Genomic DNA, 60,948 nt, shown 5'->3' on the forward strand with positions numbered 1-60,948 from the left:
ATTGGCTGATGAATCACCTGTCTTCTTGAAACCCTGCCAGCCTTCTGACAGTCATTAAATATTAATACCATGCCACCAGAAAACAAGCATGTCAAACTTTTGCCTTAAATTACTTAAATTTTCCACCAATGTCTACGTGATCTTCAGGCACCCAACGTCATCTGATGACAATTTAGCTCTTAATTTGTTTAAAATTAGCTTGTAAACTGGTTACTTTTGAGACAATCAGGTTGTACAAGTCGTCTCTCAACTCCAACTCCAGTCTTCATTCTCAAGTTACTATTCGGACAGGAAAGGGAGTCTTGTTTTTGTCTACTAGGATAAGGTAGACAACACATATGATATTAAAGGCATAGATTGGGCAAGCACTCTACATTTGATCCACCCCCAGTAAAAAAACGAAAAAAGAAAAAAACTAAGCATAACTACAGTAAATGAAAGTCATTTGTCAGTTCTTTCTGAAACACAAAACACTGTTGTCTCAGAACACAAGTGACGAGCTTGAGGACAGACAATGGTGTCATTGAAACACGTACTTCACTGCAGAGGAGTACTGCTGGGGGAATGCTCTGAGTCGAGATGAAAGGATCGGCGGCGTGCCACCTTCACAGACAGTAAGCTGAAGGGATGAGAGCGGACCCCCTGTGATGCTGGATTGGAAACGGGGCCCCAGGAGACATACAGGGAGAGAGCGAGAGAACGATTGGGCTTGAAACAGCAGCCTAGGTATACGGCGAGCATGGGGGTGTGGGTTTAATTTCTATATGTACAATATGACTAACGGCATTCTGTAAGCAGACATAACTGTCAGGATTTTGGCAATTTAAGTCATGGCTCCAACGGCATGAACAGAAAGTAAAACTGCTCTTGTTGGAATTTTTTTATTTAGCATTTGTTCTATACAAAAATCCATAAAATTGACAAAACCTATCCTACATTTATATAATAATTTATTTATCTTAAAAATAAGATTGAAACTGCAAGCTATTTAACACTAGTGTCATCGACTGAGAAACGTGTCTAAACTTGCACGAAATTCTACCGATGTTAGTGTCTATTATATATTCGCATCTGAGCATTATACATGTGCATTTACTGTGTAGATTGGGGCACATTTTCTAAGATAGCCGGAAGAGCGGGAGAGACCATTGCTCAGCAAGGGACTTAAGCCAGAGTGCTGGGAGAGGAAACAGATGGCATTGGTGGAGGGAGTGGGAGGGGGGGTTGGGTTGCCTGGCCAGAGGATATAACAACAAGCCTGGACACACTCATCCTCTGTCTCCTGCCTCCCAGGGGATTAATAAGCCCATCGTGGCTGCTGCCCATATGGGGAGCCACAGAAGGGATGTGACACTGAAGGGGGTTGATACTGTTAGCCATTTTGTCTTCTTATGTCTCACCGTGACTCTGTAATGTTCAGGGATCATGTTATTGTTGCGGCTGTAACATACCCAGGCAAGCTCACTCTGTCTAGCAATGGATGTCAGAGGAAGAGAGTTCGACAAAGGTGGGGGCCCACTGAGAGCACTTAGAAGACTGCAGGTGTTCATCAATTAAGTCATGTCAACATCAGCAGAGCCAAGCTTCTGATTGGTGTAAAAACCAAGGAGGAGCACCCCCACTATCTTGTATGTTCCTCTAGTGAGGGCATTCTACCCACCACCTTGACCGAAATATCCCTCTAGCAAAGGCTGAAGTGTCCCGTGCAGCTGCTGCTGTGTCAGTATCGACTTTGTTCTGGAGCCACATTGGTGCTGGTGACATTTCGTATATTCTCACATCACCTCCGGTGCGGCCGAGGGCTCTGTCTAACCTTTGAGGCGCCAAGTGGTAGCCCACTGGAAGAGCAGCAGCCAGCTCACCTGACCTTTACGAGAGCTTTCAAAGAGTCCCCCCTCCTCCCCTCCCCACATCCCCTCCCAACCTAACTCTCCCATCCTGCCTGCTGGCTCTTCTAGACCCCGGTGTGTGGTGCTGACAGGCTGGATCCACCGGCGTCCCCCGTCCCCCAGAGAGCCAGCCGGCCGATTGCAGCCTGTCTCTAGGTATAGGCTTGCAGACAGTGAAGACAGATAGTATTACTGCAGTGAAGCCAGGGACTCCTCTCTGTTGGGCTTTGCTCCATATCCCTGATGGTCTGTGTGTGGGTGTACGTGTGAGCGAGTGACTAACAAAATCTTCCATGTCACCACCAGCTTTCACCAGACACACAATATAAAAAACAACACTGGAGATCACATTATTTGGTCATTATGACATGGATATGAATTGTCAGTATGAATCGCAAATGTTGCATCCCCACAGTGAAGGTTCGGGGTTTGTAAAGCAACCTCCACAATGCTGAGGAGGAATTATATTTCACTGTTCAGTCATATCTCGTATTCATGGACTACTTTGTCGCCTTTTCACAATCCCTGTTAAAAAAAGTAGTAACGTATTAAATGCTTTATAAAGAAGCAAAGGTTGAACACCGCTGAGATGTAAAAGTGATGAAATGAGCTTCATTTGTTAATCATTTAGCGACACAATGATTTTTTTTTATATTCCTGTAAGAGCCCACTTTTCTAACTTCACTCCACTTTACATCCCTAAAAACATGGTCTTAATGTTATTCAAATCACTTCCTAGGAGTTGAAGTTTCGAGCATAGATAGATAGATAGATAGATAGATAGATAGATAGATAGATAGATAGATAGATAGATAGATAGATAGATAGATAGATAGATAGATAGATAGATAGATAGATAGATAGATAGATAGATAGATAGATAGATAGCCCAACCCTCATGGGTTTACAAGACACCAACAATACAGCTGCAGTGGATCCACATCTCATCAGGTCACATTTGATTACAAAATGACATGTTGCTTCACCGCTCAATCTTAAACAAAACATTCTGCCTTCTCTCCCAGGCCTGGCAAATAAAATCTGCTACAAAGAAGGTTCCTTTCCTAGAACACAACTCGAGTTTTTCATAGTCATCCAGCCAAAAGAAATCAACATAAATGGAAGTCATTTTACTGAAGAGGACATCCCTTATGTCCTTGTAAACAGGACAGTAAAACAAAAAGTGCACCTCATTTTCAATTTCACGGAGCTCACACAACAAACAGATTCTGTCCTCCTCTGGAGTGGAATGAAACCTACCGGTCTCTAGGGCTAATGCTAATGTTCCTGAGCTAGCTGTGCACATAGGGATCTTTATCTTTTGTTTAAATTATACTTAACATAAAGTTCTGAATTATAGTTGTTTTTTATGAGACAATAAGTTTGTAACTTTGGTTTACACCATATGTGAACTGACCATTTTTCTTTATGCATAAGAAACAGTTTGGTCCTAATATCCTGAATATTACAAAGTAACCTGTTCTGAAAAATGAAAGACAGGTCAATCATATAAAACATAGATATGCACGTTCACTGGCTTTTCCCCACTGATCAGCTCAGGGCACGCACAGAAGGGATCCACAACTGCTTCGCTTCCCAATCTGTGTATGAATATACAAACTGCTGTTTGTGCCGAGGCTGGGGATTAGAGCGGCATGCCTCTTCTGAAAGGTGCCTTAATCCTGCCCCCAACCTGCAGATTAGAAGCCCTCGCTTTTTGAAGATTTTACTCAATATCAGCTCCTTCCTGCGGCGTGTAAACACATTTCGACAGTGATTAGCCCAGAAACATTGCTTTAGACCCCCCAACCCCCCAAAAAAGATACAGTCCTCATGAGATATCAAAGGCATTACTGCGTTCATAAAAGCACGTGCGTGTCGTTTCTCGGGGCAGTGCTGTGGAGTGTTAATGCTGGAATGTGTGCCGCTTCGTAGCCCACTAGCACGTAGTCCTTTCTGACAGATGGCCCTGAGGAAATGTGAAATCCGAGCAGGCCGGGAGTGGTGGGATGTCCGTCGTGGCATTGTGGTTTGTCTCTTGTTATCTCCCCTTTTTTTTTTTTTTTTTGCGTCACGCCTGGCCGCCGATACGGGAGCGCTGCAAATTGAGATTTCAAAGCCGGGAGAGGGGTAGGAGCAACAACACAGCGAGGGGGGAGGGGGGGAGGAGTGACCGACCTCACCTTGACAGTTTGAGGGAAGCTGCTAAAATTTGTTTTTGCTTTTTTTTCCCAACTGCTGCTGGCTGTGTTAGAACGTGTGCGGCCGCCTCCTCTCCTCAGGGCAGCGGGTGAGTGAGGGGCTGATGAAGGATGCTCATCACTGTCAGTGTGTCCTCCTCTCCACCTCCCTCGTCTTCTGACGGAGGCCTGTTTTTCTCCCTTTGATCTCGATCAGATCCTGTCTTTTCCTTACGATGTGGGGACGGACTCAAGGTCACGGAGGATCAGAGACATTAGGTGTGACCTGTTCTCTTTCAGTCAGTCAGCCAATTGGTCTCTCTTTCCCTGTTTGACAATCTCTCTCAGTCTTCCAGGCTCTGCCTTTCAGTCGGTCAATATCTGAGCCTTCAGTGGCTGTTTGGTCGGTGGTTTTTGTCTGCAGAAGCAGGTCCAATTTTCAATTTTAAGCTTTGCATTTTTCAGTGGAAGCCATTACTGTGAAATCCTGTCAAAACAGGGCTTTCTGCAGGTTGACCTTGATTCAGAGGAAGCAATATGTCCTCTGGCATTAGCGAATCACTGTGTGTCTCCTTGCAATGAAGGGAATGCTTCCTTATCGTGACAAGAAGGAAGTGGACCTGTCAGTGATAGTGAAGGCGTATGGGGGGGGGGTTGTGACTCCTCCAACTGAGGCCCCAAAAATATTGGAAAAAAATGACAAAACCTCCTCTAATCGCTCTTCTCTGGTGCAGCATCAGAGAGCGTTCCTGATCCGTCAGCATTCTCCGGTGTGGGCCCCCGGTGGACGCCCTCCTTCTCCCCCATTCCGACACACACGGAAAAGGAATATATGTACACACTATGAATGCTGAGAGGGAAGGAGGCGCAGTGCTCAATCCTGTGTCTCTGCTGTGAATGAACTGCACGTACGAGGGGATGAGAGAGCAGAAGGTAGGAGGAGGAGGGAGGTATATTTGTGTGTCTTATCTTAGTGATGAGCGCAGTGTATGACAGGCAACACAGGGAACTACCTCTGTAAAGCCTCCCCAGGGACACTTGTTTCCTCTCAAATCTGTGTCCGGTCCATTATTATCGTTGAACCGGGTCGGAATTTAGAGACATCTTTAATTGGAGCACGCATGCAAATGATACCCCTGTTTATTCTTATAGATGATAACATCCACATGCAGCCAGCCGTGAAATAGAAACCTCTACGCTTCAACGCCAAGACGGCCAGCTTATAAGAGTTTCAATGGACAGGTTACACCAATGTTTATTACAAATATTTGACCAATGTAGGGACCTATGCTTTGGAGAGGCACACTGTGCTCAACAGTCTCCAATGGACTGACATATTGCCCTGTTTTTTCTTTTTCTTTCTCCGTTTACGACTGAATGAAGCCTTCTCTCTGTGCTCGATTTTGTAAAAGCACTTCTATCCAAAATTAATTTGAAATGGAATGTTGGGGTTGCCTTGGAGACACACTGACATGGAAGCCACTCATTGTAACTCACCTGAGCTGGCAAAGGAAAGGCCGCCTCTGCATTTTAAGAAATGAAACAGTCATTTCATCGTGGGCTGCGATAAAACGGGTGAATAATACAGGGAAATAGTTAGGATTTGTCATTGCCATTGATTTGTCAAGGCCTATGCTTTTACAGCCGCTGCAGTATTTCACAGCAGAACACAGAGGGTTCCACGCATAACAGCTCATCACTGAGAATTATTCAAAGACCCTTAAAACACATGTTCTCAATACAACTGTATGAAGAATCCTATGTCAACACAAAACAATTGGCCAAAGTTCAATGTCTCCTACCTATTTCCCATAACATCCAGTTCTTTGTTCTTCTTCCTTGTTTAAAGTGGGCTCCTTTAGAGAAGGGTGATGCTTCGCAATTTAGCAACATTTAAATAAAAAATATCATGACAGTTGTTGTGTTTTGGTTTGGTCATTGTCAGTCAGGGCCCGACCCAACCGTTATATATGAGCATTGATTAAGTTGATTTGTTATTAATCCTTTGAAAAATATCCCAGACTCTAAGGTGATGTCATCAAATATCTCGTTTTGTCCTACCAAATGTCCAAAACTGTAAGAGAATACATTTACTCAAATGTAAGACGAGGAAAATAAGCAAATCTTAACATTTCATCAATCATCAAAATACTTTCTGTCGATCAACTAATGTATTTATAGACTAATTGTTGCCGCTCTACTGTAGTCAAATCTGATCAAATCACCCATACGGTCCTTTTACTCTTAATGAATATCTCCTTCAGGATGGTTTTTGACTGTTGCTTATTTATCATAATGACTGAAAGGGGACATATTATGAAAAACTCACTCTTTCCGTGCTTGTGCACATACATTTGGTTATCTGGAGTGTCTACCAACCCATAAACTGAAATAAGTCAACCCAGTCAGTTTTTGGTGGGCTGTCTGGAACATGAAAACATGTGATTCAACAAGCCAATCAGATTTGTCTCCTCTTCCTATGTCCCATGCTCATTAGAATATATCAGGATCATATTTTAGCCCCAATTTTTTTCCTACCTTTCCAGTATGAAAATTGAATAGCAGTATCTTGAAACTTGAAGAGTAGTGTAATCATTTCTGTGAACATCAAGTCTGCATTTGAATTTGTCAAAGTGGCTTTATGTCATGAGTGTTTTCAAATTTATACCTTTCGTACCAATGGCCACATGCAACGGTAGGAAAAAATGCACTTAGAATCTTAAACTGTAAAGAATGCTTTTGAAAATGGTCAGCAGAAATGTTAAGTATACATAATTTGTAGCTAAAGAGCTAAAAGTTGCAAACACATATGGTTCTTTAGGGAGGTAAACGCATTAATTTCGGCTACACTTCAGCCAATGTGCTGATCAAGGAGCTCTGCCTAATGAATCATCGCTCCCATTCTAATTAGCTTATTGTTGCCGTGTTCTTTCTCATCGCTGCACTTTAGCTCGCCGCTCTCTCAGGCTTTTCCGCTAAAAACACTAATTAAGAGGAAATGCAAGTTCAGCTGGTTAGATACGAGCATCAGTCTCCTGCTTCTACAGGAGCGTATTGATGCTTCAGATGTCGGTTTGTTGTTGCAGCCTAAACTTGGCTTGCTGAGGATCTTCCTGTGAGTGGCTGCTCCCATCACCTCACTGTCTCACTCTTCTCCAATTAAATAGCTATTGAGGCAGCACCACTAGCGCTCCACATGTTGGCTTATAGCGCTAACATTCATTGGTTAATCTTAAAAGGCATTGTGTGGACCGCTCCTGCCGATACAAGTCCAACAATGCAGCAATAAATCTTCTCTGAGGGTGTTTCATGGAAAATAATCTTCTCACTCTCCCTTGGATTCACTTTTTTCTCTGGCAATTTCTTTTTCCTCCTTCTATTTAATTGTTCCATCTTCTGAAGCCTCCAAACCCCATTTTTTTCTCTTTTCATTCTTCTCTCTCATGTGTGGCCTTTGTCTTGTTTAACACACTGTATTCTTCTCCGTTATTTTCTCTTTTCTTTATCCGGAGAAGCCTGGTGGGCCGTCGTAATGCAGTGTGTCGTGCTTCTTCAACTCTGTATCCATAGCCAGTAGGCGTACTGATACCCAGCCAGCGAGGCCCTAACCTTCTTCATACCCACTTTATCTCCCTCTTTCTCCCTTTTATTTTGTGTTCATCTGTCCTGACATGAAAAGTTTGGGGAAAAGAAAAGTGCATCTGATTTGTGTGCAGGCTCGTGGCTGGAGACCTCTTGGCTGACAGCTGTGAATGCCATGACTCAGAGGACGAGCAAGCAGCTCAGGCCTCTTGTGAAGTCTGATTCACCCATTGAGCCGGCAGGGCGGCCGTGGCCATTGGGGGATCTGTGTGTGTGTGTGTGTGTGTGTGTGTGTGTGTGTGTGTGTGTGTGTGTGTGTGTGTGTGTGTGTGTGTGTGTGTGTGTGTGTGTGTGTGTGTGTGTGTGTGTGTGTGTGTGTGTGTGTGTGTGTGTGCCTGTAACAAAATGAATACCATTTCAGTAATTACTGGATTGTAGGATTAAATCCATCTTCATATAAACTGATGTTATTGATTTAAGATGGAGAGATCCATTGTTGTGATTAGTAAAAATAGTTACTTTAATGTAGCTTGAAACTGAAAAAATGATATATATATATATATATATATATTCTGCCCCCCGACTACAATGGATGCTAGATTTTTTGGAGAGTTACTCTGATGTGTTTATTCCACTAACTATATCTTGTTGTCTTTGAGGGAAGATTTTTTTAAAGCTTCTTCTATAAAGCCAACTTCAGTCCCAGAAAATGAACAGAAAAACTGCATTTGTACCACTCTGCAGACGCTAGATCTACATCTTCACATTCATTATTTTATTACCATAGCAACCAGTGCAAAGAATGTCATTTCCAAGCACTTGAAAGACGAAACAGTGGAAATAAATAGCAAAAAATAGCTAGCAGGATACAAAAAGCGTAATTATGGCTATTACTGTAACTTTTAATACGAGTACATTCATATTATATTGTCTACACCTTTAATCACTCTAATGTTAAATCAAGCTTTTATGACAGGAATGGAGATATTTTTTCTTTTCTTTCCTCTTCTCTATCCTCTGTGGGTGGTGATGGTGGTGGTAGCCAGTGAAGCACTTCCTCAACACTTTTCAGAGACTGTCTGTTGATAAATGGTGCATAGTTGCCCTTGTCTAACCTAAAATCCACCATCGATTTGTCTTTCTTCTGCCTCCATTATTTTAAGCCCTGTCTGTGAGGCACTGTTCTTATTGGTGGGCTCAATGTTGTCCTTAATAAGCCCTACTATCACTATGAGGACAGTACCATCTGTATAATTAGTTTATATAGAGGGTGTATATAAGGGGTGATCTGATTGTTTTGAAGGAGGACCTTATAGATGACATAAACTATAATAATATAATAATCTAACAACACAACAGCAGGATGATATATACCACTGTCATGATTCTTGGTTTAGTTTTGGTCAATGACAAACAGACATTGTGCATTGAGGTTATTCCAGATGTTGCAGTTGGGGCTAAAACATGCATATAATGAAGTTTTTCAATATTTACAATTTATTATTTAGATTTAATTTACTTTGGCAAGACTGGTTTTGATCAGGCTTAATACATCAGCCTGGAAATGTCAACAGAATTTCTGACTAATTTTAGTTCTATTTTAAACCTCAATTCACAGTGGCACGCTTTATGTTGACTGTTGAACGATTCCTTTGAACAGCAACTGACACTCCTACCGTGTGTTTAGTTCTGTTAGCTGTTAGCTATGTTAGCTGTATTAGCCCCGTTAGCTGTAAGCTCTGTTAGCCAAACCCATCGCAGGACTCTGCTGCCCAATTACTGCTAACAGCTAACTAGCTCTCCTCCCACAGACATAAGAAGACACCCTTGCTTCGTTTTAGTCAGCGTTCCGTTCAGTTTGCCATTTACTTAACAATATACATACATATATATATATACACACACATACATTTTCTAAACTCTATGGGAAACAAGATACAACCACAAGAGATCCTTGAGCATACAGTCATAAATGAGGGCAAAAAATATCAATGGGTCCAATAAAATGCAAGATAAGCCGTGGACAGACAGATGCACACACATGACCGAACACTTAACAATACACTAGAAACCACAGAACTGTATGCTTGATATTAATGAAGCTTGTTAAACATGTAAAGGGGCCAACAAACCGTCTAATTAGTCGGTGCAGGATGGACATGGCGCACAAGGCTGTAGCTATAAATAAGTATATGGCGTCTCCGTCAACATGTTCAATTTAATAGGCTGAGATGTATTGTTGGCTATGTTCCATTTGGAGTCATATGTTAACTCGAGCAGCAGATGCAAGTATTACAGTCCTACTACGCTGCAGGGAAATGAAGCTGTGGATTTGTCTCCTTTTTAACTGGAAGAGGCCTGGAGTTAACCTTCAGCTTTTATCTGTGCCTCAGACTTGAAATGGCTTAACCACTATCAAACATCCAACAGGCATGTTTCTGTGGTTCAATGGATGTCAGTCAGCTAGTTGGTCTCTTGGTTCACCTCTGCAGTCAAATTCTCCCGAAGTCAAGGAACAGTCGTTTGGAACAAGACATAGACATTCTTGATCGCAGCCCTGCAGTTCTTTTGACTTCCCTGCCTGCATCCAGTTCCCTCATCAGCCACTCTTTCTATAAGCCAGCCACTTTGTTCCTGTCAGTTTGTCCCGGTTGCTTTGTTGGTTTCTTGCTTTGTGCTTGTGTGTTCGACCGTCGGCCTGCCTGTAAGCTATTTCATCAATAAATCAGTGAAGACATGCTGCTGCCTCCTCCGTCTGCGTTTGGGTCCTACTCCCGTTGCCCTGCATAACCAGTCGTGACAGTTGGATAGATTGCCATGGCCTTTGCTGCAGACATTTTTAAGTTCCCCACAGGATTTTAAAAACTTTGTCATTAACCAAATACTTTTAAAAAATAACCACATTCACTGGCCTCAGATGTGATTTGTGTTAAGTGCTAATTAACAAGTATTAGCCTGTTAACAAGCTAAACTAGGATTATTTACATTAAAACTGCTTAACATCAGCCTGTTAGCATTGTTATGTTAGCATGCTGATGCTAGCACTTAGCTCTAAAGTACAGCCATACAGAGCAGCTGGGTTTAGACTCTTATCTTGTCGACTGATAATACATTTTAAAGGCAGCAATTCTGATTCACAGGTGAGAAGATAACAGGTTAGGGTGAATATCATATTCTACTCGTGTTTATCTTATGAATCACAACACAAATTGTTTCAGTAATGAAAATGTTAGGACACCGACAGCAAATGATGGCTTTACGTTTGTATTTGACAGGCCACTTTAATCTAAATGATAGTTTGGTAGCATTTTAAATGCAGGAAATAAAAAACCTCATATATAACAGGAAGTTAAAATGGTTTGGCTGCTGCTTTAACATTTTACACTGTCAATTAATTAGCAATAATTGCAGCTCATATTCACCTTTGTTCATAAAGGCTCTGTTTACATAGTCTGCTACTTTCTCTGTGATCCACTTTTTCGACTGTGTAAGAAACAGCCGTAATTTTGGTGCAAAGTAGTTAATCTAGATATACACGATACAACATAAAATTGCTTTGAGAGTCAATAAACCAGCTTGCAGTGTGCTTTTACATCCCATCTGTAATTTTTTAGATACAGAAGAGCTCTTTGAAGCAAACCAATAAACACGGCTCGCTCTCTTTTGGCCTCGTGCCTTCTCATCTGTCCTTACCTCTCTTCTGTCTGATGTTTCAATGTGTGGGAGGCGTTATAAAGCTTATCATTGTTCATTTAATTAGCTACACGGTGCTGCGGTATCTCCAACCATTCATGCCATGTGGTCCATTATATTTAAGATTGTTGAAACTGTGAGCGGAGAATGAAATTCATCATCATCAAAACTATGTAATTCTATTAATTAACACAAAAAACAGCCTGATGGTGATCAGTTCATCATGCTGATCTCGACAGCTCCAAACTGTAATTTTGCGCCAATAAAATAAGATATTTCATGAATCGTTTTCTTTACATTTCCATTTATCAGTTAGAAACATTTGGGACGGGACATTTGAACTAAAACCAAACGAACTGGGTGTTAGCCGGTAGGGAACTAATAGCAAAATAATTTGGTGCAATCGCCTGGAGCTAAGTGACAGAGAGCCTGAGTCCCCTGTGTAATTAACCAGAGGTTTGAGCTCATGACTCATCAGCCTACATGATTTTTGTTATGCATAAAGCTGTGTGACAATAGTGGAGGGCCGCTGGCTGCCGGTGATTACGATCCTGGACTGGTGTAGGCAGCAAACCTGTATTTAGAATCAACCCTTTGGCTGCACGGAGTGAAACAATACCTCTGCAGACCCCTGACAAGTTTATTCCTGTGAGAAATGAAAAGTTTGTGAGATTTTATTTATGTTGTAGTTGTTTTGCTCTGATTGATAGAAAGTGGTTGTTCTTTTTTGTAAGGGGGTCTCAGAGGAATGCCCAAGCAGTCCAGGGGTGTTTGCAGTCAGGGAGTGAATGTCCGCCGCTAACTGACAGGCATCGCTTTGTATCAGGGAGCTGATCGCTCTGCGCTCCAGAGTGCTAAGGCGTAAGGCGAGTGGAAAAGAGGACGGCCTCATTCCTGTTCTGCAGAAGTCTGGAGATTGGCTTCAGATTGCTGCAGGCACCGACTCCGTTCAGCCAGCTCTCTCTTTGACTGGCTCCATCACCCGTACGCAGCAGGCAGGTGGATATGAGAGAGGATTCATCCACATCAATGCCGCGCCTCCAAAGCGTACAGTGTGGAAACATGATTAAACAGGCGGAGTCCCGGGGAACATTGGGAGAATTCTTCACTGCAGTTTTAAATTACCGACTGGAATTGGACTCACAAACGCTGATGGAAATGCATTTGTGTTTGTGTTTCCTGGACTCTAAGTGAACATTCCTCTGTGCGGTTAACTTCATTGCTCACGCTGCAACCCCGATCAATCCTCAGTGACCTTTTGAGGAGAAACCTCTGCCACTTTTAAGCCGCCCTAAACCCAAAGCACTCTGGTCCCACCGACTTTTAAAAGGAGGTTTCTCTTTGAAGCTGCAGTAGATGTTGTAAGTTACAGGAGCTCCAGCATCCTCGCCCCTTACAGAAAACTCTTAGAGAGATGTTCTGTGAGTTAACGGTCAGTTTAGATCATTATCATACAAGTAAGTGATAAATTCATGGAATATTTATGAATGAATAATTTAGAAAAGGTTAACCAATCGAGAATAATATTCCAGTGAGGGGAAAATATGTGCAATTAAGATAATGATGCTGGGAGATGAGTTGAATTGGTGAGAACACATCAGCCACAGACTGCGTGCACAGAAGTGCATGCTGGTATGGTGATGAGCTCTAATGTGCTGGACGTTTGATAAATTCTATAATGGAGGGACAGTTTGGATGGAGAGTGCACGGGGGCAGTCTAATCTCCAGATGGCTCTTTGGCATTCCCAGCTCGATACACAGACTGGGAGGGAAAGAGGGCACAGTTGAGGAAATTGCACTTATCGCTCTCCTTGAATGGAAGAAGTACAAAAATTTTCTTCTTTTTTTGCTTAAATTACACTTTTCAGTTTCTGCTGCCCTCTACGTACCACGAGTCACTGCAGAAGTTTGACGGAAGTTTTGGGAACATAATTTCTGTTATTAACTTGCACTTTAGAAAGAAGGAAGGCAATTTATTGCTCATTCTCAAAAAGCAATAAGACGCCAAACTGAGTTTGAACAGAGGTTTTCTGACACCATACAGTATTTTGCTGCAGCTAGATTTTCAGCTCACTTTCGGAAGCACACTGTGGCGGTATCAGAAATTCTGCTTTGTTGGCGAAAAGAACATTGAAGCTTATAGTGGTGGAACAAAGGGCCAAAGCAGTTGATGAAACCTGAAATGCAACTTAAGATGGATCCGCTGAGTAAGCGCAGGCTCGTTATAGAGTCTGAATGCATTAATACAACCAATGTGGACTACTGAAATTAAATCTCAGAGAAAAGCATGACCTTTTTCTTTTGTAACCTATTTAAGTTGAATTTCATGAGATCTTCTCACTTTGAGGGACATTGTACTTCTGGGACAGAAGGGTTGTTATTCTGTAATCAATGTGACTGTGTGGCAGATTTAAAGAACGCTAAACTGTTACAGAGAAATCATGTAGCGCTTTGATCAAACGCATTCATGATTTATAAGTATACAGTATATGAGAATACATCACGTCAATATATCATCATGGTAAGTGCAGCGACTGTTCATGAAGGTATTGAAAAACCTTTCCGCCGTATTTCTAAATACCCTGGTTTACTGTAATACCTTAATTCAGCCTGAGCTTTTAAGAGATTACAGTTTGAAATAATTACATAGCAGTTACGAATCCCAGTAACACTCTGTTATTACAACAGTTTGGGGTTTTGGCAAATTAACTGTCTTTGTAGGAATTTAATTATTGAGGACTGATATCAGTTTGCTAACCTCTACCAAAAGAGACAAACTCCAGTAACTCACCAGTCCTTAATGGTATAATTATGTTATAATTATTGAATTATGTGTGTTTGTAGCCAGCTCACACGGCGATGGCATGGCCTTCGGGAGCATACTGGGGTTCATTATCTTGCCGATAAGTTGACAATCAGCTCCTGAGCCAATGCAACAAATTAGTAAAGTAATGGAATCAATTTTTGCGATAGCAGTTGCTAATGAAGGAACTTGGTTTATACAGAGCAAAACATTTCCACTTTCAGTCTTCCTGTTGTACTGCTGTGTGAGGATCAGGTTGTTGAGAAATGCTTTTTTTCTTATTTACGCAGTTAGTTCTATAGGCTAAGCATCTCTATTTATTATTGTTTTTTAACACCTTCTGCACAAAATTTACATTAAAAAAATATTCTGAATTAGATCTGGCACTCTCTTTGTGTGGTGATCAAAGTCTGCAAAAAGCCGTTCTAAAATGTCAACTCATTTCTAAGATCATGTTTCCAACATGCAGACGAGCTAATAAAATAACATTTGGAATCGATTATCCTACATGATTCTCTAAAGTCCCACTCAGTGTTTGTTCAGAGGAAGATGTGTTGTGCTGTGTGGTGTTCTGACAGACAGGGACTGACTCAGACACACAGACCTGAGCCCAGCTCTCCCCTTCCAGTGACCCCACTAATCGCATCAGAAGCAGTCCTATGCTATTCATTCCTCCCCCTGAGACGCTGCACATGGCAACACGGGTGGAGTTTTATTAGACTGAGCAGCGTGAATGCAGTTGTTCCACGAGCCGGCTGGAGAAAATGCAAACCTGCTGAGATTTTAAAAAAAAGCTGCAGTTTGATCGAGGAGGAGCAAAGCGGGGCAAACTATTCACAGCCCTGCTCCGAGGTCGATTGTGTCTACCTCCGGATTGTCAACCCACTGCTGAACTGTTTGCCAGGATGAGCCCAGCTGTCACCTTATAGACAGCATCTCTGCCTTCCTCTGAGGTGACTCGCAGTATTCTGACTGCGAGGAAAATGGAACAGGGGCGGGTTATTTATGTCACACTCCGTCTCTGAGGTTGCCAGCGATGTTTTCTCCACCAAAGGCCACAATTTTCTCCTCACTCTGAATCTCTCTCACACCACTCATTAGTATGTTGATCTATACTTGTTCTCATCCTGTTTGCGTTATCTGCTCAGCTCCCAATGATGCATAAAGTGGCTCTTACTATTACACATGAAAGTGGATTTTTTTTTTTTGCAGAGCTCTGCATTTGAGAGAAGAGGTGTTTGCTTTAGCTGGGATTCTTTAGCGCAGCAGCATCAACCAGTCTCCCTCTGCTTTAGACCTGTCTTTACCCCTGATAGAGTAGAGATCTGCTGCAGTAGCTCCCAATGCACCAACTGAAAAGTAAAGTGAAGCACTTTACAGAAACTCCCTGCACTCATTCTAACCCCTTGACTATTAAAGATGAAATATGAAGTGGGCCTACATAATCTAGTGCCAACTTAACTTGCACAGCAGTTGGATTCCCGCAATGTCACAAGATCACGTGAGAATGTCATGATCACAAATCACCCCAAAATTCAATCTTGTCAGGTTTCAAGTAATGCGTTTGTGTCCGGTAAGCCAATTCACCGACCAAACAGTGTCCGGTGAGGAGCTACTGGCATCTACGGCCGTTGCTTAGGTGTGTGCGAGACAACACTGAGAGGCGAATGTTCGTTTAGAAGAGAAAAAAAAGGTTAGTGTAGATGCTGCAATAGGATTTATTATTTGAAATTAAGCAAAGAAAGACACTGAAGGCCTTTCTAAATGGAATAGATGTTTTCGCTCTTCTCCAGGCTGGCTTTGGTAACAGTTTGATTGACAGATGGTTCATCCAATTACCTGCCAAGTAATTTTTGGAAAGTGCCTGCCCTAACAAACAGTTACCGTCTGGTGGTTCAAGTTGAATACCAACCAATTCCAAACAATGATATCATGGCATCCATCCATCAAATAATCTGCAACTTTGTGTGGAACCACAGTCCTCTGCAGCTCCGTATCACGCTACATTTCTAATCCCCCCCATTGTTTAACGGCCCAATCAAATTAGAAGGATTTGATTTGAGTCCCTCTCGTAACTGTACACTGCTCAAATATTCTGTTTTACTGGGGAATCAGTCACAGTACAGAAGCTAAAGACGGTCTAACTTCTGTTCCACTGGGACTTTAATAAAGTCAACTTTGCCAGGGCATGAATTTACCAAATCTAAGCAGCTGTTGTGTGAAAATATGAGGCAATATCTCAACTGAAGTCTACCTCTCTTGTAGTATTTAGCTTGGTCTCGTAACAATGCTACATGCACGAGTGGCAGAGCTTTGGTAAACAGCAGCGAAATAAGAAATGACATGCGTCCAAACTTTTGATCCCCGTTTAAACATGTAAACACGGCCACTGTGCACGACTGCTTCTTCCTCCTGCTCTATTAACATTCTTCACACCTCCTCGGATCAGTTTTGTATGCACCCTCCATCCAACTACGATTAGAAAAAGATAAATAAATAAAAAGAGAAAAAAAAAAGTTGCTTGTTTCCCAACAGCAATCCCAACGTGCCTTGAATGAAGACAGTTGACCTTGGGAGAGCTAAACACATCCTCCGGGTGCCAAAGTGCTGAAAACAAAACACAAGCTTCCAGCTGAGGGGCAGATTATTTTGGAGGAAAGGTGTTATGGAAAGAGAGAGATAGGAGACAGAGAGAGACGGGGGGAATTTAGTGAACGCTGTATGTGAGAAAGTCTTCCTACGACATGTGCACACAAATATATTCAGATCACCTACATTTGACTCTGATTTTGTTTTGCTGTTATTGGTTTTTTTTTAGAGATAGCCACCCAGGATGTTTTCCAGCTTCCTTCTGCCAGTCTAGGTCAAGCCCCCTGTTACTGCTACCCTGCAATCATGGATGAGGTGCAGCCACAGCTGAGTGAGATCCAATCATCTGAGCCTTTGTGCACAACACAGAGTGACCTAGCTCGCTATGAGAGAGGGGAGAAGAGGGAGTGGGCTTTTAGCGAGGAGAGTGGCTACAAGCGGACCAGTCCTCTGCTTGTTCCTCTCCAGTGTAGCAGGTGAATGGAATCCACTTAAACAAGCACAAGATTTTTCTAAGGCTCAAACAAAATCGCAGCATACTGTTGTCTGCGTATTATTCCACTCTAATTGCAAAGGCAGCTCCATTAACCTATCCATAGATTTTAATTTGTCTTGAACGTAAGAGGTGAAAGATATGATAAGATGGAACAACAATTGTTCCTGTGATGAAACTGGATTGTTGCGAAGGACAGCAGTAGTGCAGCAGTACCTGAGAGACAGTTCTAACTTCAGTATTGATGTTGTGTCAGTGTTGGAGGATGCACAGATCAATATGGGCTCAAAATAGTGATGGACCGATATGGCTTTTTCAGTGGCAGATTCTGATTTTTTAGAGAGTGGGGCGGCCCATGGTCAACATGAAATGCCAACATCATGTTGTTTCTTATTTTTCTAATCTAATAAATGAAAACAATTTATAAAATGTTTGTGCACTCTTGTATGCAAAGCACTAATTTAAATTAAAAAAATATATCCACTAAATAAATGTCTACAGGTAATCCAAAAACAAAACTTTTTAAAGAAAAAACATATATAAAATAGAGTTTTAGTACAAGTAACAACCACATTTGTCAACAGACAGCAGCATCTCCTTTTTCCTGGGAGAGAACAAAAATATGTAAACCTACATGGATAAAAACTGAATTAACGATGGTTAGTTGAGCCACACTGAGAAGGCTGCCTGGCATCAATCTGTCACTAGCTGAACATACTCTAACCCCCCTGCTTACAGTCAAGTGCATACTGCAGTCATCCACAAACTACAATAATAACTGCAGAGATTTACTGCAGAATGAAAACTTAATGTACACAATCTGTTGACATTCGTCTAGTATCCGCAGTATTTACATTAACAGGCCTATCAAGACTAAATGTACAGATGGCCGCACATATGTCAACAGTCCTGCTGTGTAGATTTGCCATGTAAAAAAACTGCACTATGTTCATATATTCAGATACAGAAAACCCGCTGTATAAAGAACGAGATGCACACTTTCTACCAGCTCAGATGGAGCTAATGAAGAACTTATATTACTTTTCCCACTGTGATGCAATTGGCCCTTTGCTAAGTCCCGCCCATCGAACTCAGACTAGTCGATCATAGCGTAGCATTGCAGTTCTGACCAGTTTCAGACTGGCTCTAATCCATAAAACATCAATATAACAATATCGATACTAGTTAGGAAGAATATATACGTTTCTAAAATGTTATGTTTCGATGTAAAACCTGTGGAGCTAACATTAGCAGAGCGCTAACATTAGCAGAGCACTTCCATGCTACGCTAGCTACTGAAGACAACCTAATGTACACAAACTGCCTTTGCTTTTTAGTATTCGTAACAGAGAATAAAGACTTAACCAGCTTCACAGGAGCAGTGGTGTTCCTTGATTTCATTGTCTTCTGTCTCGATCTCCAGGTGATGTGGTGGTTCACTTTAACGCTCTGGAGGCTTTGGCCTCTATCTTAATCTTTTGTACCGTTTTCGCTGCTGAATCAGTTTGACATCCTGGACACATATTCTTCAAAGACATTTTGTAGAAGAGTCTGCTTCTTTCTGAAATAGCTTTTCCAGAAATTTGATCATATTTCTTCAAGGAGTGCAGTTAGTGACAGTGTGGGCTCTATCGTAGCCCTGAAAGCTTACTGGAGTAGCAGCGGGGGGTGGGGCTTAGCAATGGATCAACTGACAATGATTGTAATGACGTTTATAGGTTCTGTTGTGTCGATGCTAATGTTATAATTAGTAATTTGTTTATAGACAGAAATGCTACATTTCATATCTGATCATCATGTTTATATTTTTACTGCAATCAAATGAAAAAAGGATAAACCAGATTTTGCAATCTGAAAAATAACATCCGTCCCCTACTGTTATATAATTATTAGAATATACTCTGAATATTAGAAGATTAGCTCATCTAGATTGGTGGCACTAATTCCCCATTCAGGTATTGCACTTTGTCATAAATAAAGACACAATAAAAGTTGTGTTTTTTTAACAGTAAAATGTATTGCAGGGATAGATTGTAATGCTAAAATCATTGATCTTCTTTCTGCTTTTGGAGATCCTGAGGTCAATTCCTTGTGTGAATTAGCTTCTAATGATGCAAGCAGTTAACTGGTAATCTATCCATCAAATATCCCAATAGATTGCAGCTCACAGTAGCTGCATAGTATAGCACAAACAATGCCATTTACACCTTATAAATGATGTATTCAGATACAATCCTCCATGGAAAAATAAATAAATAAATAAAATCACCATAATTACACTGTGGCTCAAGTCCAGGCAATCCCCTCTCTAATGTCTCATTAGCCTAATGCAACATTAGATTGCTAATGAGACAAAGATTTTTTTCCACTGTGTGGCCACGGTGAAAGTTGTCCTTATTAATTGAGCTTTAAGTGTGCGATCCATCTACTGTATATCAGATGAGTCCGCCCTGCGTGGGCTACCAGCAGCCGTGTCATTAAGAGATCATGATGCTTGCACAGAAGTTACAGCAACCCCTCAATATTAAGCAATTTGCAGCACCCACTACGATTATTTTTACGCCTGGGGCCTGTTTAGTTGTGTGAGGTCTGCCGTGCCGACACAGCAGAGGGCCTCCACATCTGCAGCATCCGATCAAGAAACCCACGGGCAAAGGTTAAGAACAGGAGCTGTCTTCTTTCACTCGATGAAGAGAAGGCATGAGCTAATGGCTCTTTTATTTCAGAGCAATCAGCGTCGTCGCTCCAAATGTACAATATTGAATGTTCAAGTGCACATTATCTCCTCGTGATTTGAAACGGTGACACCGCACAGCTTAACAACTTCACTTAGCATAATGACTAATTACAAGCAGTGTTTGTTGAAGAAGTGACAGTCTTATACGCCCTCGCAATCACAGCAGAAGGGGTTGGTGCCGCCATTACAGTAGCTCCAGATAACCTTCAGTCCCTGCAGAGGACTTGCACACAATTAATTGTGTGCTCCGCGCCTTATCGGCTCACTGACATGTCTCTCTTTCTGCTCCGATTTTTTTTTCTTTCTATTTTTCATTACGCAATTAAACGATTTAGATGTCTTAACTTGAAAGGGAACCAATTTTTTTTTCCGTCGCCCCCTTGGGAACAAAAGGAGTGACTGTGGAATGATGCATTAGTATAATGAGATGGCTCGATATTTACAGCACGGTTTAACACAGACACGGCGCTTGGCCCCGCAGCTTTTGACTCCCACATCTGGCGTTTGGGAGAATTTCATTTGAGATGGGAGGGTCCTTTTTCACTCGCAGATGATATACGATGATATCTTCACTTTATTTGAGCTCATTACGGATGAATTTCAAACAGATTCTCGTGTGCAGTCGGATGCGTGGAGAAAAACGTGCGACTTGAGCGACCCAGCGGCTGAGGCATGATGTCGAGCACAAATGAGATTAGCAACGGTCCTCCCCTCTGGCTGAGAGATCCAGCCCTGAGCAGTCCAGCTGAAGCTTTCACAGCCACTGACCACCTGGTCTAATTAAAAATAAACTTTTAAGTCTAGAAGCTGGAATCATTGTCTCTGTTCTGACATTCCAATTAGCAGAAAACAAGGCCATTTTAATTGACGTCCGTCTAGTCTCATACAGAGGGCCTTCGCTGTCTACCTGAATGTCATCTTAAAGTCGGGGCTATGGAGCTAGAATATTCTACAGACTTTATCTGTGAAGAGCGTGTGCAGATGAGAGATGGCTGTCTTAGAATATAAAGTGCTGATTTTACTGTATTATAGATTCAGCGAGGATGCCTCCTGCTGTCCCGCCACCTGTTCTGTCAGCCGAGAGCCGTGTCGTCTGCGCTCCCGATCCACGGCTCGTTTACCAGCGCGCAGCACTTCGAAAACAAGCACATCCCCATTAACCAGTCAGACATTTCCAGAACCAGCTAAGAGAGAGAGAATGCAGCCGACTGGCGGGACAAGCCTCTCGCAACACTCCCTGTGATTACAGCCAAATGAGTCGGGATGAGATGCGACTGTAGATCTGGAGGTCTGTCCTTCCAGCCTCAGTGTCATCCCGTCTGCACTCCCCCCCGTTTTGTGTGACAGTGATGAAGTGCTTCAGCCGGGCTTTTTTTGGCTCCTTGGTGAAAAATGAAGCCATTAGTTGCGTTGGGAGAGGGCCGGTGCCGAGCAGCTGAGCCTCATGGGTATGCGAAGGCCTTATTCTCCTTCTGCATGTTCTACAGTGGCCCCAACAGGACACTCCATCTTCATCAGTCTATGCAGCACTTGTACCAGACAACTTTCTTTTTTTGTTATTCACCAAAATGACAACCTCATTCTTTTATTAGTAAAGGAGTCAAAAACAAAGAATGTGTTCAGTGTTAATATCAATACTCTCCACATTCCTCCCTGTCACCTGTTTTGTTGCCTCAGATTTCTCCCACTCTCTGTGTCCTTAAGCTGCTTAGTGTCCTCCACTCTTATCCTCCTTCACTCTCTCCACCCTAACCTGCCCTCAGGCACTACTGGGCTGTTTACTCATGAAGATGAAGTCGCTGTCGCTGTGGATGCACGTCTACATGGACTGAAATTGCATGTGTGTACAGTATGTTGAGTGTTTGTGCAGGCAGAATTTCTGCAGCCTGTTCAGAGGTATTATCATCCCAGCTAACCTTTCAGTGTGTGCAGCGTTTTACTCTTCATCTAAATACATGTGAGTGTGTAGCAATGCTCAACAATAACTTATAACAGTGGTTGCCAGGCTGGCAACGAGGTATCAGCTTTTGGCTGCCGAAACTGAAAATATGGTTGCCTTTTTTAGTCATATTATATTTTGAATAATGAAGGTACTTTGCAGTTATATGTCAGGTTGAAATTGAAAATGTGTCATTTTGTGCATGCTTTGCAGTAAAATGTCTGTCCAGCTCAAAGACGGGAGGGATACTTATTCTCCCTAGATGTCACAAGTTTCCTTTTTGGGGTTATTTGGGGTAATTTTTTTGCTGCTTGCTGTCGCTTTCTTTATATGTTAAAAAGTAATTGCCACTGATATCAACCAAAGGCAAATAATTGGTTGCCAACTTCTCAAAAAGGTTTCCAATGGCTAACTGGCAACCTCGCAAATGATCAGTGGGCAGCTTTTTGCTTACAGAGGTTCAGGGGCCATGAAGGGACCTTCAGGGGGCCCCACGCTGTCTTCAAAGAGAAAGATCTTAATTTTATACAAAGTTTTATTAAATGTATGCCATGTGAAGAAGAGTTATTCACTTTCAGCACCATTAACAGTGTATAGAAGTCAGTAATACATTGAGAATCCTCCCAGATGAGAGTTCCTGGAAACATTAAACTCTAAATTATTAACATGAAATGAAACTGCCATAATTCACCAGACTCCCTATTGCCCATATTGACAGTTTCTCTCCATTGTCTGTGTCTCCACAGAGTTCAGTAACCATGTACGATGCGGCGAGGGTGCCGTCTCCTAAGGATGGCGCAAACGGGATGGCTCAACCCGCCGTCCCCGGAGCAGGAGCAGGAGCAGGAACAGCTGCGGGACCAGGTGGGCCGACGCCGACCGCAGTCCTACAAGCTAAAACTGAGGAGGGACAGCCAGGTACGGAGGAAGAGGAGGAAGATGAGGAGGAGGAGCCCAAAGCAGAGCCAGTCCTGGTGAAGAAGCCACACAGGGAGATTCTGGACCATGAGAGGAAGAGGAGGGTAGAGTTGAAATGTATGGAGCTCCAGGAGATGATGGAGGAACAGGGGTAAGTACATAAAAACCATAGGCTTCATCGTTATTTTTATAATGACAATGTAATAAATAAATATGTGGAAGGGTTCCCTCGTAGTGATGAACCTACAGATTGTTATCACCTGAATCTGCAGCTCCCTTCGGCTTTATGGAGCTTCATAGCGACTCTCAGTTAGTTTAGCTGTCTAGTATGGTAATTTAATCTCTCTCTGCTCTCACGGTGTCATTTTCAGCCTCCCTGTTCAGTAAAACAGCTCTAAAAAACCCACTGTGCACTACCTGCTCAGCACCAAGCAGCAGACAGACACAGTCAGCAAACAGCTGGTGAACACAGTGGAGCATTTAGCAGCTCAAGAGAGAGAGTTTTTGGTACCAACTCCTAAGAGAATGGATATTGGACATACATACATTACTTATATTAGGTAAGATTTATTTTGCAAGTTTAAATGTTAAACTAAAATAAATGAAACACCTTTTTTCCCAACATTTTCTGACATAAACTTCAGTCGTTGCAAGGAAAATGCTCTCACTCCGACAGCAGTCTTAGGGTCTTAATGCAGGTTTTACTATACAAACACCTGCTGTATAACATTCTCCTGTTTATATTGACCGCCTGCCATAGAAGTTAGGGACCACTCACACCAAATCATTTCTTCATTATCTCTGTTGCAGCACTGATGTCATGGTGTTAGCAGCTGTATTTATATTTTCTAATTGTTTAAAGTCCTCTAACATGACTACTGCTGTTATGTTTTTGTCTGTTGATATCCAACTGAGGGACTCAAAGTGTGAAATATTTATTTTTAATCTTTGTGACATATGTATGAATGAAATTTGCTGCAGAACAGTTAGTCTTACGTAGCAATTTGGGGGCCATTAATTATGGTAATGATCTTATCTAACGGATGGCACTCATCGAGTTGAAACGAGCACTTGATGACCAGTTTGTGCAGTTAAGAGATTTTAATGAATCTGACTTCAAACACTTGCACTGAGCCTCACAGAGAAAAAAAATACATTTATTATAAGAATATGAAAAGTTTTGCTTGCATGAAGCCCAATATGTTTTGGAGCACAAAAACCAACCAAGCGACTAAGCATTCCAGTCGCAATGGGGATTTGATGTCAAGTGACATTAGCGTTTCCAGCGAAACAGCAGTTGTTTATCTTGTCTTTACAGTGGGGTTATTGGGGAGCTGGTTGCAGTGCGAGCCATGAAAGCTTTCTCTGTGTAGTCGAGCACTTGACATTGACAGCTATGTACCTGTAGGGGTGCTGAGCTCACATGCTGCACCAAAACATTATATTCAAATCTGTAACCTGCCAAAAGTCGTTTTTATCCCAATATTAGGAAGAAGAAGAAAAAACAACAAGCCCCTGCAGAGGAGTGTAGTAAACATAAGGGTCTGTGTTTCTGGTAGGAAAAGATATGGGCCATTTTTAGCAGCAAGGTATTGAAATGAGATGGGATCAAGATAAATGCATTGTTAATAATTTTCAAAGCCGGCATCTTTTATATTCCCTTTAAAAGCAGCTTAGTATGCTGTTTGCTTGATGGTAATTTTGTGGCGGATGACGTGAAACAAATCTGCCACAAATTAAACCAATGTTGTGAGGTGAAGGGATGCTCTGATCCTGGAGGTAACTGTCTCTTGGAATAAGAAACTGTTCCATATTAGCTGAAGGACTCTACAGGGACCATTTTGGCAGAGACCCGGTGCTTCCTCCTTGGCCAGCTGCCCCATTTAACATAATTGGCAATGTTCACAATCAGCAAGCCGGTGAAGGACCACATCCTCGTTACTGTTCTAGTGGCTCCAGCTTGCTAAAGAAGAAAGGATAGCTGAACACAAGACTGCTATCCGCACATAAATTCTGGACCATGCAACTGCAGGGGACTATATTCAATGTAATCAAGGTCACAACCATAGACTGTATAAAAGAAGTGGAAGTAGTCACTGTGTCATCACACATTGGTTTGTAGATTACACCTTTGAAGCCTTGGGTTTGCCATTTTGGTTGTCGCCATCTTGTTTTTTTGCAACCAGAAGTGACACAAGAGGTAGGAGCTAAGTACTACCTTTTTATCCGACCAAAAAGTTTACAGTTAACTATCATGAACTAAAAACACACGTTCTATGACCAAACCATTAACAACTCCCAGACCCGTAAATGTCAATCATAACATAACCACACCCTCAAGCGTCTAAATTACTCTAAATGAGATTATAATTTACAAAATGAAAATCATGCTAGACTTTAAACTAGGGATTGAAACAATGAACTTGTGTTTACAATGTTTATTGAAGTAATAAATCAAGTGGGAAATAGGATATTTTTCTCATGGACTAGGTTTAAGGCACTTCTGCATTGGCTTCACTTTTCAGACCTGGAGTTTTCCGCCTGGTTTAAAGAAGAAGATTCAGCAATATTCAATCATCAGCGGCAGCCATTTCTGCTTCACAATCTTGTTTATGTCACAGATGTAACATTACTCAGCCTTTATGTTGTTGAATATTTGCATGCAACTCTTGAACTTCTGTATTAGTGGTCTCATCCTCCAAGTAGTGGTTATTAGTGAGGTTGCCATAGAGACATGGGCCCAACCCAGCATAGCCTGTTTCATTAGCATGATGTGTGTCCTCCAGCACAAAGTTTAGGAAGAGCTCAGTGTGTGCGAACGCCAAAGGCCTTGAAAATTGTAGTGACTGCAGTTGGCCCTAATCCACAATCTGGAGGCTTCTCCCAGGCTATTCTGCACACACACACACACACACACACACACACACACACACACACACACACACACACACACACACACACACACACACACACACACACACACACACACACACACACACACATTGCTGCTTCAATAACCACAGCTCCCAGACAAACTCCAGGCTAGCTGAGACTGTAATTAATGAAGAGCTCTGTGATCCTCAACGGTAAAGAGAAAAATTCACTTTCCCACTAATACCTCGTGACATTTTATTCACATCACATTTGTCATTTCGAGGAAGCCGGATAATCCTTTATATATTAGGGGAGGGTGATTTAATTGAATGCAGGGCAAGCTAATTAGTGAGATTTTTTTGCGGTGGTCAAGGCTAGATACGAGAGGTGGCAGGCTCAAACTGGAATGCCAGTATGTGGGACTGGCATTTTTTTTCCTCATCTCTTTGAGTACAGAGAAAAGCTGGAGATTGATTAGATTTTTCTTCCACTAATTTTTCTATCCGTTCCTCCTTCACTGAGCGTGACTGTGTTTTTCAGACAGTGGGGTATCGTTAAAACGTAGGGGTAATGGTGGAGCTACAACAGATTGATGGAACGGAACTGCTGGGCTTCACATAAATGTAAAAAGGAGGGGGTGAACGGCGGCCATCTGTCAAAGTCCACTCATCTCATGGCTTGGAGTAGCCGTAGATGTTCCTGGTTTGAGAGCGATGTAAAAGAGTCAGGATGTCTTGTGGAACAGTGTAGCGGCAGGCAGCAGCTTGGCTAATGATGACAGAACACTGACCAGCCCAACTCACTCGTCAGATGGCGACCACTCAGCTTGTGGGTGTTTAAAGCTCTGGACGGACTCGAGTCATCTCGTTAAGCTGTAATAAAAGTAGAATCTCATTCGCCAGCTTGGCTCAGCGCAGCTCCCCGCGCCTCTCCAATTTCTAATGTTCCTCTTTAAATGAGAGCGCGTGAGTGCATGTGTGCCGGATTAAAGGATAGAGCGGGGGATGAAACACTGGGATAGAGAGGCAGAGCAATGCCAAGGCATTAGACACAATTAAAACAGTGGCTGGGGTCTGTTTTTCATTTGTTGTGGATAGAAGCCAGCAGGCTCAGACTATACGTCACCCCCCGAGTCCCCCGTCCTGACTGAGGCCTGTGTGGAGGATTAGGCCGGGGGGCAGGTTGGATGCCTGCCTCCTTCTCTAACCCTGACAGCATGGCAGACACTCCCCTCCTCCCTTACACACAGCCCCCCCACACACAATCCGGCCGTGGCCTTCTCCAGAGATAAAACCAGGATAAATAGTCTGCCATGAGTGATGGCCTCACCCCGGGAGCCAATTAGGCAGGCTGAGCAATTAAAGAAGTCTGTTCATTTAGCTATCCAAGGCTTGGCTGCATCCCCCCAGTCATCTGAGTGCTCTGCCTCTGCAGGGAATATTGCCCTTTTATGTATATTGAATATGCTGTGGGTGCTATACATCTGATCTGTTAGAGTGGCTCTTGGAGGAGATGGTGCGGTATATAACTGAAGCACCGTCAACAACCTCCCGTCGTCTTTCCATCAGAACACACTGCATGTACTGAACATCCCAACAAATGCTCAGTGACCATAAATAAAGGTTGGCTATACGATAGCACAGTTCACAGAGCTCAAGGGCCGCTTTGCATGCAAGATTCCACATTCTATTTCAGTGGTGTTTTTCCGCACTAATTGAGGCATAAGGATTGTGCATGATTTGAAGTCCTGTGGTGTCTTAGCCTTTTTGCAGCTCTCTAATGAGCTCTCTTCACAGGGCCTCACTCACTCTAATCTGCAGGCTACGTGGGGCTCCCTTTAAACACATGAACCCGATACACTCATCTGTTCAACGCATGCACACACGGACACACAGAAAGGAAAGGCTATACTGTATATAAGAGGTGGACATGGTCACTGTGACGTCACACATTGGTTTGTGCTTGTTACTAAATAAACATCGTTCTGTATTAAAGAAGACTTGAAACTGGTGATTGAGACCATAAACTCTTGTTTACAACGTTTACTGAGGTAATAAATCGAGTGAGAAGTAGGCTCATTTTCTCATAGACTTCTATACAATCTGACTTATTTTTGCAACCAGAGGAGTCGCCCCCTGCTGGTCTTTAGAAATAATGCAAGTTTAAGGCACTTCTGCATTGGCTTCATTTTTAAGACTCCGAGGTTGCCGCCTGGTGTTCCAAGAATGGTAAGAGCTTTTTAAATACGAGGCAGAAGACATTACTCTTCATGCTTCACAAAGCATAAAAATTTGACCGCATGTGTGTATTAGAAAATGGCTTTCTTAATGAATCTGTTGTTTTAAAGTTGAGTAGAGATGTGTAGCCTGGCACAAGCAAAAAGACACAGCACAGCACAATGATGCATTACTGAATTTGTGTTTTTACATGAACATAATGTCAAGACAGCACAGTCCACAGTCAATTGAGGGAGAAAGAAAATGGAGGTTTATTGTATCAGTCGGGAGCTAAATTGCATTTTGGCCGCCACTGCTGTGGAATTGCTTTAATAACATCTGCAGTGACACTTTTTGAATTGCTAGAGATGTGCGTATCTTGGATGGTATTAAGAGAGCTGCTCTCAAAACCTCTAAGGCCAGAGCAAATAACTATCTCTGCTCCGATGGAGGTTTTCCTGCAAGCCAAAGCCTGTGTCATAAGACGATAAGCCCGTGTCCTATAAGACTGGAAATTGTAGGGAAAGCATCTCGGGGAGAATGACCCATTTCATACATTGTCACTGGGGGAGATCCCAAGCCAATATAGAAAGGTCCATGCCCGACAAAAGCACGATAAATTCTGTTGGTAGAGAAGATGAGCAATCAGAAAGAGAGGCGGTGGCAGATTGTGGCGCTCCGACCATTGATCTGCTTATACTGTGGGGGAGGTGAAAAGGGCAGCTTTATGTAGTGAGAGAAAGCTGTACTCTTTTGTTGCTCCTCGTTCTGTCTGGTCTGTCTGGTACCTGTTATCTAACCAGAAAATCTATGACTGTAGAGAGCATCAATTGAAAATCCTCTCCACTTCTCTTCACTGTGGATCAGTGGGTCGTTTTAATTCTGCCCCAGAAATAGCAACGTGTGGGTGTCCGGGCTTGCCTTCCCCGTGTTCCCAGCGCCATTCAATCTCGCTAACTACATTGGCATCACTTTGCCTCTGCACTCTTTGTGGCAAGATTGATGGCTGCAGAGTTTCACGGGCGCGCAGCAGCGCCTGGGGACGACTTTTGGAGAAAAAAAAGGTTCTTCTCCTCAGACATCGAGCGCAGAAACATCACTGGCAGCCAGAAGGAGTACACGCACACACAAACACACGCGGGCCCTGCACGTAGGCGCCTCCTCGTCAAATCGATGACCATCAGCGTAAGGATGGTCTCCGGGCCACAACTATTCATTTTCCAGGATCGGGAGTTAATGGGGTGGAATCTGTGGGTGCCCGGAGCTGTCTAATTACTCCAATCAAGTTCTTTAATCGTGGTGATTTGTCATGGCTAGGGTGGCGGGGAGCCCCTCGCTCTGATCGATTTCCCCTCACTCTCTCTCCGCCCAGATCACTGGGACTTTGCATGCTGTAGGCGGTGGGTCTGGGCTAAATGGCTTTCATTTGGGTTCCGCTTGACTAACTCTGAACGATCCCACCTCACAGACACAGAGAAAACATGCAACGTTTTGTTTTTTTGTCAATTTCAAATCAGTGTCATCCGGCCTTGCTGAGAGTGACCGATCCAATCAGCCCCTTCTTTGCACTGTGTTGCGGCACAACAGATGGTGTGTGAGCAGCTACCTTTACAGCTGCAAGAAGTGCTGATTAAATGTGCAGAGGAGAGATGTGTTGTTCCAGTGTGCTCATCCTAATAGCCACTGACAAACATCCAGTATGTGGCCATTTAAACAGATTGATTCAGAGCTCACCATGGATTTCTTCCTAACTTCCCTTCAATGGAAATTAAAAGTTTGGAGATCATGCTAGAGTCTTTCCTCATACTTCTTTTGTCCATAGATTTTATATCTCTGCAGGCGACTCACCATTCACCAGGTTCGTGAATACACTCAGGTGCCGTGGGGGATTCTCCGGGTTCTTACCTCTAAACCCCAGTCTCTTTGTTGAAGAGGCACCACTGCTGGGCATGCAATCTCTGGCTTTAGTTAGCGAGCTAGACCGAATAAAAAGAAACTGGACTTCGCTGGGCTTCTCGCTGCGAAGCTGTGCAGAAGCTCAGAATGGAGCAATTCAATGGAAGACAGAGAGAGAAAGGAGGAGGAAGAGGGGGAGGAAATTCTGTATGCCATGCGTCCACAGAAGCTGTGACCCCTCTTTTTCTTGCTTTAGCTGGAGTGTCAACTGAGATAGCTGCAGCCTGCAGGCGCTAAAATCATCACCCTCATCAGCACAATGTGAAGGAAAAAGCCCTACAGCCAAATGGTCTGTTTGGGCAGAGGGCATTCAGCCAACGACATCTCTGAGCCCTCTCACCCTCTTACCTATCGCACACCCTTCCTCGATACAGAACAGACAGCTGAGAGCATCGTTCGGACTGCAGTAGAGTTGTCAGGAAGCAGCTAACGTACGCCGATGGCTCCTGCGATGTGCACGGAAAGCCATGAATATAAAGTGTGTGTTTGTGGCCACCATTGTGCTGAGTTGACGGCTGCTGGGCTGAGAGATTGCTGTACAGCGGGACCTGAATGGTGCCGTCACAGCAGCTTGCTTCTTGTCCGTTGGGCCATCTTCCAGCTATTTCTGTCCCTCCATCGCACTTCTCCTAATCTCATTCTCCACACCGCCAATGCGCCGATAACACCAAACTCAGAATACATGTATCGGATGCTATATTTAATCTGAGAACAGCAAACACTCCTGTTAATTTAAGATCCAGTTTATAGACTTGGTGCTGCTATGAGCCCCAGCTTAGAGAATCTGTTGCCTAGTATTAGTCTGTGTTCCAGCACTGAGTGATGGACAGCTCCCCAACACTTTTACTTATTGCAAGTGGAGCTCACATTTCAGATGTTATCACCTACCAAAGACGCAAATATCAATTCCGTTCGGCCTCAAAGAAATCTTGAGTTCTAGGGTTTTATTCTTTTATTTCATACCGATTTCTAAAACTGAATTGTGGATAATGAGTGAATCTTTATATGAACATACTGCTATATGCCAGGCACCTGCCACACATGCTTTTTGTTGTTGTTCCTAATACAAATACTAAAGTCTATTATTAATGGCCGAGGCTTCCAGTCAGTCTCACTCTGTGATGTCTGGCTCTTGGCTACACTTTCACAGCTTTATTAATTCTCTCCCCCCTCCGTCCTCTTCTCTCGCTTCGTGTTTCTCTGCCTGTGTAGCTCATTACATCCCATTACCAAAGCCAGAGCCGAATGAGGAGATGGTGTTGAGATAGTTTGAATGCACCAGGAGATCAGCTCAGTGTACAGCGCATTAAAGTGGCCATGCTCTATCAAGTCCACAAGACATGCATAACTCCCCTATGAGAGTCTGTAGAACGGCACAGGACAGAAGCTACTTTACTGCCACTACCGCGCTTGTTCAGACGGGCTGGATGAATTATTAGTGTGCCCCCTCACAGAGCTGTCGGTGTCAGTCCAGTGGTCAGAGGCTGCTACTTGTGTTATTCACTGGGAGGACAAAGCCCAAAGCTGTCTGCATGGAATATATGGGGAGGGTTTGATTCTTTCATTATCTACTGCACCAAACAATACCACAGTGAAATGAATGTTGCGCCCACTGCCAGATACACTGTATCTGAAATTGAAAAAATATATATTATTATAATTAGAAATCTACATTGTTGCACAGACAGTAATTGCTTTCATGTCCCGCTGCAGCGGTCTGCAGGATTCTGTCTGTCAGCTTGCTGAAAGCGCCTCCCAATTGCCCCACAGTTACTCTCAACTCAGCGCTTTGCTTACAGAATAAAACATGACATGCAGTCCGGGCCGGAGTAAAGGAACCCGCCGGGGTTGCGAGAGGTTGACAGTTAGTCATCAGAATATACATCATCCGGCTGAGGGTCTTTTTTTCTGGGTTTAGATGCTGCCGTTTGCCATTTGTCGGACTCTGTGTGCTGACATGGCTCTGACATGGCATCTGGCAGCTGTGAGGGATGACCGTTCGCTCTGCCAGCGTCCCACGCTGCATTCAATGCTGTTGTTTAAAGCGGCTGCTTCAGTTAGCAGTTTGTCCATCGTTCATGTTCATCATTGCCAAGTAGTGAAAACTGCAGATAAGTGATGAATCTGTGTGTGAGTATTCGTGCCCCTACTAACTGCTTTATCTTTATGTCCATCCTCAGGTACACAGAAGAAGAGATTCGACAGAAAGTGAGCACATTCAGACAAATGCTGATGGACAAGGAGGGCGTCATCACCAGAGAGGGCTCACACACACAACCAGTGTAAGTTACTGTACATCACTGTAATGTTGCAGCTGGTAAAACATGATTTGTATTTGAAACCCACCTTCAAAAAAAAAGTAGAGTAGAAATCAATAGTAGAAATAGTACAAGAGGTGACAATACAATACAACTCAGAAATACACTTGGAAGATTCCATGATTTTCTTTAGAAATCGAAGGTTGCGCATGCAATGGGAGGAGGGAGGCCCGGATGGAAAATGCAGTTTGTTTGAAGTGTCAAGCTTTGAGAGGATCATGAAGTAAAAATAACCTGAAATATCAGTCAAGCTTTATGCGGTACTGCACACATAATAAAACTATCTACACGTCCTTGTTGTTTAGCTTGTAGCCTATTTGTTAACGTTCCGTCAAATCTGCATTATGGAAAGTCCTGCTGCTTTGGCAACTAGCTGTTCCTGTTCCCATACAGACAAGAAAATAGCCAAGAGAAAGACTGAATCTAATGATTATGAGTAACAAGGAGCGCTTGATAACTAAACAGATGTATGGACAATACAGTATATCTTTGATGGAAAGGAATGATACAGTAGTTAAGAGTGAATTATGCTGAGTGTAGTCAGGTGTGTATGACGTCTGTATGCTTTATAGAGTTATGACTGAGATGAGAAGTGGTGGTACTTAAATTGTGTCTAACAAAACCAAACATCCATAAACATCAAATACTGTATAAGCAGAAGTTGAGTTTATGAGAAATGGCCTACCACTCTGATAATGTCTTCAGGCGGTCGGTTCCAAAGAAAAACGGTCCGTAATTACAAAAGTGCAATACATTTTAATTTGAATCCTTGGCTTTTGACTGATAGTGCCTCCCTGAAATACACAGGGAATGGTTAAACCCTGATGCTTTGAAAATAATCAGTAGCATTTTAAAGTCTATTCCAAACTCTGCTGGAAGCCATTGAGGCGAAGATTGGCACGATAATTGTCAATTTGTTAAGCACTAAGCCTCGCTCTAGCTCTGCGCGCCGTGTGGCAGGGAGAGTGTCTCATCTGAGGCGAGCAGATTTGGAATTAAAGGAACCAAAATGAATGATTGGGTGTGTGGCCCCTGTCCAGATCACGGACAGACACAGAGGCCACCGCTTCGGCCGTCAGAAAAGATGAGAAAAACAGCAGCAGCAGGATGTAGGCAAGGCGGCCCTCCTGAGTCAGTCCATCCTGCTGTATCTGTGAGTGATGGAGAGAGGCAGTGTGGTGGTGGTGACGTGACCTGCTGTCTGTGAACTAATGACTGGTAATGACGCTGATGCTTCCCATCTCACAGACTAGACTAATGACTCTCCCTCCTCTGCACCACAGCCGGTGTCTGACATTTAACCAGACCACGCTGAAATGAGGAGGGAGCTGCAGAGGAAGGTGACACGCAATAGGACAAACGTAATAACCTTAATTTAATCATTTAGGGTCCAGAGAAAGCCGACCATGAAGATACAGAAAGCTTGTGTTTGTTTTCGCTTTTCCCGTTAGTTCACTCTCAAGGGCACTCCTCAGTCCGGTCAATTTGGGATTTCAGAGCTTGCCTCAAATGCTGCATCTTTTCCCCCACAGAAAGGCCTTGATGTGGAAAATTGAAGGTTGTAATTTGCAGGGTTGTTATCCCCCCCTCACTCCCCCTCATACTCAACACTCCCCCAGGCCTTTTCACACACACACAAGTCTTTCTGAAGTAAACTATGTCCCTCTGCACACCATTGTGACTTTTTTTGTAGAGTGCCTACTTTACTAAAGCATTATGGGTAACATGCCTTAATCAACCGGTGTATTGGCCGCGGGGTAAAACTGTGCTATATGCCTCCTGATACTCACTGTCTACAGCAATAAGCAGATCGACAATCCCCCACATTAATAGGTTATATGGTAGTGGACCCTCACATCAGTTAGCATTGGCCCACAGGGGCCGAAGTCACTGTGGAAAAGCCAACAGTATGCGCTGATATGATGCTGGTGTTCTCATCTCACATTAGTGGCTAAGTTGTTTCACTGTCCTCTGTGTCTCTAAAGTTTGTTTCTGGGGCTCCTTTATAGCAGCGCTAATTAATCAGGACCAGAATGTCTTAATGCAACCAGGTCTCACTCCCAACGCATCAGATGTACGGATACAGACGTACAGAGGCAACCCTTCAGTGTCTGTATGCAACGCACAGGGCTTTCAACTAACTCCAATGTAAACCCATACAGATCAACTTATGTAATTTAAAGAGCCCCTCCCCTCCTGCCCGCCCTGCACGGGGTTGTGGATGGGTCAAACAATCCCAGGCTTTCGTCCAGGAGAAAGCTGTTTGTGGCTTGTGCAAATCTAAAAGTTAATATTGACATTTTGTCACACAAGACATGCGTCTAAAGAGACACTGGTAACTCTGTAGTGAGATATGTTGTTAAGTTAACACTCTTTTCCTAAACCTAACTAAGTGGTTTTGTTGTCTTAACTTACTTCCTGTAAAAATGGAAGTTTTGTTTTGAAGAGACACTTTGTATGTGATAAGAAAACTGAAAGCTGTGGAAACTGACACGCTGTCGCTGACACGTCCAAATTGACACTATAGTGAGAAAATGTGTTGTTCAAGAACTTTTGGATGGACTGCCAGTAAAGTTCGTACATTCACGGCAGTTGGGCCTTAAAATCTACTGCACCACCATGAGATTGACTTTTTTCCTTTTTGGTGAAGTATCCTAACAACTGTTTGATTAATTGCCCTGCAATTTTGAACAGCCAGTCGTGGTTTCTAGAGTATTAGGGCGAATGACTTAATGGTGATCCCCTGTTTTTCCCTCTAGCGCCACCATGAGGTTGACATGTTTGATTCAGAAATGTCTTCACTACTAATGGATGCTTTGCCATGACATTTGTGTGCACTCATTCATGTCCCCTTAAGGATGAATTGTCATAACTTTGGTGATCCTGGTGACTTTTTATCTCGCACCATAGGTCAAAATTTACTTTGGTTTCGGATATAAATACCTGCACAACTAATGACATTCCCATCTGCCTGTACTATGTGTCTAGTGCTGCAGAGCACTAAAATTCAAAAGAGTCAGTTTTATTAACTGAAAAAGGAAATTAGAAAAACAAATATAATATGTCAAGCTACCATGAACTCTATTGTATATTTTTTTATAAAGTGTGTATCTTACTGTATGCTAATATCTTTATTCTGTGACCAGGAGCCGTTAATCTCATCGTAATTTAGGTACAAACTGCTGCCAAGCAACTTCAAGCCAAACGAGATATCTGCAGATATAGATTGAGATAAAAGATATACTGGTTGATATGTAGATTTGCTAAATGAAAGGAGGCTCCAACACAACCTCAAATATACTGCTGCCTTCAGCGTGTTTGACTCTGCTCAGCTGGGAGGTTTGATTCAGATGCCATCTTTTCCACAGGGGCTATTACTATTGACAGGCTAGGCCCCTCAGCTGTAGCTTAATACTCTTACACACTAGCAGTAAACAGGCAGCAGGATGAGCTAGCTCATAACTCTGTTTACCGATGTCCCACATTGATTTCCTGCAGAATGGATGTGAGCAGAAGGGGGAGAGGAGGAATGCATCGTGTAGAGCCGTTCTCCTGAACGAGCAGAGCAGGATCAATGGGGGAAGCTGACCCTGGGCTTAGCTATCGCCCGAGACCGACGTTTCTTCATTAGCAAACCGAATTGTTTAAGAAGAAAATGGATCTAGCGTTCGACTCTTGCAGCCAGAACATCAAGGTTTCCCCCCAAGATCACAGAATTGGTCAGTCCTTCATCTCAATATGAGCACCGTAAAGCTGCTACAGTAACAACCAGATTTGCCGCCACCCTCATGCTGAGGAGCAATCAATCCAACCTCCACCCACCTCCTCCCAGAATAACAAACTATAACCGTCTGCAGCGATAGAACTATATCCGGGCCTTCGGAGGCAGAGTGGCTGTCTGAGTGGGGATATGAATGAGCTGCACTGAGCTGTGCTGCAGCCCTGAGGATGGCCATGGCGGAATCAGGGAGCGTCTCTCCTCACCGGGGCACCATTAGGGACTGAGACACTCACTCATCTGCCTAACAGGGACGCTGCGTTGATCGGGACCAGGCTGGACAGATGTCTCCGGCATATTGGAGCAAGGCATCACTTAAGAGATTAGAGACAGGGTGGGGAGTTAGTTGATTTATCTCTAATGACTTAGCATGGAGGGGACCACGAGATGTTTTCATTTGTTGTTAATTGCTCTTCTTGGCATCATGCTACAGGGACACTAGTCTCTGAAAAAAAAAAAATATTATATTATATATTTAAATCATTTGGTTTCAGAGACCTCATTCTTCGTGATAGATAAATATTGTATGTGCAGCTTCACTAGCAAAGAGCACTGCCCTTTACTGCCATATCTATATTTTATATCTTTCAAAAGAGTATAGACTGTAAAAAAATAAAATAAAAGAGTGGAGGTTACAGCATATTAAACCCAGAGTATTGTCTGCAGTCTTCCTTGTAGGCTGCAGGTACAACCTCCACCTACCTATCAGAGGGTCCAGCATCGTAGCCTGAATTTAAAACCAAGGGCAAAGAAAGTCCACTCATCACCTACTGCTGCTCCTTTAGCAGCTCCTCTCGTTTTAAAAAACGGACCAAGATACTATTAAAGGGATTTAGTGGGTAACACTTGAGCGTTGTGTGTGTGTCTCTCTCTTCTCAGCACAGTATTCAGCAGTTTGATATCCTCTCTTTTTCCGTGAAAAAACGAGCAGTGTATGTGTTATATATACGGTCATCTCTCGCCTGTATTGACTCCCAGTTTCAAACTTAATAAGAGTTCCCAACTTTGTTCAAAAATTCCGATTGCCTCTCTCATGTGAACTGTGTCACACCCACACTGCCCCCAGTTGTTTACTTCTCTGAGGCTGTTGCTTTCTGTTGCTCATGTTCAAATGAACGTGATTATTGCAATGCAAGTTTATTCATCAGAGCCGGAGTTGCAGTGTGTGCGTATGTGTGTGTGTGTGGGGGGCTCCAACACTCGCCTGTGTACGTAAAGCGCCGGGATTTTGAAGTGAGGTTATTTTGCCTGCGCTCGGCTTCCCTGCTGCGCCCGGCGGTGCTCAGCCAATTAAGGGCTTTGTTGGCTCATCTCCTCCTAACTAACCATCAGGCCTGTTTAAATCCTCCACATGCTCTCCTTCCTGAGACTTTACACCACCAACTACACCACCCCTCCTCTCTTGATCTCATGTAGAATGAGCTCTAGAGATGCACTATCCTTTGCTCTGTCAAACTTCTTTCCGTGTGTCACTTCGTTCTCTTCATCTCATTACTCCTGCCTGTTTTCATCTCTCTCTTGCTAATTGCGGCTGCATGGTTTGTCTTCGAGGTTATGTCTCTGTTTGCATCATTCTGATACAAATAAACTCTGCATATATACCTCCCATATGCTCAGGGGCGTAAACATAGATAATATACATATTATGATTCAGCATTTTTTTCAACTTCCGATTCCCTTGTCACTAGTTTTTTATGGCTTTTGGGATTAGATGAGTGAAATAAGTTCTGTGGTTAACACAAGCTTCAGACATTTTAATGATTTGATATGTGATATAAAATATGTCAGTTAATACACCTCTCACAACTTAAAAAAGGTGGTTTCCAACAAGTGACTAAATGAGACTACTAAACATCATCATACCGATTGCTTTCAGTGAAGATGATCTTGCTAAACAAGATGAGGTATTTAAAGACAAATTGATTTCAATCCAATGCCCTTTGCTATATATTTTTCTCGTCCCCATCTCATCATGGTTTTCTTTTCTTTCTTTTTTTTGATAAAGCAAGTCGTAATCTTTAACAAAATGATAGGCTTATTCTACATAAACTATACAAAATCTAATTATTTTGAAAAAAAACTATTCAATAAAAATAATTACTTCTTATTTTCTTTTGTCAGATACAGACATGCAATGATGTTTGCTGGGTAATATGTATGATGTGGTTGTTCAGCGTCAAATCTCTATTTGATCATGTGACAAGACGATACAATATAGATGGTAGCTAAGCCCGAAAACTTTGTCTTTGACCGCTCTACTTTCTCAGTACAAAGACCTAGGACTCTCATTTGCTTGTTAAATCCAACACATTATTGGTAAAATATATATACCCCTAATTGGGTGTGTGTGTGTGTGTGTGTGTTTGTGCATGCACTTCGTTATTACCTTACATTCGTCATTATCAATTTTAATGCTTCATCTCTTTGTAAAAAAGTAGCAGAAAACCCAGAGCATGACTCCCTGGGTTTGTAACAACGCTGGGACATGACAAGGTCAGACTGATAGGACTGCATGGAGGGGAAAAAAGAATCAGTGTGGTGTGTGTTCTTTATCTGTTTCTTTAGTCCACATGAAGCCTGCAAGGTCAGAGCTGGTGGATCAGAGGAGGCCACATAAGAGAGAAGGGGGGTGGTGGTGCTGGGAGGATTAGGGAGAAGGCTGCTGCCATCTGTCTGTATTTACAATATAGTGTGTGTGAGGAACAAGTGGGAAGATATGAATCCCTCAAGCTGAACTGCAAGAGCAAGAGAGATGATGATATTCTCACTGCTGGGGTGAGACAAGATTACAAAATGTCAGTATAAAACTACAGTCACAAAAACGTTCAGTGTGAAAGCATCACATTTTATTCACTTGACTCTGTGTTTTAATTTTATTGCACCCAAAGTTAATTGCCAGATGGGTAGGGACATGCTAGGTACATTCATTATCCTGCAGTGTAGCTCTTTGGTAAGGTCATTCCACACTTTGGTCTTGACTAAAATATCTCAGCAACTATTTAATGAAGGTCCATGAAATAGTCTACAGTTGTTATGGTCCCCAGAGCATAATTCCTACAGACTTTGGAGATCCCCTGACTTTTTCTGTAGCACCACCAGCGGGTTCACATTTGTGGTTTTGAGCAAAATGCCTCAACAACTATTAGACGGATTGCTGCATGACAGTTGGTACAGATTTGGTACGATTTAATCACAACTCATCCCCTCAGGATTCATTTGATTTGCAGTCATCTGGTCAAAATTTCAATTTAAGATTAGTATATATTAACTTTAGAGCTAGACCGATAAATCAATCTGGCAGATATATCCGACAAATACCAGCTTATTGCATTTATGTCGGTATTGTTGGCTTATAAGAAAAATAGTTCTAGTACAGGAATGCCAAACTAGTTTTGAAATCATTCAGAAACTGAGTCTCCCCCAAAATTAAATTAAATCTTTACATTTTTTACCAGTAAGTTTAAATAAGGAATTTGTTCAGGTCATCTGGCTGGCTGCCAGCATACAAATAAATACAGAAATAATGAAAACAATGTTTATTTTTGTTGTTGTAATGGTTAATATTTTGGGTCAAAATAATTTTTTGTTATGTGGTAAGGATGAACATGATTCCTGCTGGCCCTTTATACCCACTGATGGGCCATTACATAGTTTGTTTTTCTTCAACTGTAAAATGTCCAGCTTAGTATCTTTGACACAATGCTTTTTTAAAAACAAATCAAAGGAATATGTTTAAATGTTATAGTTACTTCTGGCTAGTATATTATCAGATCTTTTAAACTCTCAAATATCAATAGCAGAATCGATGGTGCTATAGTTAGCATGCTAATACACTACACTAAAATGTGTAGCATTATATCTATTAAACATCTCCATGTGAGCTTGTTAGCATGCTGATGTTAGCATTTAGCTCAAAACACAGCTGTGCTTATGTAAGCCTCACAGAGTTGCTAGCATGGCTGTAGACTATTTCATTGTGAAGTCTCTAATGAAAATGGTTTGGAAATAGATTTTACCAGAGTTTGCCATTGTCCACAGTTACTCCGCTTTACTTATAATACTCCCACACACACACACACACACACACACACACACACACACACACACACACACACACACACACACACACACACAAACACTCTCTCTCCACATTAATGATCCTTGTCTTGTGTTTTCAGGGTCAACCACCTGCACTATCAGCCTGGCGAGTATGAAGGGAACCCTGAATTGGTTGGCTATGAAGACGGAGACTATGACCATGATTACCACAGTGACAGCCGGTAAAACACATGCTTAAACACACCACAGACTGTATAATGGCGATGTGTTGATCAGCTCTGACCCCTCAAGTGGTGAATTAACTCAGCCACCTATTATCTCCTTCACATGGCCTCTTGGTGTTGATGATGAAATCCATAAACATGAAACTGATCTAAATATATGTATAAAAAAGCTCTTCAACTGCTCTAGCAACACTTGAGTAACAGCATGTACCTGGACATAAACACTCATAATCACAGGAAAAAAAATCAAAGGTCATTTCCTCTAAGCTTTCCATTGTATGACAATGTTGCATGTTATGGCAGAATGAATTAAGGAAATGAGAAAATAAACACTTATCAGCAAATAGCAAATAACTATAATCAGAAATGTATTCCTTCTGAAAATGATTATCATAACAATCACTTGTACATTTTTTCTGCCTCTCTCATTCGATCTCTCTCCCCCTCTCTTATTCTCGCCAATCCAGAGTGAAGAGGAAATCAAGCAGCTCTCCATCCCCTCGTCCGAAGAAAAGGAAGAAGAAAAAATCTGGCCGCCGAAGGAGTCGGTGAGTGGCAACGGCTTCCACTGATGAAGTGGTTCGATCTTTCTGCTTTTTCTTTTTCCCTGCCTCCTTGACAGAATAATTACACTGTGGTTACAAGAAGTGGAATTCCAATGATTTTGGTGTGAAAATTGCTAAAGACCCATCAGATACTGCATTTGTGAGGAGGGGGAAGGGATTGTAGGGAGTCATTAGCAAAGCATAGTCTCATCTTCCTTTTTCTTTTGAAAAGGTCAGCAAAAGAAATGGAGAGAGTAAGAGACTGAGAGAGAAGGAAATGTATGAAAGATTAGGAAGAGAGAGGCAGATAGATGAATGGAGGGGAGGACAAAGAGTGAAAAATCAGTTGAGCTCCTATAAGATGTCTCCTTTACTAACAATCATCCCCTCTGATGAGTGATGTATCGTCACAATGATGAGTGAAAAGACAGAAGTCAGCAGCGATCAGAGCCTCATTTTGCATTTTTGTCACTGTGCAAATTCTTCCCTTCTCTCCCCCAAAAGGTTTGGCAGCTCCTCACCCACTCATAGAGAGAAGAAGAAAAAGAGTGGGAAGAAACACAAGCGAGACAGGTGAGTGTGTACAGGCAGTTTGTGAGTGTGACATCAGTGACATGTCATCACAAGACAGAAACTGTGACTTTTTAAGGGTTTATCAACAGCTGCCTTCACAGTGATGGATGTGAGAGAAAGACGAGAAGAAAAGGGAAGAGAAGGAGTAAAAAAGAAAACAAAGGAAGCAAAAGAAAAGGAGAAAGGCGGGAATAAAAAGGAAGAGACATAGTAGTACGGAATGGAAGAAGGAAAGGAAGAACAAGAAAGTGAAGGAGCAAAAGCTAAAAGATAGGAAGAAAAAGGGGGTGAACAAGGAAAGCAGCAAATACAAGAATAACAAGAAAGGGAAGTAGGAAAGAAAGAAAGACAAGAAGAAAAAGAAAAGGATAAAGGAAAGGAAAAAGGACAGGAAAAAAGAAGAAAGGAAAAGAGGAAAATAGGAAAGACAAGAAGAAAAAGGAAGGGAAGGAGTAAAGAAAGACATACAAGAAGAAATGGGGAAAAGAAGAAGGAACGGAAGAAAAAGAAAGTGAAGGAGGAAAAACTGAAAAGATAGGAAAAAAGGACTGAACAAGGAAAGGCTGCTAGACAAGAATAAAGAGAAAAGGGAAGTAGGAAAGAAAGAAAGAAAACAGAAAGGTAGAAAAAGAAAGGGTAGGAAAAAACACTGACAGATAGGAGAAAAGAGGGGTTGGACAAGGAGAGGAGGAAAGACATGAATAAAAAAGGAATGGAAGAAGGCAAGAGAGAAAGTCAAGAGGAAAAAGCTACGATAAAGGAAATGAAAAAAGACAGGAAAAACAAAGAAAAGAGGATAGACTAAAATATACGAAGGAAATGGTAGTAAAAAAGTAGGAAAGACAAGAAGAAAAAGGAAGGGGAAGAAAGAAAGGATGAAGACATGATTCAAGTGAGAGAAGGCTGAAAGGAACAGAGACTAAATGAAAAGGAAGGGAAGAAGAAAGTGAGAGTGACAGGACACAAAAGAGGAAGAGGAGAAAGAGCCAGAGCTCATCAACAAACACTTGTGCGATGCCTTGGGATATCATAACAACAATGAGCTATGTACAGTGCCCCCCCTCCTCCAGCTCCTCTCCCTCTATGCCTGACTTTTGGGGCGGGGCGCTGAATGCACTGCTCTAATAACCCAGCCTGTACGGGGGCGCACCAAACACAAGAAAAATGAGCTTCTCACCAGATTGCTGAGCATCACTGCACTGCCCCGCTCTTATTTCCCACCTCTCATCCATCCACACACATCCGGGTACCTGCCGTCCTCCCTCCTCCTCCCCCACTCCCCCCTCACACCAAAAGCAGCTCTGCATTGCAGGTACTGTTGATATATGAATAATGTATAGATGTGGAAGGATGGGGGTGCAGAATGGAGGGTTCCCCAGAAGAGTAGCCCTCCCCCCCACTCCTGTGATGCTATTCTCCTTTTTAAGATGCACATATGAAGGAGCTAAAAAATTAATCCTGCTGCTTGTTTGCAGTACACAACTGACTTTAAAATAACAGGGCTTGTGTCTATTTTGATGCACATCATATATCTAGCATAGAGTGAACTGCTAAGTCCTGGTAGAGCAAGGTGAGGTGAGACCAGAGCGGGTGAGAGAAGAAGTAGACTAATGAGCTCTCTAGAATAACTGCTTGTACCCAGCAGTCCCCAGTTGGTTCCCTCCAGTGGGGAGGCTGCCACTGGGAGGCCCCCACAGCTCTGAGTCACATATCAGCCACATACGTTACTGTGACAGCTTTATTACTGCCCTTTCAGGGAATCAACACACTTTGCGCCGCCACTGCCTCCCACTCCACTGCATGCTTGTAGATGGGGGGGTATAGTGCTCTTCAGGAAAATAGAAGTGACTCTCACAGACCGGTCTGACTAATCACCATGGAAACTGCAACAAGGGTGAAAGTGATACGGAGGTGATGTGTCAGTTGAGAGCTGAGGACTGAGGAATGGCCGGCCTCCCATTTATTACTGTCCACTCTGATACGGGGTCAAAGGACCCTCGGTTTATTATTCCTGCTGTATCGCAGGGGGCAGCCAGCAATAAATAAAAAGCAAGCGTGACATCCACAACCTGTAGAATACCAGCTGGGAGAGCCTGATGTGAGAGGCGCCCTGTGGACATTTCTGCATATCAGGACGTATGCGGGTGATTCAGAGGGCAGAAGTACATGCTGGAATTTTCCATTTAGGAGTTTGAAACTATGCGATCCTCCTGCTGTTCTCGGCAACTCGAACATGTTCATATTCTGTGACAATAATACAACTGCAACCGGGAGCTGCACTGCTTTGTGTGTCTGTGTCTGTAATATTTAGAATGCAGTTTTAATTTACATGTTGTGGCACATTTGTCGTTGATTATGTTGTATGAGTAATTATCGGGAGACTCTAAATGAGTCTTCACTGCTCGGGAAGCTTTCACACCTTTGAGAGACTTAACATAGTTTGAACATTCTTTGGAAGGTGTTTGTGAAAATGTTTATTTAAAAAAAAGTAAATAAAAATGTGGCACACAGCACAAAATATATTTTGGCTTCAGTCTCCAGTAGTTGTCTAAAATACCACCGCCGATGTCCTAGAATTTATTTCAAGAAGCAAGTTTAGTAATTCCCAGAACCACCTCAAATCTGGAACATGGACGCATGGATTTAAAAATACCATTTTCTTTTTTTTTTTATCAGGGAAGGTTAACCAGATGAATCAGTACACCAGCTTGTTAGAACAGGGTCCCCGCTGCAGAGTTTTATCATATATACATTTTCAGTTAATTATTATGACGATTGTGTTTTTTTGTTCTTATCTTTATAGATCTGCATCTGGCTCCAGGAAAAAGAGGAGACACAGGTGTGTATGGAACAAGAGAAAAAAAACACAATACATTATAACATACATAAAATCTGTAAGGTGTGTGTTATTGTCATTTCTGCCTACTGATTGTTGAAAAGACAATGCAATCCATATGGGTGAGTGGTACACTGAGTTTCCTTTTTTTAACAAAGGGTGTGAATGTGTGTCTCCTATGCTTTCAAGGACACAGCTTCAGTATCTTATGTATGACATTTGTTTTTAGATCGGGCAGCCCAAAGAACAAACACAAAGACAAGAACAAACAGAAAAAGAGGTGAGCTGCACATAGAATCACTCTAATGCCATTTAAATGTTAAACCTACAGGTCTGTTTTTTGAAGTTTCACATTCATTATCATTGACAGTTGATGTACATGTACAGTGTAAGAATAGGCACTATTTGTCCTCTGCACACAGTGAAACACAGAGTGAACAATAGTCTCTGTCCTCAACAACGGGTCCAATTGGAATCACGTTCAGCCTCTCATAAATTTATATTGGTATTTTACACCCATTATCTCAGTCACAGACTCTCAGAGAATGTAAATATAGTGCTGTAAAGAATAGAGTGCATCTTCTAAGCGTTGTGAGCCCAACATGATTCCCATGCTATACGTCTCACCCCCGTCTTGATTAGAATATATATCGAAGGTGTTTGGCAGCGCATGAACTGTTTTACATATCAGGAGATTGACTACTGAGCTCTCTGTGGCACGTGTGTCCCCCCCGTGGTGTCTGCTTACATACACATGGCTTTATGTATGTACATGTACGCGTGTGTGTGTGTGTGTGTGTGTGTGTGTGTGTGTGTGTGTGTGTGTGTGTGTGTGTGTGTGTGTGTGTGTGTGTGTGTGTGTGTGTGCGTCCATTGCTCGTCACCCATCAGGTCCCCCGGTGAGACCCCCAGTAGGAGTTCACAGCGCCAAGGCAGCTGCTGTAGCTCCCGTAGCGCCTCCCTGTCCTCCACACGGAGCACCTCCAAATCTCCAGCCAGGTAGACTCCTCCACACGCACACGCACACGCACACGCACACACACACACGCACACACACACACACACACTCGCATGAACACCTCGGCTCTGTCTAGTCACACACTGGTGTGGCTCCACTGCCTGTCGAGCAGTTGCCCTGGTTACTGTCTCTCTTTTACTCCCGGCCCCGTGGAGACATTAGGATGCCAATGGGCCTCTTATAATAAGCCCTATTAAATAGCTGTGATATCACTCTGTACTGGTAACACCGTTTGTCTTTTTATGGAGCATGGAACGTCTTATTTTACTTTCTAAAAAGCTACATTTACTATGTAGCAGAGTTTGTTGAAATTTCTGGGTTTCTGTTCTTAGATGTAATGTTATTTTTATGATTCTATTGACTATTATGTTTTTATTTTGTTTTCTGTTGTGACATGTTAAACAGCATTGAACATTTTTTCCAATTATTTTTCGAGCAAATAAGAGTGCAATGGGGCAGTTAATAAGATATCTACTCTCCCATACAATTTATTCTTTTTCTAAAGAAGCCAAGGAAAGGGCAGAATATTTATTTTATTAATTATATGTCACATTTTAACAACGTTTCTGCACTTGTAGTTATCAAACTTTGAAGAATTTCACTGAAAGGGTTACACTGGTAATTTTCAGCCTGGACCATATTTTCCTATGATTCTGAGTCTAAGTGACTAATGGGGCCAACAATTTTTGAAATTGGTCTGTTATTGAGGGAGAACGCTGCAGGATAACGAGCTGTAATGAAGTTGCTCGGGGCAACTCCTCATCGTTGTTTTTGCCTCTGACAGGTTCAGATTGTTATTACAAGTGTCTTACAACATTATGAAAAGGACCTACAGAGAAATAAAACCTTTTTCTTTACCTTTCCCTTAATCTGGTCCTTTTTGTTATTGTGTGTCTCGCTCAAGGAGAGGTCTTGTTCTGAAATCTAGCATCACATCCACATTGCTGCAGTCAGATAAATATTCAGCCATGACATTGAAAACTTTTTTTCGTCTGCGGCCATGTGCAGCGTTTAACCTCAATACTGGACCAATTTTTGTCCCCACAAAATATGACACATTTATCAAGCGTCTTACTGCTACTTACAGCAAAGAGTACGATCAGAAAGGATCAGAATCAACACAGCAGAACCAGAGATATTGTGATGATATTGTTGTGATCACACGATTAATCACACATGCTCAGAGCAGGAATAGCCAATCAGAGACAAAGACTTACCCTGCATCTCTCCCATTGTTAAATATTTTTTTAAAAATCTGGTATTCTTTAAACCTGTGATTGAATTGTGTCAAATATTTAAAGGGAGTGTTTTGATTTTCTGAAGTGGGGTTGTATGAGGTACTTCTCCATAGTCAGTGTATTCCCTAGAGTACATGGTGGTCGGTACGCCCCCAATTTGGAGAACTGGACAAAGCCGCGTACTGCTGTGGACAGGGGCAGCAGCAGAACATGTTTGAGACACCTAAAAAAAATCTACTTTAGTTTAAGTGTGCGATATATTTGGAATATTTTCCCAGTTTTAAATTCCCCTCAGACAGCCCTTTTTGATGAGGAACTGAAGCCGTTCTATCCATCTATGCTCTCTTCAAAGCCACAAGACTCCTTTGACAGAAACAGCTGTTTTACCTCACAGAGCACAGGAGTTGCTGGTCTACTACTGCCTCAATCTGTTATTGTGTGATTTTGGTGTTTTAACCGATAGCACAGATAACAGCCTCAGTTCACCATTGGGAAGAGCCGTCTTCCTGCAGGGTAACTTACTCTTCAACTGATTTATTTTTTCCCCCTAAAATACGTTTTGCTGCTGCTCCTGTCCACAGCAGATCATCAAATCAAACACACTATTGCTTTAATATCTACAGGAGAAATAAAAATGTGAAATTTACAACAATCTGTTATTTTATGATATAAAGATGAATAAATAGGAAATTGGTTGAAATGGAAACAAAAATTCTGCTGCTGGCAGACGATCTACATCAGAGTGTGGTTATCACATCGACAAGTGCAGACAATGAAGATGCACATAAAGAGTTTGGATACATAATCAATGCAGCTTTATTATTTTTCTTTGCACCTCTGATAAATCCACCAAAACATTTTGTGTAATATGCTATCAAATAGAAATAGTAAACTACCTCATTCTGAATAACTACATTTATTGATTATTCTTCATCATGACCAATGTTATTTTGTACAATCGCTCCAAAACATGTTTCACATGATGTGTGCTAGGCAAACGAACTTTGAAAAAAAGTGAGTTAGAGTGGAGATGTTCTACGTTTATCTTTCACTTAAGTCCAAAAATTCCCTTTCGGAACCCAGATAAATACGGGCCCTGATCGAGGTCAACAGAAGTCACAGTGTATGAACATTTCTTTGGCTGTGCTTTACTCGGTGTTTGGCTGTGTGGCTCTGCTCTTCCAGACTGAACTCCAAGCACAAGACAGACGGACAAAAGGCGTCCGGCACCTCGCCATCCACGGGCCCCAACATTCCCACCACGTGGCACAACGGGGACCACACCCAGCGGAGCCGCAACGGCAAGGCCGGCAGACTCAACCACGGCGAGGCCGAGAAAGGGCACGATGTATGTAATCTCCTCTATTTTGCTCCCGAACCCCCACCCTCCCCCCACCCACTCCAACGATATCTGCCACAGTCTCTGCAAATGAGTTTTATCTTGCTCCCTTTGTGTTGGTTGACATGAATTCTCATCTTGTTTGATATTGAAATATTTCCTTTCATTCTGTTATCAGTTATTCCTAGGCTGTAGGCCAGTTTATATTATTACTATTATTATTTTTGACGTGTAAAAGACTCTTCTCTCCTGTGTAAAAACGTGCTGCTCCTGCTGCTTTGTTTCTGGTTCTCTTTGACTCCTCTGCCACCTTGTTCTTTCTTTAGTTTGTTGTCGTTGACGGTAACAGAGGGAGGGAGCAAAGACAAGAGAGGTTCTAGTGTTTCTATTGAGCACAACAATCACATATCGCACCTCGGATGGACTTATGAGGCACACGTTTCCAAATGAATGAGCAAAAAGATGTGTTGTTTCTTAAGAGCAGATGCAGCTGTAAATTTCCCCGCTGCGGGACTAATAAAGGATTATCTTATCTTATACCCGCTAAGGCTTGGTACAAAAATAAAGTTTAGCCAGGCACAGGTACGACTACTTCAGACATTTTAGTCCCCACAAAGGTCCATGCCCGTGGAGAAATATTAAAGAAAAATGTTTCTATCGGGAATGGTAACCTCTGAGTTTTACTGCAGATAAAGTCGTAATTAGCCAATGTTGCAAGATTCACAATTATACGACTGAGGGCAATTTAAAGAGATAACAGTCTGTGATTTCTCCTTGAACTGACAAATCCAATTACTTATGGAAAGTCTTGATCCAAGCATGCAAAAAATGAATTGTTGCAAGGTACAGCTCTCCATTATCAACTGTGTGCCGGGCAGTATGGAAGATTTAAAATGCCTAAATAAAAGCAAATCTAATCAAACAGGACAATTACATTGCTTTTAGTCTTATAATGCAATTAATGGATATTAGAGTCACAGTGAAATGGAAATTTGAGCATCTTTAGTTTCTGTAATATGACATATTTCCACAGGAAACGAAATATTACAAGAGTTAAAAGAGGGATTTAAATCAAATTCTACAGTAAAAAGTATAAGGGTTAATTTAATCAACTATTTATCGACAACATTTGTTGAAAACAAAGTTTTCGCCTGCTGAAATACAAACACACACCTCATATTATGATATTGAACTGCTAGCTAGCTACACGTTAACAGTCAAGTGCGGTTACATGTGATCAGCGAGTTAGCTATTTTTTCCCAAATCACATTTGATTGGACCGCCGAGTTAAAGATTACATATTTTACGTAATTTAAATTATTTCGAGAACTGTTTCTTAAAATTGTATTTTCCACTTTGCTGGGTAGTTAGAATCTGTTAACAACACAGAAAACTAAGTTCAGTGATGTATTGCATTTCAGTGTTGTCCAGCAGAGAGCAGCATAGACCTTATCAGTATAGCGTTATCATGAGGAAGTGCAGGGGAGCGTTCTCCTTTATTTAAATGAAAATGCATCACACATCCATCGGAAATAAATTCAGAATGTGACTCAATTTAAAGTCAATAACAAGCTAAAAAAATGTCCTCTCAACACACGGTTTTCATATGATTATGACACGGTTAAGCTGTATGGTATTTCACTGTATTTATTTATTTGTCTGTTTATGTAGGCATTTTAAATCTTCCATAGAAACTATGTTGTGTTAATGAATTAAACTCATGACACAGGGTGGACCCTCTGAGTAATAAAATCTTAAAATAAACCTCCACATACTGCCCACAATGGGCTCCTGAAGTGTTATAAATCAGATTTATTCCCCCCTACCTGTTCAATATGGAACTGTTCCTTGTTTGTTTTGGCTCTTTTGAAAATAAGCCTCTCTGTTTGTCACTGATTACCTAGAAGACACAGAGTTTTAAATCCCCTCCTGCTATTATGGAAACAGCCTTGCTATTCCATACGCTAAACGGATCATCAGAGCTACGGTAGGATGACAGCCGATTATGTTGGAGTAAAACAAAAGACACTTAAGGCTGTAGGGATCGCTTGTAAAATCATCTCTCTCTGTTGAATACGCATCCAAATGGGCTGCAAACACTCCAGACAAAAAGGATGTCTTCTATTTTCTACTCCAGCTTGCATGTGTCTATGAGGTCTTATCTGGTCTCTCTTTATCTCTCTCTCTGCTTATTTCATTCATTACTGTTTCTTTTTTTCCTAATCAAAAGTATTAAGTGGTACTTACCCATGAATAAATGCCCAAATGTTTCTGTCTCGTTTATATAAAAAGCACTCAAATGCTTTGGAACCGGACCAAGTAGGTTAACTGGGTATGTGTAATAGTTTCTTCTTGTCAATACAGTTGTGTTTCTTCTCAAGCACATGCTCTGCTCAGTGATAGATCCTCTTCTCCTCCAGGCGTCCAACAGCTCCCACCATACCACCAGGAGTCAAACACATGCTCCTCTCTACTGTATTACTCTACCATGTCAACATGCATGTGGCCCCTATAGGTGGCAGTGTCTCTTCTGTCCCTGGCGTTTTGTTTCTACTCCATCTGCTCAGGCCAGTGGAGAATGACAAGGGAGGTCTGATTGACCATGTACCTTAGAGCCATTCAGCTGGGATGTAGCAAGAGGGGAGCCTTTAATTAGCTCGCCCGTTTTTTTAAGCAGCATCTTTGTAGCATTCTGGTTAATCTCCACGAAAAGCTAAAGTATTTCTTTCATGATAATCCCCAAACTAAAATCTCTGCAGGAGGATGGTTCTGTGAGACAGATCCTGGATCCCACTGAAGTTTGACTTTACTGCAGCAGCTGTGTGGTTTAGCAAATGTTCTGTACAGCAGCTCTGGTTGTGTGTATATATATATATATATCATCTCAGTTTGTGTTCCTGTAGTTGTCCTCTGGCCCCGTTTTAGAACAGTCTTATCCGCGACGTGGGAGACACTCCAGGACGCTTCCCATAGAGAGACTCAGTGAAATGCCTATGCACTGCTCATGATCAGAGGGGGAGTTGTTAAGCAGACATGCATTTGCTAAAACCAAGTTAGTCCTTCTTTTTGAAACCTTTTTCAAAAGTTTGCTTCGTGGGGTGAAATGGGCTCCTTTTTGAGCAATGGGGTCAAAAACACCCTCAATATCCCACGAATCGTAGATAAAGTGGACGTACAGGAGACTCAACAGACCTCTAAGACCTGCAAGGATCACATGACCGAAGGAGACATTCGACAACGTCAGTAGACTAGTTTTTAGTAGACCTATTTGCTAACTAGCTCTGCAACCTTATCTGCAACACAGCTGTCTGTGGAAAAGTAGTAAAACTCTCTCTATAATTATTAGAGAAAGAAACTATAAGACTTGTATCGTTTTTGGAGGATGCTTGCAAGCCAAGCATCCTCCAAAGTATGACGTTTTACCTATTTTGAATATTCATGCAAACATAACCTCTAGTTAAACAATAAGGATTACAAATGGTGCTTATCAGCGGGTGAAAGTCAACCCCAGACTCGCTATGTTTCTGGATTGAGCTCTATCAGCTTTCAATTCATCGCACTATAGTTGCATTTGCTGCAGCGTCAGCCATTTTCTTAGCATCCTCTTCAATGTGTGCTTATGACCTGGCACTTGGTTGCTACGTTTTGATCGAGTTTGAAGCCCAGAACCATCCCGAATACAGCAAATTAAGAAACGTATTGATTGAGAGGGATTCTTTTTTTAAGAGTCTATACATTGTTTTCAAGGTAAATCCTACTCGTTTTGCCTTAAATGTGTCAGTCTGACTTCAAGCACCACTGTTCACAATGTCTGCAGAGGGCACAGCAGAGTGCCGTCATAATTATTCAACAAAAATACAATACAACTTACAATACTCAGTTTCTACAAAAATGTATCCATCTATTGTACCATTTTCTTTTTTTAAAATAAAAACTCACAAAAGCATGTGTTAACGGATCATGTACACATGCTAGCAGATTAGCTTGCGACTGTAGTGCTTGCTTGGCAACCCCGGTCAGTCATGTGACCCTCACCTTTCAGGTCATGGTGGTCTGTTGGGAGTCTCAGGGATGTTCACTGCTCTCTGGCGGAATATCTTTCCAATATATGATGAGGGCTATCTGGCTGGTTTGGTAAATACATGTGCTTAACTTCTCCAAGTCTGATAAAGAGCAGCGCAGAGACAGAAAGCATCCAGGACTGTTCCCTACGAAGTGAATGAGCCAGTCCCAAACTGGGCTAGTCGTCCTCTTGCTCATTATTAATGGATGTCTTCAAACACTTCAAACACACGTACATGGACTAGGACAACTCACACATGTATTAACAGGATTGTTATTTTAAAGGGACCCAAGCCATTTTGAATGTAAGCTCCCTGTTGACGCTTACAGTTTAAACAGCAGATTTGACAAAGCTCCTCAGGCTCTGTGTCTCTCAGCGTACCTGTGTTTACAGTGATAAATAAGTCAAACAGGCTGCGTGGAAGAAAGTAGTCCAAAAGTACAGAGTAGAGAAGTGCTGCTGAAGAAGAAGACCCGGGGCCTAAATGTGACTGGGGTCCCTTTCAAATGTGCTGATTCTCTAGTTGTCCATCTTAGCAGTGACCGCCCCTCCAACACTCTTCTACCCTTCCTCTTCCTCCTCCTCCTCTCCCTCTCCTACCTGTTCATCTGTGTCATGTGTGACTCACGTCTCACTCTTGTTGTCCCGGCCTTTTTCTTCCTCACATCTGCCAGCTCTGCATGTCCTCCTCCCTCCCCCCTCTCCTCCCCCTCCCTTCTTCCTTTAGCTATTCTTTACTCTACATGGATGTCCACTAATATGACAATTAACTCTATCCGCTTACCTCCCCCCCCTCCCCCTTCCGTTTTGATACAAATATGGCTGCATTTGTACAAGCGAAAAAGACAAAGCAACTCATGTAGTTTATAGATTTCATCCTTTGTTTCTAATTTTAGTTTGATTTGAATTCCATATGGATTTTTTTTTTCATAGTTTTCTCCCCCCTATTTTCTTTGTTCTTTTTGGTTTGTTTATTTTCTCCTTAGTCTCTGGACACAATATGTAGCTTTGATACTAAAAAGAGGTCATTGTCTTTTTCCCATTTCGCTGCGGAGAACATTCCTTTCTCCTTTTTTTCTTTTTTTCTTTCTTTCCTTTTTTTTGTTGATATTGCATACGTGTCACTGATTGAAATGGAAGGTAGGTAACGCTTTGCCTACGCACGTGATCTTTATGCAGATGAGAATGTGACAAGCACCCTAGCCTGAGTGACGTCAATGTTTCTCTCTCTCTCTTTCTCTCTCCCTCTTTCTGTTATTTACCAATGATCTCTAACCAAATTGATTTTACTTCATCAATTATGATTGGATTACGTAGAGCTCTGGTTTTTCTCTTTCCTCCTTAACTTCATTCTGAAGTCCAATATCCCGCTCTATCTTCCAGGTCCATTTCTTTCTCCAGTTTTGTTTTCTTTCTGTTTTGGTAGAATGCATTCCTGTTTGTCAAGCATCTCTCTGTTTGTCGGTGAATTAGTACATCTGTCTTATGATTTTCACCATATTGATTTCCACGACTGTTTCTAACAACTGTCATAAGCACCAGTGGTTGTGTGTCTTCTTATTATACCGCTTAGTTGTCTTCTCTCTAGTGGAGAACGGCTCTTCTTTCTGCAGTGACCAGTCGGTGCTTTTGTTGTATTTTAGATTACAAAGCTGTTCAGACAGCACATTGTAATGCATGCGAAAGAGCCAGCTGTATTTGGTTTCAAACAAAACGCCTGTTGGAGATTTACTCTCTTTTTATGACCTGCTTACAATGAGCAGGGTATAACTGTGCATCACAAGTCTCAGCCCCTAACTCCCACCGAAGCACTCATCCAATTTCTATTTTTGTTGTATGCTTATAATAGAGGTTTGGAATATGTTTTAACTCACCCTCTACCATACGCAGAGGATAGGATAAGGCTGGCATTACTCATTACATTTTTCTTATAAGGAGCAAATCCCTTGAAAAAGACCTAAATCAGCAATGTATTTGATGTGTCTGTCACTACTTTCTGACGTTGCTGTTAGTCATTTTAGCTATATTAGTCCCCACTGATGATGTAAACTTTAAAAAAAAGGGGCCACAAATATGTAGTTTTATTATTAACCAAGACTCCAGCTACATAAGTGGCTCAGTACGGCTAAACACAGCAGTCCTTAAAGCTAAATGCTAATGTCAATGAATGCCAAAAATGCTAACATGCTGATGTTAAGTAGGTATAATGCTCACCATGTTAGTTTTACATGCTAACATTAGCTAATTCACACTAAACACAAGATACAGCTGAGGCTGATGGGAACATGAATGTCTGTACAAAATAACATGGCAAATCATCCAAAAGTTGTTAAGATATTTCAGTCTGGACCAAAAGTGGACCAGGCGACCTGCCATTGATAGAGCTAAGCTAGCTGCTCTAGGTAAGGCTCTATATTTTCCTTAAACATTTGGCCACTGTAGATTTTAGCGGAATGTCACTCAAACAGTAAGTAGATGCGTTTGTTAGGAACTATTTTCATCCGCAGATTCATACACATGTTGTGCTCTATTGAGTATTTACAGCACAAGGACAGTGTTTGTGAGTGTATGTTGTTTTTAAATAAACCACAGAGCCCATGCTCATGCTAATGAAGGAACATTCCACCCGATTTACTTTGTTGCTCACTGAGATACCTGTTATCATTTTTGGACAACACTGGAGCTCCATGGCACAGGGAAATAAGCTTTATCAAGTGTTAATTCATTGTAGATTTTGGTCTTTTATTGACAATAAGCAAAATACAGAATATTGCCCGCCTTATCCTTTAAGACACTGGTCATTTTAAAAAACGCTAGCTTTCAAGTAATTGAGTCCTTTTATGAGTCTAAAAGTAGCTTTTCACTTTGAAATCCCAAAGGATCAAATCACATTATTATTGTTTATCAGATTACTGACCTTTCACTGACCGAATGCTTTTATGGGGTTTTTACATTAGTCACTCACCCAAAAAATAACCTTTGACTGCCATAAAATGTGGTTGAACCCAAGTTAATCTCAATGCTCACTGTTGTTAAATGTATCAATAACTTCCAGGAACTACATCAACAGAAAAAGTTGGCTATTGTGAAAACTATATCCTGTATCAGGGACACAAACACAGATTGAACTGCTAACGTGTCAGGCAGTAAAATAACACCTGCCCCGTGGTAGATACTACATGGAGAGAAAAATGGTGAAGAAAATACCTTTAACTCTCGCCAGCCAGTTGCTCTCTGATGTTTAGGAAGGTGGCTGGGCCCAGAGGATTTACTCTCTGTGTGAGGGATTCCCTGCACATTGTGGTCTTCCTCCTTGCTTTTGAGTTCTTTTCCATTGATTTCCATGCATTGTCTCATGAGTCACTGGCAGGGAAGGGTTTTGTGTCTTTTTCTCTTGCATTTTGTGAATCTAATGATGCACTTATGTTGCCCCACTTTTCCCTTTTCTTCATACCTTACCTACTAAAGGAGGGAATACCACTTTATTGGTAAGTGGATGTTAACCAGAAGGGAGTTAAACAAGAGTAACCATTAAAAAAAATCAAAGAAAAATGGGTCGCTGTTCACATCTCAGCAATTTTCTACAGGAAAAAAATCCAGAAAGAGAAAAATTGAGTAGCAGACGATTTGTTTTCTGATTCGATTGATTCAATAATTGTGATCTTTATTTTGTTCCTTCCATTTCTGTGATGTTCCGTCAAGTTGTCTTCTCTTTCTGTTTTGTTTCATTTTTATTTTTTTTACCATTACTTTAAAAAAAACAAAAAACTTAAGAAGTCCTCTTTTTCTACTCTACACAATCTGTAGCTCTGTACTTTCTGCCTCTGCTCTTTAACTTATTTGGTTCACAGTTTTGTTTATTTTTTTCCCCCTCTCTTCCTCCTCCTAGTTTTTTGTTTGTTTTTGCGATTATGATTTCTTCAACTCATTATGGTTTTGCATGCCAAGTATTGCATGCGCTGCACCATAGAGGACTATCTATAAGCCATATGGAGAAAACCTAGACCTTTTTCTTTTAGATGTTTACCTTCTTTTGGCAAGTACACCGTAGCGCTCAATCACCAACCTGGAAACACTCTAATGCTCTTTATGTCCTTTTTTCTTTGTTTTTTTTTCTTTCTTCTTTTTTTTTTCCTCTTTTGTTGGTCATCATTTTATTCTACAGACGCTCCGTCTGCTGACCGCTAGCTCTGCAAGCATCCAGTCCACCCTGCTGAGAGAGCACAGGCTCCACAGCGCCCCCGGCAGGAGCCAAACGGGACAGACGAGCACAGTAGGAGAGGCTGGGAGTGTGGATGGCAGGAATACGGCTGTGGGGAGCTCCGTTTCCCAGGCGACAGGGAGGAGAGGGAGCTTGAGAGGCCAGAATAAGACCTCCCGCTCCCCTGCTCACAGCAGCGACTCAGCCCACTCCCAGCACAACCACACTCACAGAGGAAGGAGCTCTCGACACCAGAAAAAGTAAGTTTGTCCTTTCATCTTTTCCATCTTTCCACTTTAGCTGCCCCACTGAGAGAGAATCATTTGACATCTAATGCATTACACTCCCCTTTACTCCAGGACAAAAGGTGGCCACTCGTCCAAGCGTCACCACCGCTCCAGTCGGGGTCAGGGACACCACCGGAGCCCGTCGGCATCTCCGGGACGCCACCCACACACGTCGGGCAGGAAGAAAGAGGAGTCTCGGAGCAAACCCAACCTCCGACAACGCAGCAGCTCCTGGAGCAGCGGGCATTCCTCCTCACGCTCCGCCTCCAGAGACAGGGGCCCCAGCAAGGCCAAGTCCCCACACAACAGACAGAACAACTCCAGGTGAAGCCTCCTTTCTCTGGCACACTGTTACTTCTTTTCTTTTTATATTGCTTCTAGTTTTGATTCTGATGTCATGTGCTTTGCTGTTCTGATGGCGTTATGTGTATTGTGCAGAGAGAGGGACAGTCCGAACCGCTCCGACACCGACAGCCGAGCTCGCCGCCGCTCACGCAGCTACTCGCCCATTCGTAAAAGGAGAAGAGATTCACCCAGCTTCATGGAGGCTCGCAGGATCACCAGGTAACGCAGCTGTCCAGCATCATAAACCTCCTCCTGATGTGTTGTAAAGACTTCTATCTGCTCATGGATTTTTTCCCCCAACTCATATGCCGTGTAGACTTTCTTCCAGCAGAACGCAGAGTATTACATCTCCTACAATACGTGTGTTGTTGTATTGAGTATTATTTTCAGCTTTTATACGTCTGGAAATAACTGCACTTTAACGTGTCACACTTTTGCCTGAGGTATGTTACACTCTGCAGTTACAACATTTCCCATAATTTAACTGCAGTGCACTCATGCTGGAGCAAAGGCCTCTCCTTTACAGCTGCAAATTACAACATCGACAAGCAAAAGGAAATAAAACGAGGGAATTTGTTCCTGCTTTAACTCACAAGAGGAAATTTTAGGAACCACATTGGGGTCCATTACATCCTTTATAGAGTAGAAAGGAAAAACTGCATGAATAAGCAACAAGGGTGTGGGATTGGTTCGGTTAGGGGGGACACTTGAAGTAAACAGAAAATAGTATATAATGTTTTTCTACATTAATATCATCTAGCTATGATGATGTTGGTTATTTCCACAACATTATAACAAAAGTAAATATACAATATTTTTTGTAAATTGCTGCATTGTTGATGCAATAACTCTGTAATCGTGTTGTCTTTCCTTGAGAGAGGCCTGTCCTTTACTGCCTTAACTCTGATTGAGGATCAAATCTAATGTTTGACAATATAGAATATACATTAATACAGATAAAATGATTTATTGTTGATTCTTTACCCAGAAAACATGCAGAGGGAGAATTTCTTTCAACCTGCAGCCTGTAGGATAAAGTTTGTGGTGCTGTTAAACTGTATTGTTTTTCTGGCAGGTGTTTCTATCAATTTAAATCAATGAGGGTAGGCTAAATAACAGAAACACCTTTCTAATGCAATGCAGTTCAATGGATAGGTTCATAGAAACAAACAACAGTCAGAGACTTTACCCCCGCGGCACTCAGCCCGGGGCTTACAAGGCTCCACTGTACTGAGAGCAGATGTCTATCTTGTTTTCCTCTACGCCCATAAAAATTTGTTTAAATTACAGTTAACATATCTATAAAACTTAACATCAAATTTTTTATACAAAACTATTTTGATCACTTCTTAATTGTCATTTGATCTTTTCCCATGGACACTTTTTCAGGCTTGTTGCTCTTGAAATGTTGTTGGTAGTTATTTTTTAGAATGTAAAGAGAGATGTGTTTCTGTGGTGTAAAAAAAAAAAGAAAGACTCTCTCATGTCTCCTCTTTTCCCTCATAAAAGCGTTAATAGACATGGGTGAAATGTGTGTACCTTGTCATCTTTCACTCCAGTCGTTAAGGTCCTGCCGCCAAGACGACGGGATGCTGCTGAACTGAGCCGCCGCAGGCTAGTTACCCCGGTAACTGTTGCCGCGCAGCAGGATCCGAGGAGTCCGACTCCTGAAGCTTGGCTGAACAGCAAACCATCAGAGCTCCCCTGAGTAAACCTGGCCTCCTCCAGTTAATTTTTTTTCTTCTTCTGTCCTCCTTCTGCTGCTGCTTCATTCAAACTGACACAAAGAAACTCACACCGGCTCTAAAACTACACCCCTCTGCGGTTATGCACTAATGTTGTAACACAGGGAGATTAAAAATGCTATCAAGGTTTATTTTAGTGGATATCTCTATTGCTGTGGATTCCCATGGCAGATACACAAGACAAAAGCTTAGGCTGAGTTATCTACATGCCTCTGAAATGACAAGGTGAAACACACCTTGTAGCAGCAGGGATACCTTGATAGCGTTTATCTCGCCCCGCACTGTCGACTCCACCATTTCTCTGGGTGTTGGCCTCCACTGAGAAGATGAGGTTCTTTTGGGAACTAACAGCTAATTTACCTTACAGGAAGCACTTCCAGGGTGGCTTTTAACAAGGCAATTTATGCTTAAGCTTAAACTAACAACATTTCTCTGCAAAGTGTGTATGTGTGAGTGTGTGATTAAACAGCTTGGACTTTATTTTTAACCCATGTAGCTGCTCTCTTTCAGATCCTGCACTGATCATAAGTCTGCCACCTCTGTAACCTAACACTGATTTGTTCTCAACCAACTAAATCTTGTCTTAATACATCATGTGTTTAACATCAGTGTCAGCCGAAGACCTGACCATGACAAACTCGTCTGATGTGACTGTTAACTCTCCATCCTGCCCCTCTCTCCTCTCCCCAGTGCTCGGAAGCGGCCGATCCCGTATTACCGGCCCAGCCCTTCGTCGTCCAGCTATGACAGCAGCCCGTCGCGGTCCAGCCGCAGCTACAGCAGCAACAGCCGGAGCCGGAGCCGGAGCCACAGCCGGAGCCACAGCAGGAGCCGGAGCTGGAGCCGGAGCCGCAGCCAGAGCCAGAGCTGGAGCCGCAGCAAGAGTCGCTCCCGCAGCCACCACAGCTACTACAGCCGCAGCAGCTACGACAGCCCCGGCTTCTGAGCGCAACACACAGGAGAGAAAAGGAGGGAACGAGAAACAACAGAGGAGGAGATCTGTTACATTTTTACTGTGCTCTGGTTCAGTCCTGATCTTTACCAAGCCCTCCACGGAGCCTCTGATCTACAGTCCAGGGCCCCAAACTCCTCGACCCGAGACCACTATCTCTCTCCAACACAGAGCCCGGATCAAAGAGGAGAAATGGCACATTACTTTGAAATTGGCCGTCACTGTTCATGTCTCCACGTAAACAAGGTATTAAAGGAAATGGGTCACCACGCGTCAAAAGTTAATCTCTGGTAGAGCCCAAAGAACAAATCTCGCTGTATGTTAGCACTTTCTTTCTCTTCTTCCACAACGCAACCAAAAATGAAGTCATTGAAAAACTATATACTACATAAATACCTATATATATCCTAACAATAGGAGCTGAGTAGAAGACAAGAAGAGGACATAACAACGGCTCACTGTACATTTCAGTTTGTTCTCCCCTCATCATGCACTCATCTCCCAAAGACTTCCATTTCATCGAAACACAGAGATCAACAGGAGTTAGAACAAAAGGGAAGTCGGCTGATGAAAAAGGGAGCAAAAAAAAAGAGAACTTTTTTTTTAATGATAAAAATTGTATTGTATAGGTTTGTCTGTATAGCTGTAAAGTCTCTTTAGTTCTGGCTTTGTAAACTATGCACTGTATATTCCATCTCTCGTTGGAGGAGGTTTGTTAAGCATGATGCATCAGGAGAGACTTGCTGCTGGAAGGAGAGTACCTGGCCCAAATGAAAAGGTGCCAGGGTGCATCTGTGCTCCCCGCTGGCCTATACAGTCAGTCAGCCACCTGCATACACAGGTGAATGGGATGGGAGGGTGGGGTGAGGGGGGGGCTATTTATTATGTAATTTTACTCTTCCCTGTTTAATTTATCATGTTGATTCCGCTAACCCTGACTTTATGTAAGAGAGAGTGTGTGTGTGTGTGTGTGTGTGTGTGCGTCTACCTCCTCTGCAATGACCAGTGAGGTAATAATTAACGTGTACACCACTGTAGCCTGCACCTATATGGCTGCTGCGTGGTACTGTACAGGAGAACTGTCTGCAAAAAGTCACATTTGTGTTGACCACAGCTATTTATGATGCCACTGTATTTATTTGTTTATTTATTGGGTTATTTATTATCAAATTTATTGTCATTCATTTATTTTGCCATGAGCAGTAAAGCAGTTGGATCATGCTTTGAGGATGAGATTGTGATGCAAATGTATTCCCATTTTTAGAAATGTACCGTATCTGTCCGTGTTTTTACACAAAAATCGGCCATTGTGGCGAGGGCTCGCTGTCGCTCTCAGATTAGTGAGTAGGGTGAAGCAGCACCGCTGTGTTTAAAAATGCTCTGATTGTAGCCAGTGGAACGGATTCTCATCCCACAGTTACTCCCACGACCGCCATTATGGCACCCCCGGCCTATTGTACTAGTTATTTCAATGCAAGCTAAAGTGGCTCTGCCTGTATTGAGGCGCGAAGGATCAGCCTCTTAACAGAACCAAACGTCTCCCTGTGAGGAGCTGAGA

The 60,948-nt window shown here is 42.3% G+C and overlaps 1 protein-coding gene across 1 annotated transcript; it reads left to right on the forward strand.

Moving 5' to 3' along the window:
• The first annotated feature begins 22,655 nt into the window (after positions 1-22,655).
• srrm3 (serine/arginine repetitive matrix 3) lies at positions 22,656-59,384 on the forward strand. The gene is made up of 13 exons (XM_054626547.1): positions 22,656-22,974; positions 32,050-32,151; positions 40,144-40,245; positions 40,716-40,796; positions 41,298-41,366; positions 44,170-44,205; positions 44,432-44,482; positions 45,094-45,201; positions 47,644-47,806; positions 56,026-56,321; positions 56,421-56,672; positions 56,787-56,912; positions 59,129-59,384. The coding sequence occupies exons 1-13, from the start codon at positions 22,664-22,666 to the stop codon at positions 59,382-59,384; spliced, it is 1,953 nt and encodes a 650-aa protein (XP_054482522.1). The 5' UTR covers positions 22,656-22,663.
• The last annotated feature ends 1,564 nt before the right edge of the window (positions 59,385-60,948 follow it).

The sequence above is a fragment of the Anoplopoma fimbria genome, chromosome 24 (assembly GCF_027596085.1).
Source record: "Anoplopoma fimbria isolate UVic2021 breed Golden Eagle Sablefish chromosome 24, Afim_UVic_2022, whole genome shotgun sequence".
Classification (NCBI taxonomy): Eukaryota; Metazoa; Chordata; class Actinopteri; order Perciformes; family Anoplopomatidae; genus Anoplopoma; species Anoplopoma fimbria.

Coding starts and splice junctions, on each gene's coding strand:
- srrm3 (XM_054626547.1), top strand. CDS start 22,664: ATGTACGATGCGGCGAGGGTGCCGTCTCCTAAGGATGGCGCAAACGGG. Junction 40,797..41,297: donor TCTGGCCGCCGAAGGAGTCG/GTGAGTGGCAAC, acceptor CTCCCCCAAAAG/GTTTGGCAGCTCCTCACCCA. Junction 41,367..44,169: donor AAGAAACACAAGCGAGACAG/GTGAGTGTGTAC, acceptor TTATCTTTATAG/ATCTGCATCTGGCTCCAGGA.